This window comes from Lontra canadensis, unplaced genomic scaffold (assembly GCF_010015895.1).
Source record: "Lontra canadensis isolate GAN:19392208 unplaced genomic scaffold, GSC_riverotter_1.0 scaffold58, whole genome shotgun sequence".
NCBI lineage: Eukaryota > Metazoa > Chordata > Mammalia > Carnivora > Mustelidae > Lontra > Lontra canadensis.
This window is the reverse complement of record NW_022631052.1, coordinates 11511047-11561881: the sequence shown is the minus strand read 5'-3', so window position 1 is coordinate 11561881 and position 50835 is coordinate 11511047. Positions and strand designations below refer to the sequence as shown.

The following is a 50835-nucleotide window of genomic DNA, read 5'->3' as shown; positions in this document are numbered from 1 at the left end:
GTGACTGATTTTACTGAAGGGCCATCATTAACCAAATGCGGCAGAAGGGCCTGAAACAAACTGTGTCCAACCACACATTATTTTTGAGACAGTCAGGAAAATAAAACTTAACCTTTGCCAAGCCTAAAGTGAAACATTGTATCTTATTTTTCAACTTACCTTTCTCTGGATTCCTGGTGACATTTTTGCATATTAATTGGCCACATTAAGTTCTTATTTTTTAGGAAAACTTTTTTCCTGAGGTATAGCGTACAAACAGAAAAACACCCAAATCATAAGGTGCTTTTTTATGAATTTAAACAAACAACACACGAAGGTAACCAGCACCCAGACCATTACCAGCTTCCCGGGAAAGCTCCCTTTGTCCTCTGCCACTCACTATTTCCCCTCCAAAATTTAGGGAATTTATTTTGCCTGTTTTGAACTTGATGTATATGGGATCACAGAGTATGCTTTTCTGTGATTGGTCTCCTTTTTCAACATATTTATGAGAGCTATGTTGTTGGGTATAGGTCTTTTTCATTATATTTTCTGGAGATAATCCTTTGGTATTTAATATTTTAGAAAACACAGGAGAATGTATTATTACCTACTTAGCTTTAAAATGGACACGCTTTTTATTTACTTAGAGATATTTAAGGGAAAACTGCAGACCACTATCATTCTAAGCTATCAAACCCACAAAACCAGAGGTTTGCTATGTTAATTATTCTTTTCCCCCCAAAATCCATTTAAATTAATATATAACTTTATAAATATGTTCACACATACACTACCTACGTCCCCTCATGCACCACCTGTGTGTGTGCACGTATGTCATTTTGTTTTTGCTTTTCTTTTGGGGGGCAGGAGGGAAGCTTATGTAATCACACTCTCCGTTCATTCATTCATTCATTCATTCATTCCTACATTCAATAACTTACTGCTTATCTACTCTGCAGCCAGATCTCCTTCTAGGTTCCTTTTAAAATTCCAAAATAAACCCTAGTGCCTCCCCCCCCATAATATATTTTAAATGTCTGCCCTTAACAAATGAACGATTTTAACAGAAAAAAAAAGCCACTATAACTGTTCTATATGCAAGATAATTACAGGATCCAGAAAATACATTATTTCCGAGTGCGCTGCAGATAATGTGATGGGGTAATGAGAGTTTAAAGCTGCCTAATGGATGCTTTCTTCTCTTAGTGCTTCTGCCCTGTAATGGAAACATTTGTGCCTTTTCACTACACAACTAATTACGTCTCTTACAGGAATATCAGAAAGTGCAGATGAGCAAAAACAAAAGGGAAGAAGTTTGCAGGGGGGGTTATATTTTAAAAGGCGACTAAACAGTCCCAATCCCAAATTAGTATTAGCAAATAACAGATTTAGAGACTCAGCCACACCAGGCGCGAAGCACTCAGGGCTTAAACTCAGGTCTCTAAGGCGACCTCAGGCTTCGCTCCCGCTTCTAAATTGGCCCCGCCCGCCTTTCCACAGGCCCCGCCCGCCTTTCCACAGGCCCCGCCCCTAGACCCGCCCCCAGGCTCGGTTATCCTCAGCTCTCGCGAGAACGCAGCCCGGAAGTCTCGCGGCCTGAGCCTAGGGTCTGGGAGCCCACGTGGGCTGGGCTTCGGGGCTGTTTCTGTACCTGCCCGCCGGAACCCGAGCGGTACTGGGCGCTATGGGGAAGCTGCGCCGACGCTACAACGTCAAGGGGCGCCTGCAGGCGACCCCCGGCCCCTCGAAGGGCCCCCCGGAGCCGCCCCCCGTGCGGCTGGAACTAGAGGGTAAGGCGTCCGGGCCGGACGCTGGGCCCGGGCTGGCCTGCGTCCTGCCTCCGAGACTTTGGGGCGGGGGACTAGGAGGAACCCCCTCTCAGATGATCCACAGAGGGGGACACCGTGACAGTCTAATTGTAACGGTGAATTTGGGACAATCCCAAGGCTTTCTCCCCTATGGAGTCCGGCACTAGTTTTTAAGTTTTATTTACGTCCTCTCGACGCCCCACGTGGGGCTCGAACTCTGACATCAAGAGTCCCCCGCTCTTCCGACTGAGCCAGCCAGGAGCCCTAAGCCCTAGTTTAGTCACATGGGGAATGTGGGCAGGAAAATGAAGCAATCCCATCTCTTTCTCTGGCTTCTATTAGAATCTCCTTGCCAGTGACCCCCGAATGAGTTTTTTTCAGCCCAGACATTTCTGCTTAGATTCCTCCCTGTTGATAGGAGCGCCCACTGTGTGCCATGATTTGTTTGTTGTAGGGGACATAACAGGAGAGTTCTTTCTGTTTTTTAAATCTCCGCGCTGCGGAGCTCAGATGCTTGTGGGAGGAGACACAGCTTCTTTCACTCTTGAAAGCTGGCGGGCAGAGCTAGTGGGAGTCAGACGTAGCCCACACAGAGCCCTGGGGTGGCAGCTGCAGCCTTAGATGGCAGGCAGGACAGGTGCTCCCTAACGGGCTGCCACAGGTTGAGTAATAGGGTAGCTGAATTGGGGTCTAGATTGGGTACTTTCAAACTATGACATTGAAAAGTAGATACGGGGTCGCCTGGGTGGCTCAGTGGGTTAAGCCTGCCTTGGGCTCGGGTCATGGTCTCAAGGTCCTGGGCTCGAGCCCCGTGTCAGGCTCTCAGCTCGGCAGGGAACCTGCTGCCTGCCTCTCTGCCGACCTGTCAAATAAATAAATAAAATCTTTTAAAAAAAAAAGTAGCTATGGCTTGAACTCAGCATTTAGTGCCCAGCAGAGGCTTTGGATAATGTTGTAGTATTATGGAAATAGTTTTGACCCCACGTCCACAGAAAGCACGACCCCGTTTTGAGGGGAGCACTGTTGCAGCAGTTTCCCTCGCTGCCCTCCCCTGACCACCATGACGAGGTGCTCTCACTCACCGTGGCGTCTGACGTGTGGTGGGTGCTGGGCAGACAAGTTGAGGGAACGGTGACGGGCCTGCACCCCCATTCCTGTGTGGGCATTGGGGGGATCACACATGGGACAGGGGGTGCCCATGAGAGGAGACACAGAGCCCCCCCCAGAGAACATGGCATTAACGTTGACCCTGGAGGACCGCAGGCCTCTGTGGTCTCTGGTCCCTGGGCTGGGGGTTCAGGCATGTATGTCTTTCCAGATAAAGACACGTTGAAAGGAGTTGATGCAAGCAACGCACTTGTTTTGCCGGGAAAGAAGAAAAAGAAGCCCAAAGCCCCTCCACTGTCAAAGAAGGAGAAGAAGCCTCTGACCAAGAAAGAGCGGAAAACGCTGCAGAAAATCTTAGAACAGAAGGAGAAAAAGAGCCAGGTACGCTTGTTCCATCAGGGTCAGCATACGGCTCCCTACACTGGGGAGAGACAGGGTCTGTGTCCCCGGCTTGATCTCTGCCACACGAATGTCCAGTCAAACTTTCCAGAACAGGGGGGCATGCTTTGTGTCTGCACAATTCCATATAGTAGTCGCTGGGCATGTGTGGCTAGTATGGTTGGAAAATGGAATTTTTTATGTGATTTAGTTTTAATTTTAATTCAAATGGCCTCTGTGGCCAGCAGCCCCCATACCTGACACAGCTCGGGAGCCTGCAGACCCTCCAGTCTCCGTCAGTCTGGATGCACCCAGCTTTCTTGAGGCCGGATGTTTGTTAACGGGGCAGTCAGCCCATTAGAACGCTCATGTCTTCCTTTTTTGACATAATCATTTTGTGTCACTTATTTTTTAACTTAATTCTGGAGAATCAACTTTCTCCCTTCATACTTTTTTTTTTTTAAGATTTTATTTATTTATTTGACATAGAGAGATATCACAAGTAGGCAGAGAGGCAGGCAGAGGGAGAGGGGGAAGCAGGCTCCCTGCTGAGCAGAGAGCCCGATGTGGGGCTCGATCCCAGGACCCTGAGATCATGACCTGAACCGAAGGCAGAGGCTTAACCCACTGAGCCACCCAGGCGCCCCTCCTTTCATACTTTTTTAAGGAACACATTTTGTAATGGGAGATTCAAACATCTACAGAAATGGAAAACCTGTGCACTAAACTCAGTGTGTACCTGTCACCAGCACAGCAACTGTCAATCCATGGTCCCCCAGTCATCTCCACAGCCGGCCACTTTCCCACCTCCCGGGTCAAAGCCCGGGTAGCAGAAATCTGTGTCTAGGTCCCGGGGTTGCTGAAACAAACTGGGTGGCTTACAGCAACAGAGATGTGTTCTGTTGTAGCTGTTGAGGCCAGGAGTCTGAAGTCAGGGTCCCTATGAAGGCTGTTGGGGGGCAGCCTTCCTTCTGTCCAGCTTGGGGTGGCCCCAGGCATTCTTGGCCTGTAGTCACGTCCCTCCAGTCTTGGCCCCTGTCTTCACATGGCAGTCTCCTCTCTGTGTATTTTGTAAGGAAACTTGTCTTGGAATTTGGGACCCACCTGAATAATGCAAGAACTCACTTGGAGATCTTTAACATAATTAGATCTGAAGAAAACCTTTTTCCAAATAAGATCACATTCTGGGACATGGGCATATTTGGGGGGGGGGACCATTCGAACCCCCATGCATAACATTTTTTCCATATATATTTCCAATTGTATCTCTAAAATAAGGACCATTTAAGATAACCACAAGACCTAAACTTCTTTAAAATATCAAATATCCAAAAAAAAAATTATCCAGTAAGTGGTCGAATTTCCAATTGTTTCATAAATGCTCCCCTACCCCACCTCCTTTGTTTTTCTCCTTTGTCATTTATTTGTTGAAGGAAATCAGGTTGGTTGTCCGTAGAGTTTCCCAGTGTCTGCATTTTAAAAACTTCATCTCTGTGGTAAAGTTAAGCACATCCCTTTGCCCTTCTGAATTTCCTGGAAATGGTATTTGGATCTGGGGCAACTGTGTGCAACTGGGACAGTTTTGCCCCAGAGGCCCTCCGGCCGTGTCTGGAGACACCCGGTGGAGGCGTGAGACGCTGCCACACGGCCTGCAATGTGCAGAACAGCAGAACATTCTCTGGCCCACAGTGTCTGCAGCGCAGAGACCAAGGAACCCCAGTCTGGAGACCTTATGCGATTCCCATATGCCTTTCTGTCGAGGTCACCACCCGGGGTCCCCTGTTCACAGCCCTGACACTCAGTCCCTGGCGCCCTTAGCACAGGGAGGCTCCCTTTCCTTCAGGGGTGTCCTCTTTTAAAATCCTGTACTGTGTTTCCTCCCAGCGTTCTGCACCTGCTTTTTCCTTTTCTTGATTGCAAAGTACACAGATAGAAGCTCGTATAAAAGTGCATCTACGCGATTTCAAGAGTAACAAAACTCAGTCTCTCACCAGGGGAAGGAGGCCACCTGTCCCTGTCCCCACATGCTGCTGTCTTGAAGGCAGTGCGGGGACCACTCGCAGGCGCAGCAGAGCCTCCCCTCCCTGGGAGACAGCCGGGGAGCGCCCTGTTGCACACACAGGCCCACCTTTATTCAGTCTCCCTCGGATGGGCGACCGGATGGTGGATGATCTCTCCGGACACGGTACTGCAGGGACAGCCTGGTCCATCTGGCGCCACACTCCATCCTGGGGTATAGAAAGCCACTCCAGGGGACGCCTAGATGGCTGAGTCGGTTGTATATCTGCCTTCAGCTTGGGTCGTGATCCCAGGGTCCTGGGATCAAGTCCCACATTGGGCTTCTTGCTCCGTGTGGAGCCTGCTTCTCCCTCTACCTGCCACTCTCCCTGCTTGGGCTCGCTCGCTCTCTGGTTAAATAAATAAATAAATAAAGTTGTTTAAAATAAAATAAATAAAATCTATTTAAAAAAAAGAAAGAAAGAAAGCCATCCTGCTCACCGGGAGGCAGGACCGCCGCGCAACACTCGTAACGTGACCTTTAGGTTAAAAACACCAGTTGTTCGCGAGGCCAAAATCTGATGTAGAGTCTCGGTTCCTGTCCAATGAGAGGGTCATCCTGCCTGATGTCTAATGCACTTGTTTCCTTCCCCAGCGAGTGGAGATGCTGCAGAAATTGAGCCAAGTCCAGGTTTCGGAAGCCGAGCTGCGACTGTTTTATACCACATCCAAGCTGGGTACGGGGGACCGCATGTACCACAGCAGAGAGTGAGTGCGCCGGGCCCCCTGCCAGTGCCCTGGGGGAGGGCTCGAGTGGTGGAAGGACAGAGGACAGTTGTGGGCAGCGGCCCTGAGGCTCCCAGGACCGCGGCTACAGGGTTTCTCCACCCAGCCACGATGGGGTTTCCTGCAGGGCAGAGTCCCGGTCTTAAGCACTGTGTGAATTTATGGCTGCTGTGAGTGCAAACTATGTCCTAGGCTCTCCTCTAGGCCCTGGGGGTAGAGGGGTGCACAAGAGTAGAATAATAAGTAAGCTTACAGTCTAATGGTGGGGAGATGGGCAAGAACCAACTGACTACATCTGTGTCTAGTGCTGGCAGGCAGTAGGCAGAAAATAAAGCAGGGAAAGGGTGAAAGGAGATGGGCCGGTCTCCCCGTTGGGTGACATTTGGGTCAAGTGAGGGAGAATGTAAGTGCAGGGAGGAGGGACGGCAAGTACAAAGGCCCTGGGGTGGGAAGGGGTATGGCCTTTGAATCCTGGCTTTGGTGGGGTATATAGCAACACAGAGCTGTGTCTGGTTGACTGGACCATTGTAGGGCTTTCGTGCCTGACTTTTGGCTGTCCCAGCAGGAAGTCTGACAAGATCGAAGCCCAGGGGCAGGAGAAAATCAGCAGCCTCAGCGGGGCTAACCGGAAGCGCTATCACCAAGAGTCGGAGGAGGAAGAGGAGGAGGAGGAATATGAGTCCTCAGCAGAGTCTGAACCAGATGAGGCCCCTGTCGCTGAGCCGGTGAAGGCTGGAGCCGGGGCACTGCCAGCTGCACCAGGGGTTGGCACTGGAAGCCCAGGGCCCAGTAGCCAAGCCTGTCTGGCCAGAACTACCTCGGCACCTCCAGCAGCAGCCTCCACCCTGGCCAGGCCCCCGGCGAAGCCCGCCGTCTTCATCCCTGTGAACCGCACCCCCGAAATGCAGGTTTGCTGCTCTGGTGTTGGTGATGAGTGCTCAGGCTAGCACAGTGGGGGGTTGAGGATGTGGTGGGGACACCCCTGGGGCTCGAGCAGGTCGCATTACCTCCTGTGCCCCAGCGGCCTCTCCTGGAGCAGGGACAGCTGCCTACCTGGGGGGGTTGTCATAGAGACTGACGAGCGGGAGTGTGTGCATGTGTGCCTACAGCAGGCCCGCACAGGGGCAGGGCTGTGGAGGCGGGTGTCACCTGCTTCTGTCATCACCGGCTCACCATCACCCTCGGCCTCTGACTGTGGGTCCTGGCCCAGGTGGCCACTCACCAGGACAAGAGCATGGGCTTTGCAGTTCATTGACTTGAAGTGGACATCTGGTTCCACCACTTTCTCGCCCATTCCCGGGCCTCCCTTTCTTCATCTGCAGAACGGGGCGGGGGCACGGGGAGCAGGGGGCCTCCACCTCGGTGCCCGAGCGTGTGCCGGCGGCCAGGCCCTGGAAGTGTGATGCTCTGTAGCCTCCGGCTATCAGCACAGCAGAGGACGTGGGTGGGGACCCCACACTGTTGTGAACGGGGACAGGAGCCATGTCGGAATGGATCAGGGGCCGTGAAGGGGGAGAACAGGAGGGCCCGGGAAGCCATCTAGGGCAAGTGCTAAGAACCCCCGGGAGCGGAGTAGAGGGGCTGTCCCACACTTAGAACCGCCGAGCTGAGTCCCTGAGGCAGGAGGCCTCCTGGGCCCGAGAGCGTCAGTTTCAGACCACAGATTGTATTGTGGAAGCCGGGAGATGTGACCAGCTCCTTTTCTTTTTTTTTTTTTTTTTAATGGGAAAAAAAAGAAAGAAAATGCCAGTGCTATGTTCTACATAAGAATAAGTAGTATTTATTGAAACTGGTTTCAGTTACAGGTGCATTTATGTCCTTACATATAGTTAGGGCAAGCTGGCTGACTTTTCTTTTTGAGAGAGAAAATGTGTAACTGGGGGTGGGGCAGAGGGAGAGGGGAGGGAGAATCTTTTTTTTTTTTTTTTTAAAGATTTTCTTTATTTATTTGACAGACAGAGATCACAAGTAGGCAGAGAGGCATGTAGAGAGAGAGGAAGGGAAGCAGGCTCCCTGCTGAGCAGAGAGCCCGATGCGGGACTCGATCCCAGGACCCTGAGATCATGATCTGAGCCGAAGGCAGAAGCTTAACCCACCGAGCCACCCAGGCGCCCCAGAAGAATCTTTTTTAGATTTTATGTATTTAGAGAGAGAGCAAGAACTCACAGCAGGTTGGGGAGGCAGGCAGGGGAGGAGCAGAGGGAAAATCCAAGCAGACTATCCACCAAGTGCAGAGCCCCACGTGCAGGGCTCCATCCCAGGACCCGGAGATCATGAGCTGAGCTGAAACCAAGAGTCAGATACCTAACCGACTTAGCCACCCAGGCGCCCCTAGATTTCCTTCCAGGTGAAGTCAGAACCCAGTGCCATCTGATAGCTGGTGGTCGTGTGGGGTCCTGCTCCACCCTCATTCCGGGACCCTGGCTCCACCCTCAGGTGTCCCTACTGCCCCGTTCCGGTTTCGTCCCCTCTTAGTCTTTATCCACATACATGTTCCCAAGCCATTTATTACTTAAATTTACCTGGTTTTATAAACGACTTCATGTCATTTTTCCCCCTGCCTTTTGCTTTTTTGTTAGTTTTATGTTTCTGAGCTTTATGTATGCACCTTGATGCACGAGCCAAAGTTCATCTGCCTGGGGGGGCATTTTCCCCCCTGCTGTGTCGAGTCCCACTGTGTGAATAGAGTACAGTTCAAGTATTCCTTACACGTGCAACATTTTCTCTTGGGCAGTGTTTGCACGTTGACAGTCACAGCCGTCATGGGTCATGAGATGACCAGCACTTTCTGCTTTGGAAGCAAATAGAATAGAAATAGAATGGGATGCTTTTTAACGTGAGCGTGCTTCAGAGAGTGAACGTGAGCAGTGGTTCATAAAACTTTTCCAGTATGGGAAACGTTGACCCTTGAACAACATGGCAGTTGGGGCACTGACTCCCTGCACAGTCAGAAACCCACACGCAACTTTGACTTCCCCAAAAACTTAACCGCAAAAAGCCTGCCATTGACCAGAAGCCTTCTCAATAACACGAGAGAGCCGACGGATTCGTGTTTTGTGTGGTACGTGTTACGTAACGTATTTTTACAATAAAGCAAGCCAGAGAAAAGATGTGAAGAAGTCATAAGGAAGAGAAAACACATTTCTAGTCCTGTACCTTTTTTTTTTTTTTTTTTTTTTTTTTAAGTAATCCCTGTGCCCAATGTGGGCTCGAACCTGTGACCCTGAGATCGAGCATCAGATGCTCTGCTGACGGAGCCAGCCAGGCGCTCTTAGTCCTGTCCTTCATTTACAGGGAAAACATCTGTGCATAAGGAAGTGGATTCGTTGCCTTCAAATGCAGCTTGTGTTGTTCAGGGGTCAACTGTACGTGCGTGTATGTGTGTGTGTGCGTGTGTGTCATGAGTTACCACATAAAACCTGTTCTGTGGGTGGGTTGTAGGAAAGAAGGTTTGAAAGTGACTGCTCTGGGGGCGTCTGGGCGGCCCAGTCGGTTAGGCCTCCAACTCTCCATTGCAGTCAGGTGGTGCTCTCAGGGTTACGGATCTGGGATCAAGCCCCGCACTCAGCAGGGAGTCTGCTTGTCCCTTTCCCTCTGTGCCCCCTCCCTAACCCTGGCGCTCATGCACGCACTCTCTCAAATGAATAAAATCATAAAGCCACTGCTCTGGAGGACATGTCTAGGGGAGGAATCGCTGGTGGCAGGTCCTTGACTGGGATAAGATTAGCACCGGGTTGTTTACTGGAGTGATCAGATGGAAATGTAAACCCACCCACCCACCCCGCTCCCGGCAACAGCCGAGACTGCTGTGCCTCAGGGGGGCTCCTCTCTACCAGCTAAGCCTTCCCCAAGAACTTCCGCTCTGACCCGGAAGGACCCCGCCCACGTCTCTGTCTCCTGGGGGCTGTGGCTCTGTGTCCTGCTCCTCGGCGGTCAGGGTTCGCCCATTCCCCTGTGGCAGGGCGTCGTCGACCTGCTAAGAAGCTTGCGGCATCCACGTGCCCATGGACACCTTTCCAGAAACCGTGTCAACCTTGATAGTCCTGCCGACCCCTGTTCCCTGAGCACTGACTTCTCTCTTCTGCCAGGAAGAACGGCTGAAGCTGCCCATTCTCGCCGAAGAACAAGCGATCATGGAGGCCGTGGCCGAGCACCCCATCGTCATCGTGTGCGGGGAGACTGGCAGCGGGAAGACCACGCAGGTGCCGCAGTTTCTCTACGAAGCAGGCTACAGCAGGTGGGGGTTCTTCAGGTGACAGTGGAGCTGTGATCCCCAAAAGTTATTCCGAACACAAGCTCCCACGGATCTAGTTCTAGCTCTGCCATTTATGTGCTGTGTGGCGTTGGGCAAGCTCCTTAACCTCTCTGGGCCTCTGCGTCCTCAGCTCTGAGGTAAGGACAGCCATGGCACCTACTTCACAGGTTATGTAGGTGAACGGAGGGAATTTGCATAAAATGCTTAGATCGGTCCCTGGCACGTGGGGCAGTGTGTTTGCTGATGTCGCCTCCTGTTGGCACTGTTGACCTGTGTGTGCATCATGGGTCCCCAAGACCACCCCAGCTTCACGGATTTGCTGGGAAGGCTCATGGGACCCAGCCTGTAGCTGCACACGTGAGTGTTTTACTAGAGCAAAAGAGCACAGAACACAGCCAGCAGAGGGGAGAGGCACATGGGGTGAAGTCTGGCGGATCCAGGCCACGGGCTTCCAGAGCCCTCTCCCAGTAGAGGGAGCGGGGTGTTTGTTGTGGTCGCCTCCGCACCCTCTGCCCGGGACGCCCCTGAGTCCCAGGTGCCCAGAAGATAAGCAGGTGGTCCAGCAGCAGCCATGTTGTTTGTGCAGACAGCCCAGGTACGCGACCAGGAGCCCTCCTGACATTCTGATCTGGACGCCAGCCACCTTCGACCCAGTACGCTGGTCCTCCTAAGGAGAGCAGCTTACTACGTTAATTGTTCTCTGCACAGCCCGGAACCCGGCCCCTGTGCCCTTGGCAGGCTGTTGTCGAGCACGTTCTCTGCTGGCTGAGGGCCAGCTCGCCCCGCGCCCCGTTTTGCAGCAGCTGCTGGTTTTCACCGGCCGTGAGCGCTGGAGCAGCTGTGTGCTGACCGGGGGCCGCTCCCTCGTGCTGTTTGGAGGTGCCTTGTCTGGTGCCCGTCCCGCTCCCCCCACCGAGAGGGCCGCTCCACACGCTGAACCCTGACGTGGAACCGTGGGCGGCTTGGGGATGGACAGGCGGGCCCGAGCACCACTGACGCGCCCGCCGTGCTCTCCCTCCCCCAGTGAAGACAGCATTATCGGCATCACGGAGCCCCGCCGAGTGGCCGCCGTGGCCATGTCCCAGCGAGTGGCCAAGGAGATGAATCTGTCACAGAGGTGAGGGCTCTGCCTCCTGGGGGAGGGGTGAAGGTGGGCCCCTGGCCTTGCTGGTGGGCCCTGTCCGTCCCGAGGGCGCTGGGTGGGAGTGTTGCTTCTGCATCTGAGCACGGGGGTCTGCTCGTGCCGGAAGGCTTCACGTCCCCTGGACAGCAGGACATCCTGGGATGGGGGCCGCAGAGCACGGACAGGGCATCCAGGCCCTAGGCTCCCTTCATGCACAGGGCGCTGAGGACCCTTCTGGGGGTTCAGGGGCAGAGCAGAGCGGCAGGGGGCCGGACACAGGTGGGCAGCGATGAGTGCTCGTGCAGGCGAGTTATTTTAGGCGAAGCTCCTGAGCGCGGATCGTCTGCTGCCAGTGAGGCTGTGGGACGTGATTTGGACGACAGAACGAAGCCAGCACAGCGCTTGCTTGAGGCTGGCTCGGGGCCGCGTTTAGAATGCGCCTGCCTGGCCCCAGCCTAGACTGTGGCCTTCGGCTTTGAAGGGGTGGCACATCCAGTGTGGTCTAAAGCTGAGAAAGCACCGAAGCATGTAGAGTGGCCCTCATCTGGCTTGTTAGTGAACGTGGACAGAGCAGCACCTGCACCCCAGGACCGGCATGCAAGCGGGGGATGGGGGGATGGGGGGATGGGGGAGGTGCCCCAGCGTGTTTCCTGTGGATCCTTCCAGACAGTTGTAGGCACGGACAAGGAGCTGCGTGCATTTGTCTGTATTTCTTCCCGTCTGACTTTGACAGAAATGGTTCCTACTCCCCACGCCCTTCTGTGTCCTTCCTGTCGCATCAAACAGTATACATTGAAAATGACTGTACATACAGACTTGCTCTCTTTTCTCATCCTTTTTCGCTTTTTATCGTGAACATTTTATTATTTTTTTAAAGATTTTATTTATTTGACAGACAGAGATCACAAGTAGGCAGAGAGGCAGGCAGAGAGAGAGGGGAGGAAGCAGGCTCCCTGTGGAGCACAGAGCCCCATGCAGGGCTCAATCCCAGGACTCTGAGATCATGACCTGAGTCGAAAGCAGAGGCTTAACCCACTGAGCCACAATTGTGGACATTTTAAACATAATACCCTGACCATGACTAAGCCCGGAGGAACTCTGGAGCATCCTCCCGTCCTCTTCTGAAAGGGTTCCAGAGTTGATGGTCCAACTCGCACTCCAGCCGAGGTCCGGTTCTGCTTGGCGTATCCTCCAGAGGGCTGCGGCGGTCCCCCTTCCCTCCACAGCACATTGGCGACAGAGCGCAGGCCAGGCCTCTGCTGTCTGGTGTGGTGCAACCACACGGCTGAAGCTGGTCAGGGCCTTGCCTGCCTATCTCTGCAGGGTCGTCTCCTACCAGATCCGATACGAAGGGAATGTCACCGAGGAGACAAGAATCAAGTTCATGACGGATGGCGTGTTGCTCAAGGAAATCCAGAAGGTTAGTTGCTCCTCTCGTCTCACAAAGCAAGGCCAGCGAGCCTGGGCTGGGGAGTTTGCGTGTCCCCCCCCGGAAGTGAGCCGCTGGCATGCTGACCACCGGCAAAGCACTGCATGGCACAGCACCTCTGTGTGACCTTGGGCAAGTTACTTAACCTCTCTGGGCCTCAGCTTCTTGATCTGAAAGCCTGGACTCATATAATTGTTTTGAAGCAGAGATGATATGACACACAGGAGCCCCTCAGCACAACAGCAGGCAGGTGCTCATTATGTGTGGACTCACGTTACTGTGATTTGGTTCACAGACATCGTGCCTCAGCCATGTGTGTACTCCTTGCTGGCTGCGCGACGTCCACCTGTGTAGGGACCTCTGGGCAGGGCAGAGGTGACACCTGTCTCCACCGGGATGCCAGCTGCGGTCACTGGGAAAGTGGCTGTGAATGTGGCTGTGATGTAGTTGAGTACGGCTCCTTTCTCTGTGGCGTCTGCTGTCCCAGCACCCTCCGTCCCCCCTGTTGCCACCTCCTCATTCCTGTCCCCTGCCTGCCTTCCCTACCCTGCCAGCGCCCGGCTCGGGAAGCGGGGCTGTAATGTGTGGTAGCTGCCCTTCTTCCAGCAGTTTCTCTGCCGTGCCCCGGGCCCCAGGCTGTGCGCTTTACAGATAGTAATTGTCACGGAAACCTCCCTGTGACCCTGCGAGGTGGGTTCTGTTGCCCCAACTTAGGAACAGAGAACCCGGCACAGGGAGGCAGAGGAACTTGCCCGAGGTCACAGGCCAGGTACTCCGGGGTCCGTGCCAGCAGTGACAAGAGCTCCTGGGGTGGGAGAGTTTTGGGGTGTGCATGACCTTGGAGTGGCTCGGGCCTGGGCTGGCAGCCTCACCACACCGCCCCTCCCCCTCCCCAGGACTTCCTGTTGCCGAGATACAAGGTGGTGCTCATCGACGAAGCCCACGAGAGGAGCGTGTACACGGACATCCTCATCGGCCTCCTGTCCCGCATTGTGGCTCTCCGGGCCAAGGTAGAACCCCCCCAGGCCACGCCCGCCTGCTGTGGTGAAAGGGTCTCCCGAGGGTCCCCACACCAGGGCTCTGGCCGTCGTCACCGGGTTTATTGTCCCCCAGAGGCACGTGCCGCTAAAGCTGCTCATCATGTCAGCCACGCTGCGGGTGGAGGACTTCATGCAGAACCAGCGGCTCTTCCCCCAGCCGCCGCCCGTCATCAAGGTAGTGCCGGGGCCAGAGCCTTGGGCGGACGGGGGCAAGCAGGGCCTGGTGGCGGGGACAGTGGGACGCCTGGTTGGCGGAGGCTGAGCATGGGCGGGGGCCTCTCTGCCGGTGGAGGCCCGACTCCGGGCGGTGAGTGCTGGCCGTCGTTAGGGAGCTGCGAGGGCGGGTAGGCCGGGGAAGGTGGGAGGCGCCAGGCTGTGGCAGAGGCTCAGTGCATGGCCCCGGGGCGCCCCTGGGGTGCATCCCAGGTGGAGTCCCGGCAGTTCCCGGTGACCGTGCACTTCAACAAGCGGACCCCGCTAGAAGACTACAGCGGCGAGTGCTTCCGGAAGGTCTGCAAGATCCACCGCATGCTGCCTCCAGGTGAGGCCTTGGGGACCAGACAGGCCAGACCCGCTCTCCGAACCCCCAGGGTGCAGATTCGGGGCTTCTGGCTCTTGTGAGTAGAGCCGCCGTGAGCATCCTCGTGCGGGCTTTGGGTGGCGTCCCTCTTCCCTGGTCTTCTGTGCCCATGCCCGGGGGGTCAAATAGCGGGTCGTGCAGCTCTTTCCAGCTCCCTGTCACATGTCCTGGCCTGGGTCTCAGCTGCTGTGACCAGCTCTTCCTCGCGCCTAGCTCTCGGCGGATGGGAAAGACGATGCTTGCTCCGTGAGCGCACGGATAGCGGGGTGTCTCGTTCTTGGCGCAGGTGGCATCCTGGTGTTCCTGACGGGGCAGGCGGAGGTGCACGCGCTGTGCCGCAGGCTGAGGAGAGCTTTCCCACACACCCGACGCAGGCCCCCAGGTAACGCGGGAGCTCTGGGCCCTGGGAGCCGGCAGGGGGTCAGCCTCAGCCTCCCGGCCTCGCGGCTTCCCTGTCGCGGGAGCCGGTGCCTTTGCCCGCCCTCCTGTTCCCCGGGCATGGCTAGCGGCGTAGCGGCCTGACTCCGGACGGACGAACAGAGTCCTTGTAGCCTGCATCTGGCCTCAAGATGTCTTTCTCCTCAATCTGCTCCTGCTGCGGAGAAAGAAGATCGAGAAGATTCAGTGGAGGAGATGCGGAAGTTTAAGAAGTCAAGGACAAGGGCAAAGAGGGCCCTGGTGGCGGTATGTAGAGGCTTGTGCAGTGGGGTGCAGCTCCGGGCTCTGAAGCTGCCTTGTTTCTTTGGTGGCCAGCAGCCCCACGTAGCTGTGTGGAGGCTAATTTAATTAAAATAAAGTAAAATTAAAATTCATTTCCTTAGTCACTTCAGTCCATTTTAGGGGCTCAGTAGCCACCTAGGGCTGCTGGCAACAGTATTGGGCAGCACGGGTCTCGTACATTCCTACAGTGGAAGGAGGTTCTTCCTGGTCAGAGGCTGCAGGGTGGGCTGTGATTTGAAATGTTTAAGGTTCCCTGTGCTGTGGGCCAGGAGGAAGCTTCTGGAAGGCCAGCCCTAAGCACCTGAGCAGGGCCTGTGAGATGCTCTGGGAGGGCACGGGGTCCCTGGTGTTGCCTGCAGAACCGGGGAGGGGGGTGCTCTCCCCAGGCATCCCCATGTTGTCGTCATGGATGCATGGGTAACAGCATCCTTGTTTGGAGGTCACTAACCCCCGGCGGGTTTGGGACCCGCCGGGCAGTACTCTAAGTGCCTCCTGCATGCTGAGTCCATCTTCACAGCAGGCCTGTATCCGTGTGAGAGGAGTCCTATGGGTAGCCCCAGTGATACAGCGAGGAGGGCTGCTGGAGCTGCCTGAGGCCTCCTGGCTCCTGGGTCGGGGGATGGGGCCTTGCACTTTGACATGCTTGTCTCTCCTGCCCGTGACCTGCGACTCCTACAGTCTGTGGTTCTGACGTCTTATTTGCCGTAGGCATTGCCCCAGATCAGTTTGGACAGCTACTCGGTATTGCCAGCAGGCGAAGGTGACGAGGACCGGGAAGCAGAGATGGACGAGGAGGAGGAGGAGGCCCTGGGCTCCGACCTTGACCTGGACTTGGGGGACGACAGGGAAGATGGAGGTGTGCCCCGGGCAGGGCCCCTACTCATGGTCTTTCGGTCGTTCATTTAGCAGGTGTCCCTTGAGCGCTTGCTATGTACCAGGCCCCGTTGTTAGGCCCAGACGTCTTTGTCTCGAGCCTCAAGAGAGCTGGGCTTTCTGCCGCTTTGTGCCTACTGTTTGCTAAGCTCTTTCAACTGCCTGACAAAGCAGAACCTCAAATATTTGTAGTGTTAATTGTAATGGGGGTGCTTGGCTTTGCTGGGTAAATGCAGGCCTCAGGCCTGGCTGGGAGGGCTGCCCAGTTCTAGGGCCCCTTGTTGGCAGAGGAGTCCGGGGCCTCGTGGGGTTGCCCAAGGGCATCTGGTGGCCAGACCTCTGAGGAGATCATACAGCGAAGCGGCATTCCCCACTGGGAATGGGGTGGGGATCGTGGAGCCTCTGACTCCGAGCCAGACTGTGCTCACTCATTGTGCTGTCCAGAGCGTAGAGAACAGGTCGGGGGCCGCCGGGCAGATGAGGTGGGCACCTGCCGTGGGCGTGTGGGGGAGCCAGCGGGCCTCTGCTTTCTGGCAGGTGAGCAGCCGGACGCCTCGCTCCCCCTCCACGTGCTCCCGCTCTACTCTTTGCTGGCCCCGGAGAAGCAGGCGCAGGTAACAACAGCCTGGGGCCTGGGGTGGATGCTGGGTGGGTGCTTGGCTGGGGCCCCTCAAAGGGCACTGGGAGAAGGGCAGGTCGGGCCCCGGGTTGTCCTTGTCATCAGTGGTTTGATCAACACCCCCAGTTTTAGAAGGGTGTTGGGAACTCTTCGGAGAATGGGAATGCCTCCCTGCGTCTATGCTGAGGAGCACTGTGACCTGAGGCAAGGAGAAGGCTTGTCACCCTCGCCACCTCTGGGGTCCCACCAGCCTGGCTGATTGCTCTGTGATCAAGAGAAATTTCCTGGCTTCTTGGCCCTTCCCCCACCCCCCCACCACCCATCTGTCACACAAATTCTTTCCTGATTCTGGTGGTTTTTTGCTGCTTCCCCACCCCCATAATCCCAGGTCTTCCAGCCTCCCCCAGAGGGGACACGGCTGTGTGTTGTGGCCACCAACGTGGCCGAAACATCCCTCACCATCCCGGGCATCAAGTACGTGGTGGACTGTGGGAAGGTCAAGAAGCGGCACTATGACCGTGTCACCGGCGTGTCCTCCTTCCGAGTCACCTGGGTGTCCCAGGCCTCAGCCGATCAGCGGGCGGGCCGAGCGGGCCGGACAGAGCCGGGCCACTGCTACAGGTGGGCTTCCCTGGGCCTCTCCAGTGATGCAGGGGGTCACTGCAGCAGCCACCAGCATGGAGCAAAGAACAGGGGTCCCCTCCCCAGGCTGCAGCGGGTACTGTCCCACCGGAGACGGTCCTTGGGAGGTTCTGTGGGGCCTCGTTAGTGCTCAGTTGGCTACTGACTCAGTAGGTGACTGACTTGTAGCGGCTGTGTTTTCGTGTTACTTTGCAACAACTTCGTGGTGGTGAAATGAACCTACCATAAATGTCACCGTTTTGAAGCCTGCCATTCTGGGGGCTGTAGTGTTGTTGGCGGTGTGTGGCGTCTCCACAGCCCGTTCCCAGTATTCTCATCACCGCCCTTTCCTGTCCCCACTCTTGGATGTGTGTCTCCATCTCCCTGGGTCTGTCCCAGGGGAGGGGTTGCTGGGTCCCGTGGCCGCTACGCTGCTCCTGCTGGGACCCGCTGCGCTGTGTCCCCCGGCCGCTACACCGCGTGGCCCTCCCACCCGCCGTGCATGGAAGTTTTCCCTGGTTGCCCCATGTTCACACCAATACCTGTTAGTTTTCCATTTTTTAAAGACTGGAAGTGTGCTGCGGTGGCACGTTGTCGATCCTGGTTTGCGTGTCCCTGATGGCTGGTGACCCTGCATGTCTTTTCCCGTGCATTTTGGCCATTTATTTGTGTTCTTTGGAGAAATGCTTTTTCAGATCTCTCGCTTGCTTTTTGGTGGGGTTCCTTGTCCTTTATCGTGGAGCAGAAAGAGTTCTTTTCCTAATCTGGACAGCAAAGCCTCATTAGAGGTGCTGTTGGCAAGTGTGCTCTCGCAGCCTGTGTCCTATTATTAATTTTTGATAGCTTTATTGCTGGTTTTGTTGATATTTCAAATTATGAAAAGAGGAAATTGAGAAATGGTGCACAAAAACCTAGGGAGAAGTGACAGTGGTTGCTGTTTGCTGGGGACTGGGCTCCAGGCGCCGCTCTCCGTCCCTCACGTGGCGGCTGACCCCTCTGAGTCCACACCACGGGGGAGGGACACAAGGCAGTGGGTGGGGCGTGGGGGCACGTGCCTGTCCTCGTCTGGGGCCCAGTGGAGATCCAGTGGCAGGTGGCTTGGCTGAGTTCCCTTTGGTTTATTGATACAATAATTCCATTACGTTGGCACCTCTCCTGGCCCAGGCTCTATTCGTCTGCAGTTTTTGGTGACTTTGAGCAGTTTCCTCCTCCTGAAATCACCCGGAGGCCCGTTGAAGACTTGACCCTTCAGATGAAAGCACTCAACATTGAAAAGGTCAGCGGCGGCCCCAGCTCTGCCCGTACCCCACAGAGCTTCCCGCGCGCTGTGTCTACCCAGCTCCCCCCGGCACGGCCGGCTCCCGAGACCCCCTGCTTCCCCAGGACTGCACCCTTCCCAACACCCAGAGCGCCTGCCCACGGCACAGCGGGCTGTTGCTGTCCTGGGGCTTCCAGAATGTTCTGTTGACTCAATCCTCTAGTGACAGCAGCATCCTCACGATGCCCCTGTCCAGGGGTCCCCCATCTTTCTGCTGCTCCAGGGAGCGTGGTGCAGGCAGATAGAGACCCTGGGCCCGTTCCTAGTCATTCCCGATCCCTCCTCCCCAACCCCGAGTCTCCATGGCTTTGTCTGCTTTGGACATTTCATGTAAATGGAATCATTCCTATAAATGTCTTCAACGGTCACCCCTCTGGTGGCATGTGTCCGCACTTCAGTCCTTTCCGGCTGAGTCCTGCTCCATCCTGGGGCCCAGCCACGCACTGTCTAGCCGTTCCCCTGTCGATGGGCGCCTGTGTCGTCGCCACCTGTGGCCGTGAGTGCCAGAGCAGCTGTGGACGCGGGTGTGTGCGGATTTGCTAGAACACGTGTCTGGAGTCGGTCACCTTTTCTCAGGTGCCACTGTCCCTGAGCCCGGCCCCCCACCCCCCACTGCTGTGCGGGTACATTTGCACCTGTCTCCGTGCTCGCTCCCGGGTCACCTGCGGCCTTCCTGCTGAGCTGCTGAGGCAGAGCCCGTGTCTGCTTTCTTGGTCTCTGTGGCCGAGAATGGCCGGGGCACGGGTGAGGTGCTCAGTGCATGCTATCGAGCGCACGGTCGTGCGAATAAATGAAGGAGGGGGCACTTGGGGTTCCCCTGGCCCACGGACGAGGAGAGCCCCTGGGGTCCTTTCTGAGTGTCGGGGGCCGCGAGTGGTCTCGGGACAGGTGCGGGAGCGCCGTCCTCCTGCCAGACCTGCCGTGCTGCCCCCCGCACTCATTGTGCTTGCTTCTCTGCATTCAAGCTGCCCCCCCACTTCTCCCCCGGCCCAGGTCATCAACTTCCCCTTTCCAACGCCTCCCTCTGTGGAGGCCCTCGTGGCCGCCGAGGAGTTGTTGATCGCTCTCGGTGCCCTGCAGGCGCCCCAGAAAACAGAAAGGTAGGTAGGGTCAGGGTGGGGGGAGCCGAGAGCCAGTGCCCAGCCCCGTTCTCAGCCCTCTGCCTCCTGAGCTGCCCTGAGCACCAGGGCCGCTGAGTCGCGACACCCCCCACCCCACCCCTTCACCGCATATCCCTCTCCAGCATGAAGCAGCTGCAGAGGTCCCGGCTGAGCTGCCCCATCACTGCGCTGGGCAGGACCATGGCCACGTTCCCCGTGGCGCCCCGCTACGCCAAGATGCTGGCGCTGAGCAGGCAACACGGCTGTCTGCCCTACGCTATCACCATTGTGGCCGCCATGACTGTCCGCGAGCTGTTCGAGGAGCTGGACAGGTGGGCACGGAGTTGGGGGCGCTGCTCAGGCCAGCGGGGGCTGCCCTGTGCTGAGCGGCCACCGGGAGCCCGGCCTCCAGGGGGAGTAACTGGCACATCGGGTGGCCTCATGCTAGTGCTCGTCCTCTCTGAACCCAGCCGTGTTCGGAGCCCTGCAGAGTCCGGTCTTCGCTTGGGGAGCCCGTTGAGCATGTAATGACCAGGAGCCCAGGCTCTGGCCCAGACCCCCTGCATTCCGATCTCCCTCTGCTACTCCGGGCTGTGTGGCTTCAGGGGGTGACTTCACCTCTCTGGGCCTCACCTTTCCCATCTGGAAAATGGGGGTGAGACAAAAATAATAATGGAGCTGTTGTCGGGGTTAAAGTAGTTAACACGAGCTAAGGGCTCCAAACTGTGTCTGCCGCATGCTCTAACCCCGGCGTTGGCTCCTCTCTACGGGCCGGGGAGCCGCGACAGTGATCACTGACCCAGGCCACCCTCAGTGGCTGGGACAGCAGCATTCGGGGCTTTTTGTAGTCACTTGTAAGCAGTGTAGCCACTGTGATGATTCCTCGGTTGTTGGATTCTTCGTGATCAGGTCTCTAGACGTGGAACAGCTGGCTTAGGAGAACGCACATTTTTCGTCTCCTGGGCTACAGGTGGTGAATTTTGAGTCCAAGACCTTAACCATGTTAGTCAGTGGCTCCCCCCGGGATTTTTCTCTGCCCCTGCTGCCCCGAGGGCGGCCAGGCCGGCAGCAGTAGCCCGGGTGGGGGGGTGTGTGTGTTTGCAGACCTGCGGCCAGCAACGATGAGCTCGCGGGGCTGAAGGCCAAGCGGGCCCGGGTGGCCCAGATGAAGAGGATCTGGGCGGGGCAGGGTGCCTCTCTCAAGCTCGGAGACATCATGGTGCTGCTGGGTGCGTGCCCCCTGCGGCCTGGAGGGGTGGCGGAGGTCCGGCAGGCCTGGGGCAGGGCAGCAAACGAGTGCCCCCTCCTCCGCAGGTGCCGTGGGAGCCTCTGAGTACTCCGGCTGCTCCCCCCAGTTCTGTGAGGCCAGCGGGCTTCGGTACAAGGCCATGGTGGAGATCCGGCGCCTGCGGGGACAGCTGACCACTGCAGGTGGCGTCCCCCGTGCCAGCCTCTGGCGGCTCCCCAGGTCCCCCATCTCTGGCGACACCGGCAGAGAACTTGACTGTTGTTAACGATGAAAATTGTTCTGAGCCGCGTTAAGCCCGTACCATTAATCCCCATTATCCGCGGAGTCCACATTTGCAAATTCACCTGCCCGCTGAGATTTATTCATAACCCCTGAATTGGTCCTGGCCACTTCTGGGCCTTGCGGGCCGAGGGGGGGTAACGTGCAGTCCCTCCCATGAGGCCTTCCCTTGGGCTCTTCTTTTCCTTTTTCCTTAGTAACATCCCTAGGACGGTCCTGGAGCTGCTGCTCGCTACATCTTTGCAGCAGCCCCTGAGCTCCCTGTAGTCCCATCTTGGGTTCCCTCCCTTGTATCAAGTGGAAGCCCCCTTTGGGGAGTCAGGGAGCAGCTGACAGTGTGGTCCCCCTCTTCCTGCCCCTGGGCTGAGCTGGTGGAGGTCTTCTGCGTTCTTTTCTTGGGCCTGCATCCTTTCTTTTTCTTTGCTTTTTTCTCTTTCTTTATGTTAAACAACATGTGTTCTGCCAAAGGTTTTGTAGAAAAGACAAGAGGAGGTTTATACGGTAAATCTCAGAACAGACATAGTTTTCCTTCCAAGTCTGAGCCTCCCGTACTCCCTGCTCTGTCCCCTCCCGAGCTGTAGGGCCCAAAGCCCCCTTCCCCTTTATACCCTCCCACAGCTTCAGACTGTCCTCCTCCTCCTCCCCTCGCCCCTGCGGAAGGGTGAGGCCTCCCCTGATCTCGTGCCTGCCTCGGCTCCCTGCAGAAGCTTGAGGGGAGACAGTCTTCGCCCTGCTGTGCACACCCAGGGATGACAAATTCACCTACTCGCTGAGATTTATTTGCAACCCCGCTCATCGGGTCCCATCCAGGCACACGTGCTCTTGCACTCAGGCCAAGGGGATGGTCCCTGCCCACCCAGCGGGTTCTCCCTTAGCTCCTTCCTCTGCTGCCTGCTGAGGACTTGGGGTTTGTCTTAAGGAGGAGAAGAACATGGGCTTGGGGCAGGCAGCTGAGGGCTTTGTCTCCCCCAGCAGCCTCGGTGGAGAGGAGCCAAAGCAAGGAGGCAGGAGGGTCTGGAGCTCCACAACGTGGAGTGGTGTGAGACCTTCCAGAAGGTCAGGGCAGAGGAAACCGCGGGTCCTACTGTCCTCATACCGGGCTTTCCTCGCAGTCAATACCGTGTGCCCCGAGGCCGGGCTCTTCGTGGACCCCAAGATGCAGCCGCCGTCTGAGAGCCAGGTGACCTACCTGCGGCAAATCGTGGTGGCCGGCCTGGGTGACCACCTGGCCCGCAGGGTGCAGAGCGAGGACCTGCTGGACGACTCGTGGAAGAACGCCTACAAGGTTGGCGGGTGCGGGGAGCGCGGTGCGGTGCGGTGCAGTGCAGTGCGGGGAGTGCGGTGTGGGGAGTGCGGTGCGGTGCGGTGCAGTAAGCAGGCTGATCTCCTCCCCAGGCTCCCGGCCACCCCGCCCTCCCCATCTTTCTGGCGTCCTGCCACCCTGAGCGCAGGGGGCTGCTGGGGGCCCCTCCTCCTCACACACAGTGCCTGCAACCTCTGGGAAAGTCCCCACCAAGGATCAGGGCAGGGTGTGCGGCGGGGCCCCATCTTCCTTTGGGCCTTCGCTTTGCCCCCAACTCTATTTTCGTAACCACTTAATTCAGAGAGAAATCACATACCCTACAATTCCCCGCTTTAAGGCGTGCAGTTCCGTGGCTTTCCGTCTCCACGGAGCTGCGTGGGCACAGGCGCAGTCAGCTTCACGGCATCGTCAGCCTCCCCCAAAGACGCCCGTGCCCGTTAGCAGGGGCTCACCGTTTTCTGCTCATCTCCCTGGCCCATGAATCTGCTTTCCATGTCTCCGGATGTGTCCATTCTGGATGTTTCACAGTAGTGGTCTATGTGTGGCTTGTCTCACGTGGCACCCCGTCATCCAGGTGCAGCCGCGGGGCTCACTGCTGCTCGGCGTACAGACCTGCCCCACACGTGGCCACGTACAGACGCGTGGGGCCCCACCTTGGGCTGACCACACACACTCCTGCCCTTCAGGCGGAGCATGTAATCGAATTCACATGGGCTCATCTCCCTGCTGTTTGCGCCTTGCCTGGACTCGTACTTGCCCCCCATCTCTCTGCAGACGCCTCTCCTCGATGACCCCGTCTTCATCCACCCCAGCTCCGTCCTTTTCCAAGAGCTGCCCGAGTTCGTGGTCTACCAGGAAATCGTGGAGACCACCAAGATGTACATGAAAGGTAGCCGAGCTAGTGGCCAGCTCCTCGCCTGACCCTCTGCGGCTCTGGTGAGCTGTGTCACCGGGACCCTGGTTGGGGGGTGGGGGGGACCCTGGCATCCCTCCACAGCAGTGCCACGGCGACCCCTCAGCCCTTCTCTTCCTGGTTCCCAGGTGTTTCGGCTGTGGAGGTCCAGTGGATCCCGGTCCTGCTGCCTTCCTACTGCCAGTTCGACAAGCCCCTGGAGGAGCCACCCCCGACCTACTGCGCGGAGAAGGGGCGGGTACTGTGTCACCGGGCCAGCGTGTTCTGTGAGTCAGGGTTGACTTCTGCCAGCCTCGGGTGCCAGCAGACACATGGTCCCACACGGTGCGCCCTGGAAATGGAGGTCACGGGCCCCGTCACCTCAGGCCTTCTGTCTTTTCACAGGGCGGGACCCGGGGCTCAGGGACGGGACTAGGGGCCTGTGGGGACCCATCCCAGACCCCTGTTCACAGGCTCTTGCCTTCCAGATCGTGTCGGGTGGCCGCTCCCTCCGGTGCAGGTGGACTTCCCGGAGGGCATCGACTGTTACAAGCACTTCGCCCGCGTTCTGCTGGAAGGGCAGGTAGGCGGCCCAGCAGCTCCCCTGCTCCCTTGCCTGGGGACATGGGCAGAAGGTGAGCCGGGACCCCTCATCCCGTCCTGTGGTCTCTCCTCAGGTCTTCCCCAAGCTGGCTTCCTACCGGGGCTGCTTGCTGTCCAGCCCCAGCACGATGCTGAAGACATGGGCCAGGTACAGGCTTCCCTGGGAGCATCAGGGTGGCACGTGGTGGGGAAGGGAGCCCACATTAGCGCCCAGGGCCGGCCGTAACAAATGACCACCAAACAGCAGGAATAGATTTGTCACAGCCTTACAGTGCGGAAGTTGGCAATGAAGGCTCAGCAGGGCTGAGTTCCCTGTGCAGGCTCTGGACGGGCGCGGGTCGGGGGTCCTTCCTGCCTCTTCCGGCTCCCAGTGCCTCCGGGCACTCCTTGGCTTGTGACCACATCCCTCCAAGGTCTGCCTCTGTGTTCACGTGGCTGTGCCTCCTTGGCTCTGGGTTTTCTCTTCTCGTAAGGACACCAGTCACCAGATGTAGGGCACACCCCAGTCCAGTATGAGCTCCTCTTAGATGATTGCATCTGCAAAGATCTTCCTCCCAAACAAGGAAGTAAGGTCATGTTCTGAGGTTTTGGGGAGACTCTGGTCAGCCCATCTTGAGGTCCAGGTGTCCAGGAGACGTCCTGCACACGAGCCCTGGGGGCCGCCTGCCTGCACAGGAACCCCCTTTCCCAACAACCTTCTCCTGCTTATCCCTGCCCCTCCCTTTTGCTTGCTTTCTGTCCACCCAGCTCCAAGCAGACACGTGCCCCTTCCTAAGGCGACCTCCTATTTGGTGCAGGGGGCCTGACCCACAGGAAGCAGGCAGGCGTGTACGTCCACCAGGGTCTCCTGGGACTCAGGGTGGGGGCATGGAGCCAGGGGCCCCTGCCGGTCAAGTCGTTGCCCCGGCAGTTTGGAGCACCTGCTCTGTGCCAGGCATGTCCTCGTGCTCGCTGTGGAGGCTGTCACCAGAGAGAACCTAACTAGGACAGATGGCGTGTGGGGACTGGGCTACAAAGGGACAGGGCAGGACGTCTAGTGGGGTAGGGTTGGTCCAGCGGAGTCTGACCAAGCAGATGGGGACAGGGTAGGGCTGTGAGCAGAAGTACGGGGGAAGGTTCTAGGTGGGATGAGCAGTGTGTATGGTAGCAGCCTGGGTGGTGGCGCTCGAGGACCAGGGTGGGGGGTCAGAGGCAGGAAAGAGTCAAGTGTGAGAAGAGATGAAGTTGGAGGGATGACCAAGTCTAGATCCTTCTCTCTGGCCAGCACCTCCGGCGTGACAGAGGCAGATTGTTCACCGTCTTAGGTGAGGCTGGCCTGGCAGTGGGACCCGCCCCTTCCCATAGCTTCTGGGCACAGTGATGCCCTACAGCCCACGTCCCCACCTGCAGGCTACAGCCCAGGACGGAGAGTCTGCTGAGAGCCCTTGTTGCCGAGCAGGCCAGCTGCCAGGAGACCTTGCTGGCTGCTTGGAGGAAAAGCCCCAAATGTGAGTGTCACCAGCGCCCCGTGGCCAAGGGCTCGCAAATGGACAGGATGGGACCCACCGAGGCAACCGAGGGTCGGTGGGAGGCTCTGCTCTGCTGCGGGCACCCGGGGCCAGAGCCGCTCTGACTGTCCTCTCTCCTGCCCTCTGCAGACCTGCTGGCCGAGTACTGTCAGTGGCTTCCACAGGCCATGCACGCCGACGTTGAGAAAGCCTGGCCCCCCACCTCTGACCCCTGACCCGAGGCCTGGCTATAAGACCGGGGGCTGGTCTGGGGAACGCAGAGAGCTGGCTGTGGCTGGTTTCCAGCCTGGTCACCCTGGCCGGTGGACTGCTCCCAGGAGGCGGGTCAGGCCCCTGGAAACCCTCGCGCATCTGGGATACCAGACGTCTGGACACAGCTTGCTGCTGCCCTGGGCAGTCAGACCCCAGGGGTCCTTTTTAAAACTACTTATTATGTAGCGAAGAATGGTATTACTTCCCGTGCCACTCTAGGGACTACATTAGTCCCTTGCCGAGTGGCAGGGCTAGAGGGGGAAGTGGTGGCAGGCAGGAGGGTACCCTTGGGCCCTTCCTCTGCATCCCCTCCCCAGCGGGGGTGGTGCTCCCTTGCCTTGCATCCCTCTGCATGAAAATGTCAGCTGTCCGAACACCTGTGTGCAAATCTAGTGGATCTCTGAGTGCACGTGTCTGCGGGACACTGTCCCACCCCCACCCTGACAGGCACGTTGGGAAACTGGCCTGGGTGGGCGCACCCAGCTGTCTGTCCTGCCGGTAGGGCTTGATGGCCTCTCCTTCTTCCAGGGTTTGTCCTAAATCAATTTGTTCTGATTCTGTAGTATAAATGCATAAAGTCCATTAACGCAAATACGTAAATAAAGCAGCAGAGGTACATGGTTAATATTCCAGAATGACTCACTTTCTCCACAACCTGGCCACTAACCCCAGCGTACCCCCAAAGCAGGTCTCACCTACTCTCCCCACATTCAAGCCATCTGCAGGTTTTGTGGACCCTACCCCAGAATATGTCCAGAGCCCATTCATGTTCCCCAGCTCCACACCCCGGATCTCAGATTCCCAGCCCCTGCCCAGCACACCTCCAGCAGCTTCTGCCCGACCATGGTGAGGACTTCCTGGCTGGTCTCCCAGCGTCCACCTGAGGCCTATGGTGTATTTTCCACCTGGCCGCCAGAGGGAGCCTGGGAACACCTCTGATCTCGTCCTTCCACATCAGGCCTTCTGGAATCTTTGAGGCCCTCATACCCTCATTCACCAAACTCCAGGCACAGGGTTTGCTTTCTGTCCCTTCGACACAGAGCACCCCCTCCCCTTCCCAGCCTCAGGCCTCAGCAGCTGGCATTCTTCCGGTTCTGCAGGTAGACCTCGCTGGCGGCTAGCGCACGGCAGCACCCACCCCCGACCCCTTCAGTCTCCAGCCATCAGTCTAACTGTTGGCGAACCTTACCACTACTCGCCGAGTGCTAGTCTCTGGAAGTCAAGGTTTGCTTGTCTTATTCAAGAACACCAGGGTACTTAGCACTGTACCTGGACACAAATAGGTGCTCAGTGCATGCACACTACCAGCACTGGACGCTGAGGAGTCACTGAATACACTGCCAGTTGCAAAACCCTCCTTAGAAATCACTGCCTAGGGGCACCTGGGTGGCTCAGTGGGTTAAACCTCTGCCTTCAGCTCAGGTCATGATCTCAGCGTCCTGGGATCGAGCCCCACATCATGCTCTTTGTTCGGCAGGGAGCCTGCTTCCCTCTCTCCCTCTCTGCCTGTCTCTTTGCCTACTTGTGATCTCTGCCTGTGAAAATAAATAAAATTTAAAAGAAAAAAAAAAGAAATCACTGCCTTAATCCAGTTAAGAAATGGGCAGAGGATCGGAGTAGACACTTTCCCAAAGACACCCAGACGGCTAACAGACACGTGAAAAGATGCTCGATGTCACTCATCATCGGGGAAACAACCACAATGACATACCACCTCACCCCTGTCAGAGCGGCTAAAATTAGCAGAAGAAACGTGTTGGTAAGGATGTAGGGAACAGGGAGCCCTTGGCGCTGCTGGTGGGAATGAAACTGGTGCAGCCACTCTGGAGAACAGTGTGGAGTTTCCTCAAAAAGTTCAGAATAGAACTACCCCACCATCCAGCAATACCCAAAGGATACAAAAATACAGATTCGAAGGGATATTATGCACCCCAATGTTCATAGCAGATTATCGGCAACCTACAGAGAGAGCCCAGATGTGTGCCGACTGAGGAATGGATAAAGAAGACGCAGACACGGGCAATGGAATGTGACTCAGCCAGCAAAAAGAATGAAACCTTGCCATTTGCAACAACATGGATGGAGTTAGAGTGTATTATGATAAGTTAAATAAGTCAGAGAAAGACAAATACCATATGATCTCACTCATGTGGAATTTAAGAAGGGAAGCAGATGAACATATGGGAAGGGGGTGCAGAAGGAGAGAGGGAAACAAACCACAAGAGACTCTTAACAATAGAGAACAAACAGGGTTGATGGAGGGACGTGGGTGGGTGATGGGGTACATGGGGGATGGGCATTAAGGAGGGCACCCCTTATGGTGAGCGTTGGGTGTTAAATGTAAGTGATGAATCACTGAATTCTACTTCTGAAACCAATATTGCACTGTATGTTAACTGAAATTTAAAGGACAAAAAAAAAAAGAAATCTGCCTGATGGCTCGAATAACTAGGATGTAGAAATGCAGATTCCTGGGCCCACCTCTTGCTCTTCAAGGGGAATCTCTGAGGGGGAGGGAGTTATCCCAGCATCCACATATGGGACAAGGCCGGGGACGTTTCCTAGGGCTGCCCTATCTATGGGAGCTTATTTCTCAGACCCACTAATTGGTAGCATCTGGGTCCCTCTCCCTGCTTTGTCTTCCCGTGGTGCGACAGATTTTTCAAGCCAAAAAAAGAAAAAGAAGTGGAGATGCCGGGGATTGAACCCGGGGCCTCATACATGCAAAGCATGCGCTCTACCACTGAGCTACATCCCCTAGCCACGAGGCGCGCTTCCTGGGACCGAGAATATCAGAAGTCGCATTTTCATCCCTTTTGCACGTTTCTTCCTTCCCGGACGTTCAATGTCTCATCGGTTCCGAGAGGCCTCTTTACGCCGGGTGAAGCGCCCCGGCCAGGGGCCGTAAAAACCCGTAAAAACCCGGACCGGAGCGAATAGGCGCGGCGGCCAGACAGCGCTATTTCTATATGAATTGACCCAGAACAGCGCCGGTAAGGCTCATCCTCGTTAGTATAGTGGTGAGTATCCCCGCCTGTCACGCGGGAGACCGGGGTTCGATTCCCCGACGGGGAGGCGGGCGGATTGTTTTAACAATGAAACGGAGGTTTTCCTGGCATTCCCTGTGAGTTACAGGAGCGTGCTGTGCTAAGCCGCGTACTCAATAGGTTCCCTCGTAGGTATAAAATATGTGTAAGTTGCGAGTGTGTTATTACCTCTAATGCTGGTGGGTATCAGAGTAATGGTAATAACCAGTAATTATACACCTCTTACTGCGCACCGGGGGTGTGGATAAACGTTTTACAGGTGTGCGCTCCTGGGATGCCGGCAGGGGCTACGTGGTCAGGTTAGGCAGGTGAGGAAGTGCAGGCAGAGAGCAGCTCGAAACTTGCCCAAGGTCGCACCCACCACGGTCTACTCGGGACACCGGTCATCTCTGGAAGGAAGGACTGGCACAGGTGGGAACGGCGCTCACCTTCCCTTCTGCACATATTTGTACTGTTTGAATTTTTTCTCCCTCCCTCCTTCTATACTTTTCCTTCCTTCCTCCTTCCCTCCCTCCCTTCCTTCTTTTTTCTCTTCTTTCCTTCCTTTCTTCCTTATGAGATTTTTACCAAAGTGATATACTTAAATGGTTTTTAAAGAACTACAGAGATAGGGGTTGCACAGAATTGTCAATGTACTTAAATGCCACGAAATATTTCTTGGAAATGGTTAACTTTATGTTTTGTGCATTTCACCTCAATTTTTTAAATAATCACGTTTTTTAAAAAGATCAAGACTTGTTTGAGAAAGAAAGGATTGGAAGGGGCGGATGGGAGTGTAAATGGCTTCAGCCCATTCGGAAAGCACCTGGAAAGCTCTGTATTCCACCATCTAACTTAATAATCCCATGCATGAAATTTTGCCTTTAGGGAAAGGACGCAAAAGGAAAGGCCTACATACAAACAACTTTGGTTTCTTTCGCTTCTTAGCACTGTTATTATACCGATTATCTGGTTAGTGTGTTTGTGACTGGGCAAGAAGGTCATTAGATGCTTACCAAACACTTATTAAAAGACTTGGCATCATCAAGCCTCCCCACTCCACATCCTCTTCCAGACATCACTCCCCTTCCATTTCCCAAAGCAGAAAAAGCCAAACCTGGACGCCAACCTGTTGATTTCCTCATGCCTTGAAGCTGAGCGAGTGCCACAGGTATAGCAGTGGTGCTAGGATCTGAGTCACTCACTGCCCCAAGGAAAGTCACAATCTGGACAAAGCGTCCTCCACACACCTTGGCTGGTCAGCATCCCTGTCACACCTTAGGCTGCTTGGGGAGTTGCACCCAAGGGCTGACCTATCTATCGCAAAGAAGGGGGCTTGAGAAAGTGGGGTTCTGAGTCAGGTACTGCTCATTCATCCATTCACTTGTTCATTAATTCAACGGATATTTATTAAGCACATACTACGTACCAGGCACTGTTCTCGACCTTGAAGGACACAGAATTGACCCTCAGGGATCTGTCATTTTAGCTGGAGAGACAGAGAATGGACAAGGAAAAACAGTATCTAAGCTAACAGCAAGCAGTAAGGGGCTGGGGGTCCTGCTGGGAGGCGAGATCGGGGAGGTCGTCTCGGAGGCGGTAACCTTGAAGGACGAGAAGGAGTAGGTATCTGCGAACCTGGCTGGCGTGGGTCCCTGCTTGTCCTGCACTCCCGGCATCGATCGCAGGTGGACGAGCCGGGGCCGGCAGTACGACCAGGAGGAGTGAAGTAAAGCGAGAGAGCCAGCAGCCGAAATAGCTCAGTTGGGAGAGCGTTAGACTGAAGATCTAAAGGTCCCTGGTTCGATCCCGGGTTTCGGCAGCTCTGATTTTTCTTCCCCCCCCCCCATGCATGAAAGGGAGCTGAAAAAATACAACACACGAAGAGACGAAGTTAATTCTTTCCAATCATCAAACCGGTTTCGGTTTATTTAAAAAAGCTCCAAGTGGTATCCACCGCACAACAGAGAGGAGGGAAACTTCCTTGCAATCTGAGAAATTTCAACAAGGCTGTGTTTTTCCTGATTTTTTTTTCTCCTATTTCTTAAGCGCGTATTAGTCTGTGTGACGTGTTTGCTGATGTCTGCCCGTTAATTTTGGCTTCCTGTTTATTTATTTCTGCTCCCTGAATTCTCGCGGCCGAATCACGGACGTAGCAGGGAACAGCTTCTCTAAGACGGAGTTGAATCGAAGGGGACTTTTCTTCTTCTGTTTTGAAGAAAAAAAGAATAAAATATAAAACCTTTTGGTGGGTGTTGATGCTCGGCGGAACTTGTATGTGCCTTAAAAAGGACACCTGAAGGCGCGTTACTACCGCCAGTCCTCGTTAGTATAGTGGTGAGTATCCCCGCCTGTCACGCGGGAGACCGGGGTTCGATTCCCCGACGGGGAGGCTGCGGACTACTTTTTTCCCCCCACCGCCGTTCCTCTCCCAAAAGAATCAAATGCTTCCACATGTGCGGAAATCTCCTTACTCGAGGAAAATCAACTGACAAGCCGGCGAGTTTCGGTCTGGCGGGCGCCCACTGAGGACCTGGTTACAGTCACGGTCCAGCGCAGTGTCACACGGTTATGAGAAGACAAAGTTCTCGCGCTGCGGCGGTGTTTCCATCTCCCGCATGCCCACAGCGCGTCTCTGAAGTGCTCGGTTTGGTCGGTGCTGTCCCCAAAAAAGACTGCCGATTTTTAAGACCAGGAATGCTCCTTCTGCCCCAGATAGTTCCATCCTCTTGTATCTTGCCCAGGACCCAGGCTGGCCCTTAAAAAAAGTTTATGGATTTGACACAGGAGGTCGGGGGCCGCTACACTGAAACGTCTTCTTGTCTTAACTCCGTTGCCGACTCCTTCCTGAGTAGCTGTCAGCCTTCCCAGGCTCCTACTCCTTCATTTGTTTGTCTGGGGTCCCACCCCACCCCACCCCCGCCATATCCATTCTGCAAATATTTACTGAAAACGTGTTAGGTGTCAGGCCCTGTTCTAGGCACTGGAGCTGCGGCAGGAACCAGAGTGGCCCAGCTCCTGCCTTACTGAGCTTATGACACAGACAATAAACAAATGCTATAAAAACAGTCTCCCAAAGTGACAAATGCTGTAAAAACAAAACAAAATAAAACAAGTAGGAGGGCATACTAGGGAGTGTATGGAATGGGCAGGCCCCATTAGTGAGGTGTCCAGGAAGGTCCTGCTGAAGACTTAGACAATGAGAAGGAGCCACTCACCAGAAGATCTGGGGAGCACCCCTGCTCTGCTCTGCTGGCAGAGGAAAGGGCAGGTGCAAAGGTCCTGAGGTGCAAAGGAGGGTGCGTGTTTGTGGAACAGCAAGGAGGCAGGTGTGTGCACAGAAGGGGGAGAGAAGGAAGAGCTGAGGTCAGAGAAGTGGATCAGAGAGCCTTACTGCCCAGACTAAAGAGTCTGAATTCGACTTTAGGGTTTTATGCAGAGAGGAAACACAATCAGGTTTGTTTTGAGCAGAGTAGTGTGGCAAGATAGAAAACAGGGGCACCTTCTGGACCAAACACCATCCCTTAGCTCGTTCCCCAACCACGTCCAAAATATCACCTATGGTGACATTCCCCTGTGCTGGGCCAAGGTCTCTCTCCACTGGAGTTCACATAATAACAGTATCATTTGTCATCCTGAGAACCCACAGGCGGGCCAGACCTTGTAGCAGGCGCTGTTCTAAACGTTCCAGGCATACCTGTTCAATGGCCACCCCAGCCCTGGGGAGTCGGCGCTAATCAGATCCCCTTTTTATGGATGAGGCCCAGAGAGGTGAGAATATGAAATCACAGAGGTGGCAGAGTGTGTTTTCCCCATCGGAGTAAGTGACTTGTTTCTTGGCCAGAAAGCTCCAGCGCCAGTGGAAAGAGGTGAAGCCCCCGTTTTCTGCCCTCTCCTTGCCTTCAGCCTTTCCTTCACCCCAAGTGGCCCCCGGGGGACTTGGAGGACACAACAGCAACATATTCTCTCCCCTGGGGTGCTTCATAAACACTCTGCACAGCTGTGCTAAGTGACAGTTAAAAATGGTTCTTTTCAGTGGGCTATGCAAAGCAATTCCTCCCTCAAAGCCCTGAGTTTGATGCTGCATGTTTCTTTTTAATTTGCTTATTTTTATATTAGAAAAGTTCTCTGGGAGGGGGGAAGGTTTGCAAACCTCAAACTCACTGAAGATTGGGATACTTTTTTAAATTAAGTTTTCTAATTCCAATATAGTTAACATGCAGTGTTATATTAGTTTCAGTGTACAATATAGTTAGTGATTCAACACTCCCATATGTCAACCAGTGCTCATTCCGACAAGGGCTGTCGTTAGCCCCCATCATTTATTTCACCCTGGAATGGTTTTAAAGGTCAGGGAACCAGACACTTCTGGATGGAGGTGCAATCAGGGCAACACCCTTACTTATTGGAAAGAAACTCATTTCCCATCCCTTCTTTTCTGTGATGAGCAACAATCAAAAATAGGTCAATTTCCCTTTGTTCCTTAGTCCTGGTATCAGCTAGAATTTCAGCTACAAGGCTATATAGAAAGGATCTATTTGGGAAGATTTATTTTGGTTTGCTTATGCTAAACCCAAACACATATTTAATTGTATAAAATTTTAACTTAGAAAAACAAGGGGGAAGAAAATCTTAAGAATAGAGTATAGCAGAGAATTTCAGAAAGCAAGGCAAGAGGGGAGGGGGATGTAGCTCAGTGGTAGAGCGCATGCTTTGCATGTATGAGGCCCCGGGTTCGATCCCCGGCATCTCCACTATGTTTTCTTTTTTTCTGTTTTGTCTTTTGTTTTCCTGATTCTTATTTTCTGCCCCTGTTCTTCATCATTAAAGCGCCATATATGTGATTATTACAACTCCAGTCACTACTTGGGAGGTGGGATTTTCAAGATAGGCATGACCCTCCCTTTCTGAAACCTGTAACACTCCTGATGTACTTTTGTTGGAAGAGGTTAAGGGGAGCTGTTAGAGGAAAAACAAAAAGGCAAAGATCCTCTGATGACTAAAACCAGAGAGACCCGGTGAGAAAGATCAACTGGGGAGGTCAGGGTCCTTTTCCTGGCACTGTGACTGCAGTTCAAGGCTCCCAGCACTGGTGACTGATTCTCGCCATCAGAGGACAAATATGGAAGATCTGACTGTGTTGGCCCTTGCCCTTTGTTTGTGCTATTAATAACCAGCCAGTCTGGGAGTGACCAGAAAGGAAGCCAGCATTCTCGGCAGGCAGGATTTTGCTTCCTGCTTCGTCCATCAGCAACAGGTCATAAATTGAATGAGTGAATGAATGAATGAATGAATGGCTTTGATGCACATACTGTTCATGTTTTTATTTATACACGATCTGTATTTTTTTGATCATTAAAGATCAAAGATGTTTTTACCGAAAGAAGGGATCCTGTTGCATTCTGCGGGTTCAGTTCTTTGCAGTAATAATTAATTTCTCACCCATCAAATCCTGTCTCTCATGTGACTTGACCTCATAGTTTAAAGCATAAAAACAATAAGTAAATAAATAAAGCATAAAAGCTTCTCGTCTTAGATCTGGCGGGACATGACTCTTAATAAAGCGTTCACTTTTAAGATGAAACCGAAATTTGTAAGATGACTTACCAGCTAGGTGGATGGCACGTGGATGATGGCTAAGGAGCTTCTGTGAAGGTTATTTCTCTCCAAATGTCAACAAGGTTTTAAGGGAACAAAATGTTGAGGTAATTTCTAAAGTTAATCAGGCCTAACACGAAACCAATTATAGGCTTCTGTTTTTACTTGGTACCGTATAATTAAATGTATCTAATAACACACTGACAAGGAAAAAAAATACCATGAGGCTTGTTGGGGAATGTAGCTGCCTAGAAACGTTGTAGTGAATCTTTGAGAAATAAGTCATTTTCAACTATTACATTTTATTTTACACTTAAACAAACAAAGTTCATTATATAACATTGCTGGAGTAGTCAAATTCAGAGAGATAGAATGTAGATTAGTGGATGCCAGGTGCTGGGGGAAGGGGACATGGGGAACTTTTTAAAAAAATATATTTTATTTATTTGAGAGGGAGAGAGGGAGGGAGAGAGGGAGAGAGAGAGAGGATCTCATGCTGACTCCAGGATGATTGTAGAGCCCGTTGCAGGGCTCAATCCCTCAATGCCAAGATCACAGCCTGAGCCAAGATTAGGAGTTGGACGCCCAAAGACTGAACCAGGTGCCCCAGGGAGCTTTATTATTATTATTATTTTATTTTTATTTACTTATTTTTAAAGATTTTATTCATTTGAGAGACAGTGTGTGAGCAAGAGAGCACAAGCAGGGGGAGCAGCCGTGGGAGAGGGAGAAGCAGACTCCCCACTGAGCAGGGAGCCCGATGTGGGGCTCGGTGCCAGGACCCTAGGATCATGACCTGAGCCAAAGACAGACCCTTACCTAACTGAGCCACCCAGACACCCCCCAGGGAACTTTTTTTTTTTTTTTTAGCTGAAGCCACTTGAAAAATAGCGGATGGGAGAGGGGCTGTTCGTGAACCCTCCTTGTATCCTCAATGCAGATCCTTCTAGCAGGCTCATTGGTTGTAGACCCCCCCCTTCCCAATGCCTCACCAACCAAGGAAGACTGACTCCTGTCACAGGACAGAAGACTAGAAGTAATGCTGTAGGAAAGACGTTAGGGTTCGAAGCTGATGGTCAAGAAAGAATTCTTGAGCTGTCTTTGGCAGAAAAAGGTGATTTTATTAAAGCACGGGGACAGGACCTGTGGGTAGAAAGAGCTGCCATGGGGTCACGAAGAGTGGCCCATTGTATACTTTCCAGTTGGGAGGGGGTTAGGAATTAAGTCTGTAAGAAGGTTACCAGGACCTGGAGAAAAGGTCATTTCATACTGTCTAATGAAACCTTACTCATGAGACCCTTCAGTTGTATATCCGTGGCCCATATGCTTGGGGGGGTGACTGCCAACATATATCTTGGGGGTTTAGAGATAAAGGAAATTTCTAAAGGAATTTTTATATGTTAAACTAGACTTACAGGATCCTGGGCTGAGGTTTGGAGCAGGGGAGAAGGTGGTTTGGGCTCAGACTGTCTTTTGCCCTTACCCTTAGCTAAGTATCAGCATCAAGGCAGCTGAGTCCCTAGAAGAAAGTCACTCTGCCTGTTTCAAGGACTTGTCAATGGGCTGCAGGTAGTAAGGAAATTTAATAATTTTTCTTCTGCCTTTGTTTCCCACATCAGTAAGACACTAAGCTGACACAAACTGTCACTATCCTACCCCCTATCTCTTCTATTCATTTTTCCTAAAAACCATTGGCTCCCCATTGAGAGGCCTAAATTCCCCTTCTCCTTCCCTATAAGATAGTATTTATGCCTAAATTCTAAAACCACCTCTGAATTATTCTTTCCCTTGGGTATCTCCTATGTATACATGAAATATACATGTTAATAAACTTCTGGGTGGTTTTTTTTTCCTCTCTCTCTTGATAATCTTTCATTACAGGGTCTCAGCTAAGAACTCAGAGGGTAAAGGGAAAGTTATTTCCATCCCCACAGTATACCTAACACGATGAACTGTCTGCTTAAAAATGGTTAAGATGGTAAATTTTGTCGTGTGTCTGTTTTGCCACAGCTTAAAAACAACGAATTAAGGACAAAACAAATCTCCTGTAGACTAACTTCTCAATCTTCCTAAAGCAGGCAAATTTGAGGACTGAAGCTACAGGCTGATTTCCTGCCTGGTGGGGGATGAAACTGGTTATTTTTAACACGGAGCGCACAGTGCAAATGCATTCATGTAAACAGGGAAAAGAAAGAGTCCTTCGGGCTTTTCTTCCCCCATAAACTGCACAAACCTTTGACTACCTTTTATGGTTATATAACCAATGACAAAGCAAGGCAAACGTTACCGAGCCAGCTCTTGGTTTCACTCTTTCTCTTGGGGGCGGGGAATGTTTGCTGATTCTGGTGCCCTTGGACTTTCTCATGACGCGGAGTTAAGTTCCAGATATGGTCGTGACCTTCAGGGGAACCGAATCCCGCGGGGAAGGAAGAAAGGCAGGCAGATAAACGAGGACCGGTTCATCGGCAAAATTCCCCCCGCCCTACAGCAGCCCAACGCCCAGGCCCTTTGTGAGCTCAGCCCATCACGTGCTCACCCCTGCCCGCCAATCCCGCCGTGTTACTGGGCCTCTGTCGCTTTTGCATTGGTGGCCCTCTGAAGCAATCTCTTGTGGGGCACTTGCAAAGGCCGGATCTGTGGGTGGAAGGAACTGAAAATGGATCCAGTGACTCACCCTGGATCTCGCACATTCTAGCACATTACATTCTAGGTCAGGGGATTTTAAGTTTCAGGGACGTGAGTTGATATCCAATTCCTGGGTCCAAGTGGGACATGTAGGTTTTGGGAGGCCTTCTTGGCAAACAGAAAAGCAGTTGTAATGAGGACAACAAAATTCCCCTGTAGGGCAGGGTTGCTCAACCTCCTTGGTGTTACTGACATTTGGGGCTTGGGTGATTGTGTCCTAGGGGACCTGCAGCAGCATCTCCGGGGCCTCTATTACCAAATGCCGGTGGCACTTCCTCCTCCCTGCTAACACTATGGTTGGGACAACCAAAAATGGTCTCCAGACATGGTCAAATGTCCACTGAGGGGCCAAGTCACTCCTGCTTGAGAATCACCTGCTTGAGAATCTAGGGAAACACCAGACATCTGTCTCATTTTCTCTTCCCCTCCCTGTCACCCCAGTGCCCTTGCACAAATGTTTACTTCTATTTGCTCTCACACAACCCACTGTTGGACTTAAGGAATGCAGGCGTGTTTCAGAGCATTTTTTTTTTTTTCCTGCTAGAGACAACAGTTGTTGTCAGTTCCTAAGAATGTTGTTTTCTCCTTGGAGATAACTGACTTGGGACCCACTTCCCACCCTCTGAGCCTCTTTTCTTCCTCCTCTCTCTCCCCTGCCTCTGAAATCAGGCCTGTTTTTCTCTGTACCTTTTGTACTCTGGAAAAAGCTATGTCACAAAGCTCGTGACTCAGCCTTTAAACAACATGAATCACGAGGCTGTCAGCAAAAGCCACAGCCAAAAGCGAGCAGGGTGTGGTATGAAGCTAAGCCTGGTCACCTTAGAAAGAACCTGGGCATTTTGGTTCTCTGAAACTTCTGCCCAAAATTTGGGAAGAAATACCCCTATAAGAATCCCCCATGTTTTGTTCCTTTAAAACATTCTAGAAATAACCTTCATAAAAGCCTGGATTGGAAGTTACTGGGGTCTCCTGCTAATCTGAAAAAAAAAAAAAACCCAACATTTTTTCTTTATTAATTTTAATTTTCCAGTAACAATTCATTCTCTTTGAAAAAATGTTAAAATTTGCACAGATTAAAGTCTATTTTGAAATTTCCTCAGACCTTTTTCAAAAATACCTACATACATGGGTCAAAAAAGAAAACACATAATTTTATTTTGACACACATTTTAGGAAAGTTGAAATACTACAACGTTCATAATTTAAAACAGGAATGAATCCTTTTTTAATGCCAGAACACTTTTTAAAAAATATTTTATTTATTTGTTTGACAGACAGAGATCACAAGTGGGCAGAGAGGTGGGGGGTGGGGTGAGAAGCAGGCTCCCCGCTGAGCCCAGAGTCCGACACAGGGCTCTATACCAGAACCCTAAGATCCTGACCTGAGCTGAAGGCAGAGCCCAACCCACTGAGCCACCCAGGCACCCCTGACAGAACATTTTTAAAGCAATTTTTCCTTTTTTTTTGAAAGCTTTGAGTACGGAGATTAAAATATCTTTCTCCCCTCTATATTGTAGAAATGGGGGATATTTCTACAAGAGACCAGAAGGGGCAGTGGCTGGGAAATTGAGCACGTGAGGGAAACTTTTCACCGTAAGCTTCCAAAAGCCTCTTGTTTTTCACCATATTCATATATGTATATTTTTTCATATTCATAAATCTTTAAAACACTTAAAAAATACATTGGAGAAAGGACACCTAGAAATCACAAAATGAGAAAGATCTGGCTGGCAACCTTTTACTCTTCTTCTATCCACATTGCACTTTGCCCTAGAATGAAGTTTTCTATTTGGGATATTAGGTTGTTTTTTTTCTACCCCCCAACCACAAACGCACAGGGCTGGGATTTAATTAGGGTGTTTAAAATAGTGCACTTCTAAGCGCCCCCACTTAGGAAGATGGGACGCCTCCGTGTTTGTAGTCAAGCACAGCCTTCCCAACCCAAGTGGCGCAGATGAAACAGGAAGGCCAAAGAACAATCTAGAAAGTTCGGTCAGCTTCCAGAGGCGCCTCCAGTAGATGGGGTTTCTGTTCTCCTTTTCAGACTTGGGCTTAGGGACCGCCCCCCGCCCCCGGTCCACCCCAGGGGCGCTCTGCCCCGAGCGCGGACTAGGGGACCCAGGCCTGGCCCACCTCCAAACCCTGATCTGTCTAGTCATCCGTCCTGTCCGCGCGCCCGCGCGGGGGAGGGGGGGCATGGGCGGGTCGCCACAGCCCGGGGTGGAAGTGGGGGAGGGGACGGAGTCGGAGCGTGCCTCGGCCTGAAGACCCCTGAGCTCGCAGAGGGGCGAGGGGCGCGCGACGCCAGACCTCTCTCCGTCCAGGGCGGGTCTCGAGAGCCGCGAGGACCGTTGCGGCTGAGGGGAGGGGGCGTCGGGGTCCGGCGGGGAAGCCCGCTCCGGGCGCCCTAAATACTCCGCGCCGGGTTTTCGCTCCTTCCGAGGGCCCTTTCCCTCCCCTCCCCCGTGCCTCCGCCCCCGAGATCGAGCGCCGGCCACGTCCGTCAGCATAGCACTCAACTGACGCGCTGATCCCTCCGCGCGGGCGCCAAGGACGGCGGCCCCTTACTCAGCCGATTCAGTCTACAGCCCATCCTTGACAGGTAAACATATCTGGAGGGGCTTTTAGATGATTTGGGGGGGTGGGGCACTAGTTTTCTCTCCGGACGGCAGGAAGTGTGAGAAAAGTAGTCCCTTCTCGGCGTTTCTGCGGAGGGATCCATCGGAGCGGGGCCACCGATTACTATATAAGGAGGCGCCGGGTGTGGCGCAGGCAGTTCTTTGGAGGCCGGGAGTTCGTTTCCTGTGTTTGTGTGTGAGCTGTTGTCACAGCCGTTTGGTGAGGAGTGGGCCGCTCTGCTGCCCGGGGGTCTTGGGGCCGGGCGAGGGGAGGGGAGGCGAGAGGCCGAGCAGCGCGCTGCGGGCGGAGCGGAGGTGGAGGCGTTTAGTCTCCCGGGGCGCGGGAGCGGAGGTCTCTGAGGGGGAGGGCTGCAGTAAAATGGCGGCCGCTTCGGATCCGTGACTGGAAGAAGCGGGGCTGTGAGGCTGGGTGAGGTTGGAGGGAGAAGCCTGGGAGGGGGTATGGTCGTGAGTGGATGAGAACGCGACGGGCCCGTGAGGCCTTAACCGGGCTCCTTGCGCAGTGTGAGTGGGGGAAGCCGAACTGTGTTCCGCGGTCGCAGCGAGTGGACACTAAATGCGCGTGCCACTCCGCAGTCCTGCGCCTGTTCTCGGGGAGGGGACCCGCTCGCCGCGCCGGTCACGTGATGTCACCCCTTTGTGGGCTCACAATCCCGGTTGGGGCTGCCTGGTCCTGTGTGTGGAGCTGACTCTGGTCAGTTGCGGGACGCAAGGGTTAGGCCCGGGGAGGACCCTGCGGAATTGGCTGGGGCAGACATCAGTGAGGTGGGAGGGGAACATAAGTGAGGCCCGCGCCTTGACTTCACCGGTATTGATGCTTTTTCCTCCTCGCAGGGGACGGAAGCTTGGCTTGGGAGCTAATTTGCACTTCGGCAACCTCTCCTATTTTTCTAGTTAGCTTCTTTAGGGGACGCTTGTTTGGGGGAACGTAAGTCACTTCAGTGGTAGGATCTTGTTCACATGCGAGTTGTCTGCTACAGTCGGGGGTTCTTTGTTTCTGTTCTCTCGTGACAGACAATGCAGATCTTCGTGAAGACCCTGACGGGTAAGACCATCACCCTGGAGGTGGAGCCCAGTGACACCATCGAGAACGTCAAGGCGAAGATCCAGGACAAGGAGGGCATCCCCCCTGACCAGCAGAGGTTGATCTTTGCTGGGAAACAGCTGGAGGATGGGCGCACCCTGTCCGACTACAACATCCAGAAGGAGTCCACTCTGCACCTGGTCCTCCGCCTCAGAGGGGGCATGCAGATCTTCGTGAAGACCCTGACGGGTAAGACCATCACCCTGGAGGTGGAGCCCAGTGACACCATCGAGAATGTGAAAGGGAAGATTCAAGAGAAAGAGGGCATCCCCCCTGACCAGCAAAGGTTGATCTTTGCTGGGAAGCAGCTGGAGGATGGGCGCACCCTGTCCGACTACAACATCCAGAAGGAGTCCACTCTGCACCTGGTCCTGCGCTTGAGGGGTGGTGGCTTAAGTTCCCCCTTTTAAGCTGTTGACAAAATTCATTGCACTTTTCTTTCAATAAAGTTGTTGCATTCCAAATAGTGTGTGTTTTTTGTGGGCGTGAGAGGGGTTCTTTTTAGTTTGGATGATGAGGGTGTGAGGAGTCAAGGTTTTCTGTCTCTCAGTGATTCTAGTAACCAGAAGGTAAGAAATCTCAGCACAAAAATTTGGAGGTTGTGGTATACACAGATGTATGTGTAACAAATAGGACCATTCAAAAATAGTTTCTCAGCTTTTTAAAAGCTGTGTAATTACAGACCTCTTTTCATATCACCATATCTAGATTTACCTCATTCTTTTTAATGCTCTTGCTATTGTATTGTATGGATGCCCTGTGATTTAACCTAGGCACCAACATGTTTATAGATTTTTGCTGTTCTGTTGCAAAGTACATCCTTCTACACAGCTCCTTTGTATACTAATACTTTGAAAGTATGGCATAGGTGTGAGATTTCTGCGTAATAAGGTTCTCAGAATTAAAAATCTGTCTTAGAACTTGTTTTTACAATTGTCCCATGATATTTTTCTATTTTTAATTTTTTGAGTAGGTAACACTTCACATGTTCAAGATGCGTAAAAAGGTTAAAATAGGAGCACCTGGTTGGGTTCAATCAGTTAAGTGTCCGACTCATGAATTCAGCTGAGGTGGTGATCTCATGGTGTGGGGTCAAGCTCTGTGTCAAGTTCCCCCCAACTCAGTGGGGAGTCTGCTTGAATTTCTCTCCCCCTCTCCCTCCGCCTGCTTGCACGCTCTCAAGTCTTTAGGGGTACCTGGGTGGCTTAGTTGAGTGCCTTTGGCTCAGGTCATGATCTCAGGCTTCTGGGATCCACCCCTGCATCTGGCTCCCTGCTCAGCAGGGAGTCTGCTTTCCCCTCTCCCTCAGTCTCCCCCTCTCCCCCCTGCCCCACTTGTGCACTCTGGCTCTCTTAATTAAATAAAAATCTTTTTAAAAAAATCCTTAAGGGGCACCTGGGTGGCTCAGTGGGTTAAAGCCTCTGCCTTCAGCTCGGGTCATGATCTCAGGGTCCTGGAATTGAGCCCCACATTGGGCTCTCTGCTCAGCGGGGAGCCTGCTTCTCCCTCCCTTTCTGCCTGCCTCTCTGCCTACTTGTGATCTCTGTCAAATAAATAAAATCTTAAAAAAAATCCTTAAAAGTTTAAAATAGTATATAATGTCCTCTGTGCTGTCTTGCATCCATCCAGTTCTCCAGCCCCATCCCTGCCCCAAAAGTACTTTCAGGGTTTATGCATATGCAAGCAACCACTAATCATTAATCCCCTCCATTACAAAAGGTAGTATACTGTTCGTGGCCTGTCCTGTACCTTGCTTTTTCACTTTACATCTTTTATAGTTTTGACAAGAGTTTGAATACCTTTTCATTTTGCATAAGGGAAAAAATACCTCATGTCATTTTCTCAAGAACAAAACCACCAAACTAACACAATCCCTTGTGAGACATTTACAGCAGCCCCCCAACAAATAGAGGAACCATAGTGATAACGTGATGAATAAGAACCATTTCTGCTATTAAAGGATCTTCAGTCGATGTAATGAACAGATACTAAACGTGTTCAGTTTCACGGAGTGACTTAAATCTTCAAAGCGCTCTGAAGTTTGGTTTTGCACATGAGTTACTGCTGTGAGAGGATTCACTTACATAGATGAGTCTCGAGTAAACTAGAAAAGCGTGTAGCTTGCGTTTATTTAAAAGAGCGTTCCTACTTGTGTTTTGTCTGAAAGGACAACACTCTTGCCAAGTTACAAATATGGCCCTCCCAGAGGTATATTCTAACAGCTTGACAAAAGTGCCTTTTAATAAAGGATTAGCCACGTCAGTGTGTAGTGCTCATTTCTGCCGGAAGAGGGAGCGCCTAGGACAGGTTTTGGTTTAGACATGAGGCTTGCAGCGCTCCCAAGCGGTTATGGTTGACCAAGCAACTTGGGCTTTCACCTTCCCCACCGCCCCCCCACAGAGGCTTTTTACGGTGCCACTCGCTCTGGCCCCAATGCCTTTTACTTTCTCCTTTTCTTTCCAATCCTGCAGCTGCTTCCTGTTGGAATTACTCCACAATGTCTAATGTAGCTATTATTCAATGTAGACCCTCTATTACTGTATCTCAGCAGATACAGTATACAATTACAGATCGTTAGATCCCCTCAAAATGCTGCCTTCCCTGCTTCCCTTACCGGCTGGCCACTTACTTTTCTCCATATGGTCCCTCCCATTTTCCACCTTTCTCCATTCAAGCGGCTCCCTCTTTCTAAAATACCGCCACTCCCACCTTAAATCAAATTCTACCCAACGTCAAGACCCAATTCAAAGGTCACACTAACTAAAGTTCCTTGACTGTCCTGACTAGATACTATCTACATTCCCGAAATCTCCTAGGTCTTCCTATTTTTTTTTAAATATTTAATTAATTTATTTATTTGACAGAGAGACAGCGAGAGAGGGAACACAAGCAGGGGGAGTGGGAGAGGGAGAAACAGGCTACCCGCTGAGCAAGGAGCCTGATGTCGGACTCGATCCCTGGACTCTGGGATCATGACCTGAGCTGAAGGCAGATATTTAATGACTGAGCCACCCAGCCATTGCCCTGATTTTTTAAAAAGATTTTATTTCTTTATTTGCCAGAGAGAGCAAGCAAGCACAAGCAGGGGGAGTGGCAGGCAGGAGGGATGCAGGCAGGGGAGAAGCAGTCTCCCCAGTGAGCAAGGAGCCCAATGTGGGACTCCATCCCAAGACCCTGGGATCATGACCTGGGCTGAAGGCATACACTTAACCGACTGAGCCACCCAGGCACCTCTACAGTTTTAAAAATAATATGTGACTACCAGTTACTACCGGGGATCCTATATTTAGCAAATATAGGTATCCACTTAATTAAAATTTATTGACCCTCCCCTACTGTATCAGAATGTTTCTAGTAATAGAAAACCACCGGCCTAAATCATAGGGAAATACCAAATATTATTTATTTATTTAGTTTCACATTTTTATTTAAACTCTAGTTAGTTAACATATAGGGCAATATTGATTTCAGGAATAGAATTCAGCGATTCATCACAACACCGGGTGCTCATCATAACAAGTGGTCTCCTTAACGCCCATCCCCCACCTAGCCCATCCCCCACCCACGTCCCTCCATCAACCCTCAGTTTGTTCCTGTTGTTAAGAGTCTCTTGTGGTTTGCCTCCCTCTCTCCCTCTCTTTGTTTCCTTCCCATACGTTCATCTGTTTTGTTTCTTTTTTTAAATTTTTATTTTTTTAAAGATTTTATTTATTTGAGAGAGAGAGAGAGAATGAGAGGGGAGAAGGTCAAAGGGAGAGGCCGACTCCCCGTGGAGCAGATGCAGGTCTCCGGGATCATGACCTGAGCTGAAGGCAGTCTCTCAACCAACTGAGCCACCCAGCCGCCCCATCTGTTTTGTTTCTTAAGTTCCACCCATGAGTCAGATCATATGATATTGTCTTTCTCTGACTGACTTATTTCACTTAAGATAATACACTCTAGTTCCATCCATGCTGTTGCAAACGGCAAGATTTCATTCTTTGATGGCTGAGTCATATTCCATTGCACGTACATATCACATCTTTTTGTAAAAGATTTTATTTGAGAGAGAGTGTGTGAGTGAAGGGAGGAGCAGAGGGAGAGGGACAAGCAAATTCTGTTGCTGAGCACAGAGCTCGACCCAGGGCTCCATCTCATGCCCCTGAGTCCATGATCTGAGCTGAAACCAAGAATTGGATGCCTCACTGACTGAGCCACCCAGGTGGCCCAAAACCACATCTTTATCCATTCATCAGTCAGTGGACATTTGGGCTCTTTTCATAGTTTGAATATACGTTTTCTTTATAACAAGATACTCAGAGCTAGGGCTCTGGCCTCTTCCGTGTGGTCTTTTTTGGGGGCGTCATCAGCAAGATGGCTGAGCAGTTCCACACACCACATACAGATCTGACAATGTCCAGAGGAAGAAAGAGTGGCATCTCATTCCTGTGACTCTTGTTAGGAGCAAAGAAAAACACACACACACACACACACACACCTCTTTCCTGGAAGTCTCCACAGCTGACTTGCCTTCATTGTCCAGAACAGGGCTACATGCTCATTCATTTTATTGTTGTTGAAACTGCTGAATCTATTTTTAAATTTGTTGGTTGTTCTTACTGCTTTTCTTCCTCTTACCCTTAGAATATAGGTGTTTTTTTTTTTAAAGATTTGATTTATTTATTTTTGAGAGAGAGAGATCACAAGTAGACAGAGAGGCAGGCAGAGGGAGAGGGAGAAGCAGACTCCCGCTGAGTAGGGAGCCGATGCAGGGCTTGATTCCAAGACCCTGGGATCATGACCTGAGCCGAAGGCAGACACTTAACTAACTGAACTACCCAGGCTCCCTCTTTTTTTTTTTTTTTAAATTTTATTTATTTGTCAGAGAGAGAGAGAGAGACAGAGAGCACAAGCAGGGGAAGCAGTAGAGGGAGAAGGAGAAGCAGACTTCCCGCTGAGCAGGGAGCCTGATGTGGGGCTGGATCCCAGGACCCTAGGATCATGACCTGAGCTGAAGGCAGTCACCCAACCAACTGAGCCACCCAGGAGCCCCAAAGGTAAGATACAATATGAAATGTTTAATACTTGGTTGTGGTGTCCAAAGTAAAAATGTCTAGAGCCTTCAAAGAGCTTAAGAGGCCCTGTTCTTGTTTTTCTTTTATTAAAAAAATATTCGAGGGGCTCCTGGGTGGCTCAGTCGGTTAAGCATCTGCCTTCTGCTTAGGTCGTGATCCCAAGGTCCTGGGATCCAGCTCACATCAGGCTCCCTGCTCAGCGGGGAGCCTGCGTCTCCCTCTCCCTCTGCTCCTCCCCACTGCTCTGCTCTCTCCCCACCCCACACTCAAATAAGTAAATAAATAATCTTAATTTAAAAAAATAAAAAAATATTTGAAAACAGATTAGACATTTTCCCACCAAGCCTTCCCTGCCACAAGAGAATCCTGGAAGGTTCGGGATAAATCATTTATGGCATCCACATGGGAAGTCTAGGCTGGAGGGAAGAAAAGTAATTACTGGATGGACAGATCACTGCAGGGCCTACAGTCACCCTAGGACACTGACAGAGTTAAAGGGATGAAATGCAGTCTTTCATGGGCTCTTCATTAGTACTTCCCAGAAATAAGACAGCTCTAGAAGTGCTTGAATGACCCCTACTGGGTCTGCTAATTTGCCTGAAAAGAAAACTGAATCAAGAAACAGGTTCTTGGGGCACCTGGGTGGCTCAGCCGGTTAAGCCGAGGCCTTCAGCTCGGGTCATGGTTCCAGGGTCCTGGGACCAAGCCTCACGCTCCCCCTGCTTGTGCACTCTCTCTCTCTGACAAATAAATAAAATCTTAAACACGCACACACACACACACACACACAAAGTAAAGAAAATTTTAAAAATGAAAATAATAAAGAATACAAAATAAATAGTAATACGGGACAGCAGTGAGCCGCTAGCGTCCAGCCCACCTCCAAGGCCGGGAGGAGGAGGTTTCTGTCTTAGTGCAGACAGGTCAGGACTTGGGGAGCCTTCGCTTCCCTATGTAAGCCATCCCTCCCCTCCACGGGCTCCTGCAGAAGCACGTAACTCTTTACTGTGCAGAAGAGAAGCGTGGGGGGCCCTAACCAGAGCTGAGATCGCCGAAACCGCATTGGTCTGCCAGCTAGACCCAGACTTAGCAACAGCGTGAGGAGTGTTTTGGGCCACAGGAAACAGAAAGAACAAATTGAGGAGGATTAAACAAAGCCGTGCTGATTTTGTCACTCAGCAAGAAGTCTGGATGTGGGCAGCGAGGGCCTGACCGGGGATTCTGGGAGCTCCCCGGGCCACAGCTCCAGACACCACATCTGTACTCAGAGCAGGAAGAGGGAGGAGTGGGCTCAGCCACAGCCACATCTTTTTTTTTTTTTTTTTAAGATTTTATTTATTTGACAGAGTTCACAAATAGGCAGAGAGAGAGGAGGAGGCAGGCTCTCTGCTGAGCAGAGAGCCCGATGCAGGACTCGATCCCAGGACCCTGAGATCATGACCTGAGCCGAAGGCAGAGGCTTAACCCACTGAGCCACCCAGGCGCCCCTATTCTTTATATCATCTTGATAAAGGTCAGTGTTACACATGTGGAGACTGATGGTTCTTAAAAATGTGTGCAAGAGGACACCACCAGACTGGTTGAAAGTGCACTCCCTCGGCCCTAGCCCAGAGGCTCTGAATCAGTGGGGCTGGGAACCTGCACTTCTAGTCAAACCCGTGAAGATTCTGGATTTTTTGAAGATTTTATTTATTTGACAGAGAGAGAGACAGCAAGAGAGGGAACACAAGCAGGGGGAGTGGGAGAAGGAGAAGGAAGCTCCCCGCTGAGCAGGGAGCCTGATGTGTGGCTCGATCCCAGGACCCTAGAATCAGGACCTGAGCCAAAGGTAGACACTTAATGACTAAGCCACCCAGGTGCCCTGAAAATAAAACAAACAAACAAACAGATTTTATTTTTAAAAATAATCTCTACCCCCCAACGTGGGGCCGAACCCTGAGATTAAGAGTCGCACCGCTGACTGAGCCAGCCAGGTGCCCCAGAAGTACTTTTTTGGGATCAGTACATACAGATCCCCCTTTCCTGTTTCCAGTTGCAAAATATTCCTTTGTGTAGGTTTGCCCTAATATCACAGCCACTAGTCACACATGGCTATTTACATCTAAATTAGTGTAAATTTAACAGAATTAGTTCCTCAATGGCACTAGCCACATTTTGAGCGCTCCGTGGAAAGGTCTGTCAGGGCTAACATTCTGGGCAACATAGACAGAGACGGGGTCCAGCATCACAGGAAGATGTGCGGGAGGGCCCCTCATTTCGTTAGGCAATCCCCTACCGTTGGGCATGCACGTGGCTTCCAATATTTTTTTTTCCAATATTTAACTTCTATGTAATCAGTGTGACAAAGGCTATTCTCACACAGAGTCCTTTGCCCACACGTGCGGGTGTATCTGAAAGACAAACTTCTCAAGGGAAATTGCTGGATCAAAGGGCGCATGTATTCTGAATTTAGACAGGCTTTGCCAGATCCCCCTCCAAAGAGCTATACGGGGGCGCCTGAGTGGCTCAGTCCTTAGGTGTCTGCCTTTGGCTTGGGTCTGGGGTCTAGCCCGCGTGAGGCTCCCTGCTCAGCAGGAAGCCTGCTTCTCCCTCTCCCACTCCCACTGCTCGTGTTCCCTCTCTCGCCGTCTCTCTCTGTCAAATAAATAAATAAAATCTTCTTAAAAAAACGAAGAGCTTATACAAATTTACACTTCTGCCAACAGTAGCTGACCATGCCTGGTTCCCCACATCCAAACCAGCACTGGGCTTCTCAAACTTTGGTCTTGGCTGGTGAATAAAGGGATCTTAGAGCTGTTTTCACTTAAGCATTACTTGACGTTTCCCCCAACATCAGAAGGACCTTGTTCAGTGTTCCACTGGAACAAATCCACTTTCAGTGTGAAAAACATTACTTGAAGCCCTTTGTGTATCAGTTGGGGACTTTGCCCTTCAGGAGGGCGTGGGATGTTTATACTGATTGCCTCACGGTGTCGTTAGGTGTTGAACTGTGTGCTAGTTATTAGCTCTAGTGAATCGGGGGCAGGGAGAGGCAAAGTGAGATCCGGATGCCCAAAGCTATGACAGACTGTAAGGGTGTATGGCTGTCACTTTGTAAGAAATGTGATGTTTCCCATTGAAGGCTTAGTTATCAGGTGCCTGAGCAAGTAAAGGTCTGTCACCTACCTGGTCCTTGTCCTTAGGGACTGGCTGAGTGACTGGTTCTTGGAACCCAAGATTTACACAACCACAGTTACACAGGACCATTGGCTTAGCTAAACTGCGTGACATTTTATTTTATTTTATTTTTTAAAGATTTTATTTGTTTATTTGACAGAGATAGACACAGTAAGAGAGGGAACACAAGCGGGGGGAGTTAGAGAGTGAGAAGCAGGCTTCCTGCTGAGCAGGGATCCCAAAGCAGGGCTCCATCCCAGGACCCCGGAATCATGACCTGAGCAGAAGGCAGACGCTTAACAACTGAGCCACCCAGGCACCTCTCACGGTGTGACATTTTAAAAAATAATTATGTACACTCGTGTTTATACTAGCACTATTCCAGCAGCCAAAAGGTGGAAACAACCCACATGTCTGTCAGGGGACAAGTGGATAAACAAAGCTCCATCCGCCCCTACGGTGGCATGTGATACAGCCACGACGGGGAAAAGAGACTGTGACTTCTGCTACAACATGTGTGACTGTGGAGGACGGGTGAAATACGCCGGGTACAAAGGACAGTGACTGTATGATTTCACTGAAATGAGGTCCCCAGAGGAGTCAAGTCCATAGAGACAGAAAGTAGAAGGGGGGGATACTGGGGACTGGGGAGGAGGAACGGGGATTCAGTGTTTCGGGTGACAGAGTCTCAGTTCGGGAAGATGAGGCAAGTTCTGGAGACGGACGGTGGTGGTGGTCATTCTTCCTGCCGTGAACTGTACCCTTCCAAATGGCTCAAGTGATTAAAAAAAAAAAGAGAGAGAGAGAAGAGAAAAGGAAAGAAAAGTGTATGTGCACAAAGGCAAGACGTGGACCAGAGGCCCGGAAATAGGTGGAGGAACAGAATAGTCATAGAGACTTTCATTTGGGAAGATTTTAAAATGTTGTCTAAAAGAGGAACCACCTGCCTTTGGTGCACAGCGTGCAAGGGCGAGCCGGTGCATCAGGCGTCTGAAAAAGGCCAGGTGTACCCTGCCCAGCGGGGCGTCCATGACCAACGACTGTCCCCAAGACACTCCCAACAGCTTCAGCAGCCACAAGGGGGCGCAACGAGCGGCTGGACACCCCAAAAGGGTGTGAGCGAGGGCTGTCTCTCTCTCTGTCTCTCTTGCTTCCCTCTCCCCTTCCCTCTTTTCCTCCCTCCTGGCATTTCCTTCTTGTCCTCCTTTAAAAAAATTTTTTTTAACAGACCTTATTTTTTAGAGCAGTTTCAGATTCACAGCAAAACGGAGGGGGGTACAGAGAGTTCCCATATATAGCCTTGCCCTCCCCACGTGCACAGACTCCCCGTTGTTAGTGTCCCTCCCCAGAGTGGCGTCCTTCCCTTCTTCAAATTGTGGTGGCATTCACATAACATAAAAGGCCCCGTTTGCAGCGTTTCAGAGCGCACCATGCAGCGGCATCCCGTACCTATGCCACATTGTGCAACTGTCCCCTCTACCTCGCTCCAGAACATTTCATCACTCCAAAAGGAAACTTCGTACCAGCTAAGCGGTCGCCCCTACTGCCCCTCCCCCAGCTCCTGACAGCGCCTCTCTGTGCTTTCTGTCGCTGCAGACGTACCTGTTCCAGACGTTTCTCGAACACGGAGTCACACACGGTGTGGCCTTCTGTGTCCGGCTGCCCCTCACCCGCATCCTGTCTTCAAGGTTCATGCACAGCATAGCTGTGTGTGTGTCCTCCTCCTTCCTCTTTGTGTCTCAGTCATTCTCCATCGTGGGGATGATCCCC

General features: G+C 52.7%; 2 protein-coding genes and 5 non-coding genes across 7 annotated transcripts; 6 read left to right on the top strand and 1 right to left on the bottom strand.

Moving 5' to 3' along the window:
- The first annotated feature begins 1640 nt into the window (after window positions 1-1640).
- On the top strand, window positions 1641-26064 carry DHX37 (DEAH-box helicase 37). The gene is made up of 27 exons (XM_032876494.1): window positions 1641-1772; window positions 3109-3278; window positions 5929-6041; window positions 6625-6967; window positions 10148-10296; window positions 11339-11431; window positions 12761-12857; window positions 13763-13876; window positions 13980-14081; window positions 14333-14447; window positions 14773-14868; window positions 15088-15170; window positions 15915-16062; window positions 16617-16693; window positions 17087-17319; window positions 18484-18595; window positions 19631-19737; window positions 19881-20069; window positions 20842-20966; window positions 21052-21168; window positions 22378-22550; window positions 23343-23457; window positions 23610-23747; window positions 23949-24043; window positions 24138-24211; window positions 25453-25550; window positions 25701-26064. Exons 1-27 carry the CDS (start codon window positions 1667-1669, stop codon window positions 25784-25786), a joined length of 3468 nt encoding a protein of 1155 aa, XP_032732385.1. The 5' UTR covers window positions 1641-1666; the 3' UTR covers window positions 25787-26064.
- A 2445-nt stretch (window positions 26065-28509) lies between these two features.
- Window positions 28510-28581, bottom strand: TRNAA-UGC. Its single transcript has one exon. It is a non-coding gene; the product is annotated as a tRNA-Ala (tRNA).
- A 245-nt stretch (window positions 28582-28826) lies between these two features.
- Window positions 28827-28898, top strand: TRNAD-GUC. The gene has a single exon. It is a non-coding gene; the product is annotated as a tRNA-Asp (tRNA).
- A 1700-nt stretch (window positions 28899-30598) lies between these two features.
- TRNAF-GAA lies at window positions 30599-30671 on the top strand. The gene has a single exon. It is a non-coding gene; the product is annotated as a tRNA-Phe (tRNA).
- Window positions 30672-31169: 498 nt separating this feature from the next.
- TRNAD-GUC lies at window positions 31170-31241 on the top strand. Its single transcript has one exon. It is a non-coding gene; the product is annotated as a tRNA-Asp (tRNA).
- A 2290-nt stretch (window positions 31242-33531) lies between these two features.
- Window positions 33532-33603, top strand: TRNAA-UGC. Its single transcript has one exon. It is a non-coding gene; the product is annotated as a tRNA-Ala (tRNA).
- A 6307-nt stretch (window positions 33604-39910) lies between these two features.
- On the top strand, window positions 39911-41319 carry UBC (ubiquitin C). The gene is made up of 2 exons (XM_032876493.1): window positions 39911-39970; window positions 40786-41319. Exon 2 carries the CDS (start codon window positions 40789-40791, stop codon window positions 41263-41265), a length of 477 nt encoding a protein of 158 aa, XP_032732384.1. The 5' UTR covers window positions 39911-39970; window positions 40786-40788; the 3' UTR covers window positions 41266-41319.
- Window positions 41320-50835: the final 9516 nt, after the last annotated feature.

What these genes read in the sequence shown, in the direction of transcription:
- DHX37 (XM_032876494.1), top strand. Translation starts at nt 1,667, where the DNA reads ATGGGGAAGCTGCGCCGACGCTACAACGTCAAGGGGCGCCTGCAGGCG. An exon ending in TACGAAGCAGGCTACAGCAG is followed by an intron (nt 10,297 to 11,338) that starts GTGGGGGTTCTT and finishes TCCCTCCCCCAG; the next exon opens with TGAAGACAGCATTATCGGCA. An exon ending in GAGATGAATCTGTCACAGAG is followed by an intron (nt 11,432 to 12,760) that starts GTGAGGGCTCTG and finishes CTATCTCTGCAG; the next exon opens with GGTCGTCTCCTACCAGATCC.
- UBC (XM_032876493.1), top strand. Translation starts at nt 40,789, where the DNA reads ATGCAGATCTTCGTGAAGACCCTGACGGGTAAGACCATCACCCTGGAG.